Here is a 72,089-nt window from a genome sequence, read left to right as displayed (position 1 = left end):
TAGTTAGAGGTGAAAGAAGGTGCGGGAGGGTGAACAGGTCTCAGGCTACGAAATTAAAGTGAATGTAAAATTTAACAAGGTTATATTTTCTTTTCAAACTTAAGAAATAACAAGCATGGCAGGTACAGAATAGCAAAGCCACTATACGAGAATGTACAATTACAGAGTTACAGGATGGGCTCCGAGAGCCAAACCCACAATACATGAACAATTAGCTCAATCTCACGATATACAGAAATTCAACAAAGGGGCAGAAGACCCCAATCATGCCCCGGAGCACTTGCTCCGAATTACACAGTAAAGCCTCCTCGAGGCATACAACACTCAATTTTCGAGAAAGAGCCACTCGCTCTCAACATTAAGCCTATTAAAGGCCACACCAAACTCCACCTTCAAGTTGTCCTCTAAGGACATAGATACAGGGGTAAAATACCCAACCTACTGAGGCCTATTAAGTAAGAAAAAGGTTAATTACATGACCTCAAAAATAACCACTTGAGAGGAGGCGATCTGCGCTCCTAATACATTTTGTTTAAAACCTAATCTGGCTCTAGGCCGCTAATGCAAGGGCTAATCCCATACTACAGAGGTGACTTTAGAAAAGAACAATTTACCTTACATTAAGGAAGAATCGGTTGTGAGAAATAAGTTCACCTCAAGGCAATATGAGTGGGAGCTCGAGAGGGTTAAGCACTCTCTATCCCAATATGTAGCTTTAAAAGAGAATAGGTGCTAAGAGTAGTTACATTTTAGGAAAAGGTTACATGGTGGAAACGCTTCGGACCCGCCCCGAGAGTTAAACTGCTGAGCTAGCAAGAAAAGAAGTTATTAAAAGGCCATTACCTGGTTATTGAGCTGCTGCCCGAAGAAAGAGGCGCTTCCCGCCCCCTGCTACGTACTTTACACACTGAAAGATGGTACAGAAGTGGCGCAGAGACCCTAAAATCAGCAGTTTATATACTCTCGCAGAAAGTTCGAGGCGTTTCAGGAAGAAAAACACCCGCCCCCCAATCATTTATTGGCTAGGGTACAGCAACATATCCCCTTTGGAGAAGATACACCTGATTGGTTAGAAATTAATTTTAAAAATTCGGGATTGGCTAAATACAAAACAAGGGGAAAGAAAGGGGTATACAGCCAACTTAAACAATAACAGAAAGAAATTTAACAAGAAACAAACTTTTGAAATAAAAATTTCTCCAAAAAACAGTTCTTTCACTTCGCACTAGGGTGCACTATTGTTGATCTTCAGTAGTGTCCTCTAGAAGAGAATGTTCACACTTCTTACTACAAGCAAAACAAAAATACGTCGAAAACAACACAGTTCAGAAACTTCAAAATTTCCAAGTAGTGACATCTTCAGGGTAACTTGAAAATTAACACATAAGACAAAGTTCAGACTTATTCCAGTAGGGGAGTTTCAACTGGCGCAAGGTTTAAATAAGCGGCGTGGAGGTGTACCGCCCGGTACAATAATAATAATAATAATAATAATAATAATAATAATAATAATAATAATAATAGAATAACCAAAAAGATCTTCACGCATCTTTGGAAGCAAAAGTCATTAACCACCTGGATTCAAGAGATCAAAAAGCTTGCAAAGAAACCACAGAAGAAGAAGTAACGGAAAAATAAATTTTCAGGAAGAAAGTTCTAAAGATAGAAGGATTCCAAGAGGCACAAACTGGTCAGAAGAAAGAAAAAAGAAACAGTGAAACAATGAAAGATTATTGGAAGAAAAGGAAGGAAGAACAACAAAGGATGAAGAATTGAAATTGTAACGTGGTCCCTAGTAGGCCCTAAAGCAAGAAGAAGAATGATAATATCTGACCATCTTTTTCCCAATAAATTAACATGGTACTCATTTCTGTTGTAGGCTCAGTGAACGCCAAGTCAATGCGTCTCACCAGAATTGAAAGTCTCCTTTCTGAGCTCTTCAGCTTATTGACCAGGAATCGAGTCCAAGTCATTTCGGGGTACCAGACTCGACTAGGCAGCCCTTTCTCTTTTGTAATAATCAAGTGACAATTCAAACCTTCTAGCGAGTTTAATTTACCACGATGCACTGATAATTACTTACAGTACACCTTTAATGTACATTTTTTGAAATTTCAACAGAAACTCACTCACCGGTGGAATGTTGAATTAACGATATCAGAAATTTCCACCCGGATACCGATATTGTCCTTCCATGAATGCAGTAGTATATTGTGATAGTATCTCTATAAATTCTCATACTTTCTCATACAATAACAGAAAGTTCCTTACGAATTGCGATGTTATATCTGTGTGAATGTAAACTTAGTATTGTGCGATAGTATCTGTATAATTTATCATACTTTTAGACATCATCAGCAACGACACAGCGGTGTCTAGGCTATTTCGACAAAATGATTCGTCGGTAAGTACGCAAATATGCATGTCAATCAAGGCAGTTGCAGAATTCTAATATATTTTTAAATTAATCTTCCAGAGGTCTAGACTTTTGAACTTGTTATGTGGATTCTTAGAACTTTCAACCTGGCAACTTTTCTCCTGCCACGGTTCACGAACCAGAACGTGCCAATGATAACTTACACTAAAATCTAAAGTCGCAGACTCAACATCTTACTTTATCAAAATAACAACAACAACAACAGCAGCAGCAACAACAAAATAAACATCACGATAGTACTTTCAGTTCCACCATTTTCACCCAATCTGTACTAATATTATAAAAATAAAAAGTATGTTTGTAAACGTTGGGCAATCTGCGAATCAGTCAACCAATTTCAGTATTTTCTTCGCATGTAGGAAGCAAATTCCCAGTGGCGAAACTCTTAAGAGTCTTTTGAGGCTTAGCATATCCAAGAAATTAAGTTATTTTACCTACTGATAGTATCATATCGTAATAACTATACATCGTCACATTTGGGTTCACTCCTTTCGACTGTACTGTACATTAAATTCACAGTTGTAACATTCCATCCAGTATGAAGAATTCAGTGCTTGAGGCTTGTGGCGTTAGCCACAGATTTCTCTGCGTAAGACTGTGGATAGGGGATTAATCGATTCGCCTAGTACTCGGAAAAAGCTTACAGTCAGTCCGCCAAGGTTGTGGCTAGCCTCAGCAGTCACGCCTCACGCGTAATTTTGGTTTTCTCTGATTGTACTTCATGTTGAATCTTAGTTTCAACAGAAGTACTTAATCATCTGTATGTTAGGTCATACTCTTTTGTGTGAAATAGTTCATACTGAGAGATTACTGAAGTCATTATTTGTTGAATTACAAGAGAAACAGAACCGAAAAAATGTGTTCACGAAACGGTCACAGCACCTACACATTAAAATAACAGAAGAAAAACAACATATAATTTTTCAATTTATAGTACAGATCAGAGTTTTAAGGAAGAGTAGTTAATATTTCTGCAACGACGAAGAAACGACATATGGACACGCTCTGTCAAAAAATATGAGGTAAGCAGATTTTGCCAGCCCAACCAGTGTTTATATCTTTGCTTCGCCATTGTTTATTTCTTCCAGATCATTGTAGACTATAAAGAGTACAATTTTCTCCCCAAATATTTGTGAAATGGAAAGTGTTATTGATGTGCTGTTTTCACAGAAATGAAGTGTATCCAAGGGCTCGTAAATGTAGTCCATACCCAGTTATTAGAGTACGTATTATTTAAAAAAGTTACAATGCTTATCACCATTAACAAAATAAAAGCAGAGTAAATTGGAATACCAAAGGTTTTTTAAGCAAATGGTCTCAGATACTGTCTGCAAGCTTTTTAATTTGACGCCATTTACCTGCTTGCTCGTCAATTTCGACGTTTCGTTTTACTCTACGCTTTCAGATGGGGCAGTAAACAGAATCTCTGGGCGTCTATGTTTGAGTTTTAATGAATTTTGTCAGGTAAACCCCAGATGTTTTACCAGATATATTTCGCATGCCAGCATCGTACCACATAAAGTGTCGAAAACCTCTTTCCCCCCTTCAAAAATCCGACTACCTCTGCCGGGTTTGAACCCGCTGTCTCCAGATCTGGAAGCCGGCACTCTACCATTGATCCACGGAGGATTTAATCCTTTTTCAGGATTCTAGTACAAGTATTTTATGAGCTACGGTAGTTTCAGAATTGTAAATAGCGACAGTTGTCTGCTCCACTCAAATTCTTAGTCACGAGGCTGTGTTATTCGTTTGTTTTCTTTACAGTATTGCAACTTCCTTGTCAGTAACATTGTGATAGTTCCAGAAGTAGGACGTGGTGAAAGATGGCATTTATCAAACGCCGACGTAGTAATGGTGGATGAAGAACGCTGTTTGTTCTTGTGCTCTGAACATGGTTCGACATCCCAATAGACGTCACCCATCTCGAAAATTGTTTGTGAACCTCTCCAACCAATTACGTGAAACTGGAAATGTAATACCAAGAACACTTATCAGATACAGGAGAGTGACTGGAAAAGAGGGTGTAAGTCATGTTTGGCATGAATCAGGCAATCATCATGTCTCTCTCCATCAAGAGCTGCATGGAAACGATTTTGAGAATCATGTCAACTTTTGCTCATGACCATTAAGTCAGGATACACCAGCTTTATCATGTATGTTGTTTAGTGAATGAGCAGAATTTGCAAAACGTGGCAATATAAGCCTCCGAAACAAGCACTATTTTACGTAAACAATCCTCATTGGCTTTGTCAGTAGAAAGTCAGCGTCATTGGAGTTTAAATGTGAGGTGTGGAATAGTAAACAATCAGCTCATAGGCTATTATATTTTCATAGAAGAAACAATAGATTCCTGAAAGTATTCCAACCTCCTAACAGACCAAATTCCACAGGCGTTAGAAGATGTTGAACTACAAACTAGGAGGAACATGTGGCATCAGCATGATGGTTGTCAAGCGCATAGTGCACGGCGTAGTGCACTGTTTCCATATCGTTGGATTGGACGTATATATATTTTTTTCTCTGACACCAAATGACACGAAGTATTACTGCTGCCTGCGCTGACATTTCTGATGAATTGCTCGAACGTGTACATCGATCTTTACGTGGCAGATTGGAAAATTGCACTGAAGCTAGTGGTCTTCATTTTCAACACAACCTACAAAGGTCTATTTTCTTTCTTCTTCAGTATCTAAAGAATTTTTTAATTCATTTTTTTTCAAATTAGTGCTGACACATGGAGCAGACAACTGCTGGTATCTACTATTTTCGAATTACAATAGCTCGTAATCTACTTGCATTAGAATCATGGGAAAAATACCACCATTTACATTTTACTAAGTCCAAATAGTTATGCATTCGGGTCCCTTAAACGTCAATACGCAGCCTAAACTGTAATAGATACATCGTTATCATGTAGGTAGCACCTGTATCTCTTAACGAAATCTACAGGCAAGTCCATGACAGCATATCTCTATCTTCAGCAGATAACTCATAATAAGGGATTTTTATGGATACTGTTTTACGGTTCATTAAACACCAAAGGGTGTGGGCAAATATCGTAAAAACTTCAAGATATAATGAAAATAAACCACACAGTAAAGTAAGGAATTAAATAACGACCCATAATGCATGCTGCAATATGTATTTTCTCAAGGTAATATCTATTAAAGAAGTGGAAATAATTTTCAATATGAAAGCCATTTTATACACTCATGCAAGTAATGTTCACATGTTTCCGACATTTAGACATACGATGCTTACTACACTTGCTTTGTAAAAGGTTCCGGTTATTTCTATGATGACCATATGTTTATTTGCTAACTTGGTTTGGATTCTACTGCAGACTGAATCTATCACTATCAGGCTTTCATTTCATTTTTTTTCTCGCCCCGGCACAGTCATAAGTACATGGTTAGCAAAGACCATCAAAATTACCTACTCGAAGTTTTCACACGATTATAAATTGATATTCTGTTGCCGATATTTGTTTATTCTAAGCTGGTGTTCAAAATACCGTTTTATGATTGCTCTACGACAATTTCGATTTGAATGCTCTCTTTTTTTTCTAGAATACATTTTCTTAGTTGTCGTCTACAGTGTGTTGAAGCTCATCGCAATTATTTTATTGCATTATTACTAAGTTGACTGGGCTGTCATTAGTAAGCTCCTTTCAAAACGTTTCATACTGATTCAGATATCATACTGAAGAAAATCCGCTATGCTCATATATTTGTAGACCAAGGAAAGAAAAAAGCTCCTTCAGCAAACTGAAGAAGTTCAGATGCCTTAAAATATGATACATCGTTCATCAAAAATTGCTGGACACATTCTAATATAATTTCCCGTGACCATCGAGTTGATGGATACCAAAACAAATTCCATGCGTGATGAAAGCTATTAAATTATAAAAGTGCCTTTACCAAGTAATCGCAAGAGGATTCAGACTCAGGAAACCATTGTTAACGTTTTACATTCATTAGTTTGTACCATATTTAAACCCGTGCTTAGCGGATATGCAGTCATCACTGTCTGATGGGCAGAAATTTCAGTTCCTTGGAATATTCGCCATTGTCACAATATCCATGCACCATTTTTTTTAGAATTTGCTCTAAGTCGCATCTAGGAGTGGGAACGAAGCAGCCGTGGTCTTAATTATGGTACAGTCCCAGCATTTGTCTGGTGTGAAAATAGGAAACAACGGAAAACCATCTTCAGTGCTGCCGACAGCGGGGTTCGAACCCACTATCTCCCGGATGCAACCTCACAGCTGCGCGCTCCTAACCGCACGGCCAACTCGCCGGGTCCATGCTCCTCTACTTACGTTTAGATGTTTTCATATTCATTTTATAGGTTTGAGATTCTGTTGCCGTAGAGACAGTCTGAGTTTCGACTAATCGTCTTCTACTCATTTTTCTTCTGCTTCGTTTTACGTTGGGTTTCACCAGTTCTCCATTATCTCGGTCTCGAACACGGCAATGTAATTCCTTCATCAGGTGTCCAATATAATCTAGTCTGGGTCTTCCTGTAGATTGATTTTCCTCTACTAAGTCCTAGTGAGAATAAATCGCTCAGACGTCATGATATGATCAATAGAGAGATTTTTTCTATTTTAATTCTGAGAATTCGTGGATTCTCAGCAGTTCCACAAAGTAGATCTTAATTCGTTACTCGATCTACCCGGCATATCTTCAACGCACTTCTGTAAAACTGGATCTCAAATTCCTCCAACTTCAACCTTACAGTTGCACCCAGTATTCTGATCACTCTGCCGCATGACTGCAGGCTCCACACAAAGGTCTTAACCAGACGTTTTCTTAGAGCGACGTTCATATTGGTGGATCAGAAGAGGGAGTACACCAAGGAGTGGGAAGGAAGCGGCCGTGGCCTCAATTAAGTACAGCCCCAGCATTTGTCCGGTGTGAAAATAGGAAACAATGGAAAATCATATTCAGAGCTGCCGACAGCGGGGTTCGAACCCACTATCTCCCGGATGCAAGCTCACAGCTGCGTGCTCCTAACCGCACGGCCAACTCGCCGGTTCAGTGCTCCTTCACTTACATGTAGATGTTTTCATATTCATATTTTACTTGTTGGATGCGACTCGTCCGCCTCTGTGGTGTAGTGGTTAGCGTGATTAGCTGCCACCCCGGGAGACCCGGGTTCGATTCCCGGCTCTGCCACGAAAATTTGAAAAGTGGTACGAGGGCTGGAACGGGGTCCACTCAGCCTCGGGAGGTCAACTGAGTAGAGGTGGGTTCGATTCTCACCTCAGCCATCCTGGAAGTGGTTTTCCGTGGTTTCTCAGTTCTCCTCCAGGCGAATGCCGGGATGGTACCTAACTTAAGGCCACGGCCGCTTCCTTCCCTCTTCCTTGTCTATCCCTTCCAATCTTCCCATCCCTCCACAAGGCCCCTGTTTAGCATAGCAGGTGAGGCCGCCTGGGCGAGGTACTGGTCATACTCCCCAGTTGTATCCCCCGACCAAGAGTCTGAAGCTCCAGTACACTGCCCTTGAGGCGGTAGAGGTGGGATCCCTCGCTAAGTCCGAGGGAAAAACTGAACCTGGAGGGTAAACAGATGATGATGATGAAATGAAATGAAATGTCGTATGGCTTTTAGTGCCGGGATATCCCAGGACGGCTTCGGCTCGCCAGGTGCAGGTCTTTCTATTTGACACCCGTAGGTGACCTGCGCGTCGTGATGAGGATGAAATGATGATGAAGACAACACATACACCCAGCCCCCGTGCCATTGGAATTAACCAATTAAGGTTAAAATCCCCGACCCTGCCGGGAATCGAACCCGGGACCCTCTGAACCGAAGGCCAGTACGCTGACCGTTCAGCCAACGAGTCGGACAGATGATGATGATGATGATGGATGCGACTCACGTCTTCCTTTTTTACTTTGTCAATCAAATGTGTTACACACTTATTCACACTTTCTAGTAGATCACCTCTCAGAGATAGTGATTATTGTTTTAAGAGGATGTACAATTTGGGAACCATCCGCTATGTAACACTAATCAGAGAGAAAACCTGGATGGGATTCGACACTTAGAAAAATGAAGGTATCAGCTAAAGAAAGACAAGGGCCACGAAGAGCGTGAAAATGAAAGACTCCCTAAGCTTCGAACGCTGTAATGCCACCGTGGTCGTAAAAGAACAAGAGTTGACCAAGGGGGGTTGGATAGGAAAGATGAAGGTGAGGAGCCTGGCACAACTAAGTAGAAGCAATGCCAGGACTTAGATCAGGGCCCCGTGGTCTTCAACTCACACTCCCAAGTTGAGAGCCCCTGGGGCGCCTTTCAGACGCCTGTTACGACAGGCAGGGGATACCGTGGGTATTATTCTAACATTCCCACCCACCCTCTCAGATTTATAGAATGTCTGCGATTTCTGCTTATCATCAATATTTCAATTTAACTCCTATGTATTGTCATATTACACCGATTTCTGAGAGTGTGGTGCTCTCCCCTTTTAAAACTTCCATCAGCTCTCCTTACTTCCCGCCGTTACAGCATGTTATCGTACTATGATGATCTTTAGACCAAGCACTTTTATGTCTGATTTACGGTTAATTGCTCTTGCACTTTATCCAACCCTCTATGAATGTATGTGTTAGAAAAGGCAGATGAATGAGATCATCCCCCTCTCATAGTTGTTTGCCTCTTGCTGATGGTCTGCATATCTTATCATCGTTTCTCGTCCTTTCGTCTATTGGAACCGGGCGAGTTGGCCGTGCGCGTAGAGGCGCGCGGCTGTGAGCTTGCATCCGGGAGATAGTAGGTTCGAATCCCACTATCGGCAGCCCTGAAAATGGTTTTCCGTGGTTTCCCATTTTCACACCAGGCAAATGCTGGGGCTGTACCTTAATTAAGGCCACGGCTGCTTCCTTCCAACTCCTAGGCCTTTCCCATCCCATCGTCGCCATAAGACCTATCTGTGTCGGCGCGACGTAAAGCCCCTAGCGTCTATTGGAAATGTTTCCTGTAGTGGCATTGTAGAAACTTAACATAATCTCAAAGTTGAACAGTTATGAGATGACCAGTCGATACTCGAGGATACACATCTGATATAATTTCATCACCTTAAACTACTGACTTCGTGTGCGACTCGTTGGCTGAACGGTTCGATTCCCGGCCGGGTCGGGGATTTTAACCTTAATTGGTTAATTCCAATGGCACGGGGGCTGGGTGTATGTGTTGTGTTCATCATTATTTCATCCTCATCACGACGCGCAGGTCGCCTACGAGCGTCAAATAGAAAGACCTGCACCTGTCGAGCCGAACCCGTCCTGGGATATCCCGGCACTAAATGCCATGCGACATTTCATTACTGACTTCGTACATTTTATCCATCTGCACAACGAACACCTTTTTTATTGTTCCAATTGAAAGCTGTAATGTTCGCCACTCGTTTGATCCTTACGTCATTTTCCTCAAGGAGATTTATTTTTCTAGAATATCTCCATTTTAAACCTTAATCCTGGGCAAACATTTCAAATTAGTCACCATTAATAAAACCAATAAAGCTGTGCTACGTGAACTTAAGCTGGCAGCGTCTCCGAAAACCGTAAAAGTGGTTAGTAGGGTTAGAGGGTCCCGAGTTCGATTCCCGGCCTGGTCTGGGATTTTAACCTTAAATTGGTTAATTCCAATGGCACAGGAGCTGGGTGTATGTGTTATCTTCATCATCATTTCATCCTCATCACGAAGCGCAGGTCGCCTACGGGAGTCAAATAGAAAGACCTGCACCTGGCGAGCCGAACCCTTCCTGGGATATTCCGGCACTAAAAGCCATAATAATAATAATAATAATAATAATAATAATAATAATAATAATAATAATAATAATAATAATAATAATAACATTCCTGTACAATGGATCTGTAGTTGTCTCCCCATTTAAAAGTTGTGATATTTTAAGCCACCTCTTTTAAATTTTTACTCATTTAAATTATAATTGTCAGGTTCTTAAGTCTGCTGAAATTTATTTTGAAATAAAATATATAACATACCTAAAAAAATTACCGTAACAGGATATAACTAAAAATGAACAATTTACTTAAAATAGAATGACATGTTTTGTTCTTGAAGAAACATCACCAGTTTCTATCAAATCAAATTCAAAAATATTTAGAACTGTTTCTTTCTGCTTAAATCTTTAAACACTTGAAAATTGGAACTTACCTTAATAAGATCTTTACCTCTCTTAGGTCCCTTTAAACAACAAGCATCATAGTATACTTCTCTCCAATCCGGGTTGAGTGGCTCAGACGGTTGAGGCGCTGGCCTTCTGACCCCAACTTGATAGGTTCGATCCTTACTCAGTCCGGTGGCATTTGAAGGTGCTCAAATACGTCAGCCTCGTGTCGGTAGATTTACTGGCACATAAATGAACTCCTTGCGGGACTAAATTCCGGCACCTAGGCGTCTCCGAACACCGTAAAAGTAGTTAGAGGAACGTAAAGCAAATAACATTATTTTAATTTATGCATTTCTACATATTTTGGAGTGTAATTTGATAGAATATGATGATGTTCTTTCAAGAACTTCAGTTATGTGTTTCTCTTTCAAGTAAAATTCTGTTAACATATGTTTTCTTTTTTCAGGTATTTTATAGATGTATTTATTCAAAATTAGTTTCGACACACTGAAGAATCAAACAGTTAGTATAAAAAGCCTTAAAATATCATACATGATACAGAGCTTTATCTCCATTGTGTGTGTTTTATTTTTTGACCAGCTTCTGTGAATGCTCGGGAAAATTATAAATTGGTCATAAAATAGACTAAATAATATAACTCTACATTACTAGCCCAACGTGCCTATTACAATTGCGCATTAAAGCTATATGCGAGCGTGTAATATATGCACCGTGCTCCTTTTAGTAAATAAACTCCTTTTTTACATTTCCTTTCTTTCCAAATTATTACATAAAATATGATAATTTTAAGCATCTAGCCATCTAATCAATACGTTAAAATTAGTTTTTCTAGAGTGTAATGTTAGCTCACTGTTATGCGAAACATTAAATTGCCTGTACTGAAAAATTGCGCCAGGCTGAATGGTTCAAATTGTTAAGACGCTGGCTTTCTGTGCCCAAGTTAACGGATTCGATCCTGGATCAGCCAGATGGTATTTGATGGTGCTCAAATATGTCAGTCCCATGTTCGTAGATTTACCGACACATAAAGGAATTCATGGGGGACAAAATTCCGGCACATTGGTGTCTCCGAAAGCCTTAAAGTTAGTTAGTGGGACGTAAACCAACAGCATTATTGTTGGAAAGTTGCATTTCGAATAATAACTTCTTTTCCCGAGCACTAACGTAAGCGCATGGGGATTAGTATCTTGGTTTTCTCAAGATGTTCAAATTACGCACGTGCACACACACACATGCACGCACAGAGAGGGATGAGGTCGTATGGATAGAAAAGACAGATTGATATTGTTGACTGATCATTTCAAGCAGTTTCATTTGACAGCGGCTTAATTATTAGCTCTTTGGTTTGCACTGGCCGATCTTAAAGAGTACAAGTATTGAATTTAGGTCGCTTGAACTGCAAGATAATATTATCCGAGTAATCTGAGAGATTGCTGTTGATCATGATTATCTCTCAGTGATAAAAACCTACGCGGAAGGCGTGAGCTGGCTGCATGAGTGTCCCCGTCAAAGGTCAATGACCACACAGTCACTATTCTGAGTTAGAAGAGCTTTGGTATCATACTATCAAGCAAACTAGATTGTACGAAAATGAGCTAAAAGAGCTACAGCTAAAGCTAAAGAGCACGATACCAATAAAACACATGTATAAAGGACACATAACCATACCTAAAATTGTACAAGTACAACCACACTAGAATAGCTATCATGAAACACACATTTAGAACTGTTCTTCGTAACGACACCTGTCATAGTGATTGTAACGTCGCACCCGATGCCTTGCTTGATTTGTTACAATCTATATCATGTTTGCAATATCGTGATCGTAACATCGCTCTTGTCTTACGTGTTTTTATCTACATATCTTTTGATGAAAGCGGCAGAAAAAATGAAAATATCCCGATTATTAGAGTACTGGAAATTGAAGGAAGGTTTCAAATTGCTGAGTTAGAAGATTTGTAAACGGCTGGTTTAGACGACAGTGTCAAACATTTTGAACAATATGTGCGGGAAATACCCGATAATAATTCCTGATAATATGACTGATATTCAAATAGAAAGAAAAAGCGCATAATTTTAAATTGCTCCATGACAAAGTCGCATTACACGTAGAAAAGTTTCATTCTCTAAATGTTAAACATAATAAACATTGATTGTGGTCTCAGATTCGAATTCAGCAAACGCAAAACGTTTAGATGAATCCTTTTAATTTATCCAATTGTTTCTTACGTTTTTTAGAAAGTGAACAGTGTAATACGTATAATATATGGGATAGTCAGTATTGTGCATAAACAATGTACATTCGTCTTCTGAGACTTCATTCAACAAATGTAACATGATTTAATTTACTATTTTCAGAAATGACACTCAAAACCTTGCACTTACAGTCTTCTAGAAGTTGGGCAACTTTCATGGTGATCTGTGACATTTCTGATCCTGACACTGTCTTTACGGGATGCAAAGGCACCACATGTTCAATGAAGAAAATGCTGAGTATATTAGATAGGCCTAAGCAAGAAGAAGTTTTGCTTCTGCAAGCTGATCGTCAGTTTCTGCGAAATCTGTTATTTTCCCACATCTTTAATCTACCCATTCGTTCACATAGGCCTATATTTCACACAATTGCAAACATCTACCGTACTATGCCACAACTTTCACAGACAACTTCAAAAAAAGGACATTTTCATTTTCCTGGATTGGTGAAATATATAAAGATTATGGTTTTTGATTATATTTGGAGTGTGGTTGCATGAGAATTTTGTTGGCCCTAATCGACTGAACACATTATAGGCAGTAGGTAAATAAGGAATATTCTCGAAACAATCCTACCTAGTTTTAGAAGCGAAAAATACGGAAAATTGTTCTGATAAGAAGTTAACTTGGTCCGCTAGAATTTCACTGCCATTGTTTATAGGATCGTCGTTTATGTTCTGAAGAATAGCTTTCACAGTTTTCATTAATGTATTTGCGGATAGTCCGCCCCTGTGGTGTAATGGTTAGTGTGATTAGCCACCACCCCCGGAGGCCCGGGTTCGATTCCTCGCCGAGTCCGAGGGAAAATCCAATCCTGGAGGGTAAACACATAAAAAAGAAGAAGAAGAAGAAGTATTTGCGGATGAAGGATTGTGATTCTCACCACTTAATTAAATTATTAGTGAATGTCGCAGACAGCTCAGCTACAGTAAAATTTCACTTAGCTCTTGACGACTAACCTGATTTTCATTTAAATGTGCAGAAAACTTTGGATTCCTATCTATATTTAGATAAAATTGGGCATCGTAACACATGTTTAGAAGAAGTTTTCCTTATATTTTGTAGCTGCCTTCATAATTTCGACAAGAATGTGTTCAGACCACACCTACTAACCAAAACAGACGGAAATATATATCACTCCTTGTTATTGTAGCTGGTATTATGAATAGGACACGGCGCACTAGGACCCGTTACGTCAGCGAATTAGCGAGAAGTGGAAGAAGCATTTCCACCTCCAGTATAGTACGCCGTGGTTGAGGCCATTCGATATCAATGAATTTGAAATTGTCCGGCTCAATGGCTAATGGCCTTTGGTCCAGATGGTCCCGGGTTCGATTACTGGCTGGATCGGGGATTTTAACCTTCATTTGTTAATTCCAATGGCTCGGGGGATGGGTGTATGTGCCGTCTTCAGCATTAGAATTGATCACAGGTAGGGTGCCATCCTCATCGACGCGCAGGTCGCCCATACGGCGTCAACTCGAAAGACCTGCACCCGGCCTCTTCGGAGGCCACACGCCATTAAATTTGAAATTGTCATCTTCCGAATTGTTCTACGCCCAGGATTTTAAATGTTTGTACGTAGTTATTGAAGATGTCTAATAGTTTTGAACACCCCCTTCACAGTTGTGTTTTGCATTTTACTGTTTAGTCTGCAAGCCCGTGCGAATTAACTACGCGTCTCCCCAAACCAACATTTCCAACTTGCTCTGAGGCCACGTTTAGTAGAACTTCTCTTATCACTAAATCATTCTAAACAGAGCTCGATAGCTGCAGTCGCTTAAGTGCGGCCAGTATCCAGTATTCGGGAGATAGTAGGTTCGAACCCCGCTGTCGGCAGCCCTGAAAATGGTTTTCCGTGGTTTCCCAATTTCACACCAGGCAAATGCTGTACCTTAATTAAGGCCACGGCTGCTTCCTTCCCACTCCTAGCCCTTTCCTGTCCCATTGTCGCCATAAGACCTATCTGTGTCGGTGCGACGTAAAGCAACTAGCTGTGTGTGTGTGGAAATCATTCTAATCGAGTCTAGACATCGCCTCCTTGGTTTCCCTCTACTTATCTCACTCTCAGTGACGGAGTCCGTTATTCTCGTTGGTAACCTTGCCCTCCGTTCGCCTCACGTGAACCCACGACCATAGGCTGCCGTGTCTTTCGCCGGCTCGGCCTCAACAACACTTGGAGGAACTACGCACAAAGCAGAGGGGAATGACGGTTACTGATTTTACGTCCCACCAACTACTTTTTAAGTTTTTCGGAGACGTCGAGATGCCGGAATTTTGTCCCGCAGGAGATTTTACGTGCCACTAAATCTACCTACACGGATCGGATGTATTTGAACACCTTCAAATACCACCGGATTGAGCCAGGGTTGAACCTACCAACTTGGATTCAGAAAGCCAGAGCCGTAACCGCTTGAGTCACTCAGCCTGGCGAATATTGTATCGATTTTATTATGAAATAATTGAATTACATCGCCTGAAATGTAATGCATTACACATTAATTTACTTGCACTGTGAAAATCGTAACTGGAATTAACTTGTAAATGTTTTACTTGCTCCTGCCTTTTTCAGTGTTTCATTACAATAATCTTTATTTGCATTACATTTCAATTCATTCCTGCCCAACACTGCTGTCTGTCTCATTACTGGGCCGTCATCGGTTTCCGAGTTCCCTAAAACTGCTATTTGAGGATCCAACCAGCCTTTAGGCTGAAGCCTTATGTCCCACGTACTAATTCCTTGTGAGAGTCCTTCCACTTCTTTCATGAACCGTAGGAAACTAGCTTGTCCCGGAACACGTTGACATTTTGGTATCTTCTACCACGTACTAGAAGCTGTTATTGTTGACATAGTTATTTCGAAGACTGCCACTGCAGATGTTATTACTAGCATGCTAGCTAATACCAGCCCAACATATCTGTTTATCTACTGTGCAGGTACGTGATAAATAAAAACAGACCTCTTATCAGCTTTGATTGACAAGTCTACATCTTTTTGGACTTTAACATGGACCGTGGTTATCAACAACTTATGTCGAGCAGCCATAGTTATTATTATCCAGGATGTGGTGAAGATAGCTGGACGGGTAACGTATTACATCTAGTTGAATTAGCTTGTGACCGGTTAAGAGCATTTAACGTACGTGACGCATATGTAGTAAGGGAACTCCATTACGTCTGAAGAACTGTGGTTTGCTGTTAATCATATTCATAAACATGTCTTTAAGGGTGTATTGACGAGAAATATCCATGGATTTTTTTGTTTCTTTTTGCTTTTTTTTACAATTGGCTTTACGTCGCGCCAACACAGATAGGTCTTGTGGCGACCATGAGACATGAGAGGACTAGGAGTGTGAAGGAAGCGGCCGTGGCCTTAATTGAGGTTCAGTCCCAGCATTTGCCTGGCATGAAAATGGGGAAACCACGGAAAACCATCTTCAAGACTGCTGACAGTGAGGTTCGAACCCACTGGATAGTGGCCGCACTAAAGCGACTGCAGCTATCGAGCTCGGTATTCATGTTTTAATGCTCATTATTTGTGTTAAGGTTACCAAATTTTGCTCATCTATTGACATAATAATTTCGTGTGACTATTGCTAGCCGAGTGCAGCCTTTGTAAGGCAGACCCTCCCATGAGGGTGGGTGGAATCTGCCAAATGTAGGTAATTGCGTGTTATTGTGGTGGAGGATAGTGTTAGCCTATGTGTGATGTGTAAGTTGCAGGGATGTTTGGGACGGCACAAACACCCAGCCCCCGGGCCAGTGGAATGAACCGATGAAGCTTAAAATCCCCGACCCGGCCGGGAATCGAACCCGGGACCCTCTAAACCGAAGGTCAGTACGCTGACCATTAAGCCAACGAGTCGGACATCTTTTGACATAAATTAGGACAAAATCCCTGCATAAAATCAACGATCTCCCATAGTTCATTAATAGTAAAAAAAGAACAAAGAAATTCAAATTTCTGCCACTACATGTAGGTACAATTTTGACAGAAATTACTACTTTATGAGTCAAAATTATCTTTGTGAAACTTGCTAACAGCACAAGTGTATGCAAAAAAATACTTCGCCCTATCAAAGTCTATGGGTTCTCTAAAATAAATCCCCCCACCCCTCACAAAATTTGAAGTGTGTGTCATACTGCAATCATTTTAGGGACAAACTATTTTTAACATGTTAATGTAGACATACGTTACTCGACAACGGGTGCATGGAGAGAACATTTTTAGAAGTTTTAAGTACATCAGCCCATCTCGGAGTGCATGCACCAGTGCATTGCGCTGTGCACGGTGCAAAAGACGACTTCGCTTGGTTGACTAGAGTGCAGACCCCGACTTCTTGATTTGGATCTATAGAGCTGTTCTCTCTTTCCCCACGCCTGTCTCGTTCGCTCTGCCTGTCTCCCCCTTCCTCACTTGCTCCGTAGCGCTCGTAATCCGAGCCGAGTTGAGCCGAGCTTAGCCGAGTCACCCCGAAACGACGCGCTGGTCCGAGCCGAGCCGAGTGGGACCGATGCACTGTGCACAGGACCTTTGCGCCTCAGTTGGCACGCGTGAGATTTTTGGCGTTTGAGAGGCCCTGGCGTACATTACCGAGTGTGTTTAACTTACGATTATGTTTAATGTTTCAATTGACAGATAAACGAGCTGGCTACCTGTTTAAACAAAATGAAAATATGGAACGTAGTTTTCATGAAATACCGGTTCAAAACAAGGCAAAATATGTGCCAAATATATGACGTCAATACAAGGCAAAATATGTGCTAAATATATGACCTCAATACAAGGCAAAATATGTGCTAAATATATGACGTCACACGCATACTCTGTTATAAGATGGCCCGGTGTTGACTCGCGCGTACGGTTGGAGGTTAGCTGAAACAGTGAAAACATTTTAATAAGTCTACGAAAGCATCAAAACCTGCGGCCGTTAGAATAGTGACAGCCTACCGCCATTGTGTTTTCCTTGTATCTCTGGGGCAATTGAAGAAGTGTACTGATTTTGATTGCTTGTGAGGTTCTTGAGGAAAGTGTATCATATTATGTAATAATAATAATAATAATAATAATAATAATAATAATAATAATAATAATAATAATAATAATGTGGACACATTTATAGAATGAATAACAATAGACTAACTAAACACATCTTCAACTTATTGAACAGTTACAAATCCAAGCCAACGAGGTTCACTGGAATTGAAAAGGATATTTTAAAAAAGCTGGAATTAAAAGAGATACAATAGAAAATAGAACACGTTTCATAGAAGTAACACGAAATGCAGGATTTCAGGAGAGAAGGAAACGAACAACTGGAAGAAAATTGACTCAAGAGGTAAAGGAAGAACATTCTCAGAAAATGAAGGAAGTTTGGAGCGAAGAAAGTTAAATGCAAAGAAAAGCAACCAAAGTTGATTTATCGTACCCTAAAAAGTTACTCGAATAATAATAATAATAATAATAATAATAATAATAATTTTCAGAAATGTAACGTTCGCTGACTGCTGAGGGGGAGCCATATTTAAATAACCATTTAAAATACAAATTTTGGCACGAACATATTTTATGTAGGCTGTATGTTGATGCAGACTGATTCTACTCCTTGTTGAGCTAATGGCTGAAGGACGTATGTGTGACTGATAGAAGCAAATGCCTTTTCAAAATCAACAAGTGATACACATAAGGGCAACTAGTATTCATTCATTCGAGAAATTACAGCTTGAAGAGCAAATAATGGTGCTAAAACCGCTGCGGAATTAATAGGTTGAGCTGAGTCGAGCTTTTATTTGTTTGGACACTGGTAAAGGCTTTGCACAGGGCAGCCAATATGTGATATACAAATTTGCTTGACCTAAGGAAGGGCGTCATCCACACTATACCCAACAATTGGTGTTTTTGGTGGTTTTTTATTTAAAAATTTTCAACGTTATTCATAGTTCTTTCATGCCGCAAAGGGATTTGATCCAATTTGTATTAGAAATGGGTCAAATGACACTTTATAATTATGTCTGCATGGGCTGTGGCTAACAATCAGCTGTCAGGATGGTTTGTCTTACTTTATATTCAGACAGGAGTAGGAAATCATTCTCCACATCTTGGTAAATTTATGTTTCGCAGTTGACCTCTCTTTTGTTGTTCTTCTATTTACAGGCAGAGACACCTAGCGAGAGATTCAGTAATTGAAACCATAAACAAAATAAGTGATTCGTGATTCTTACTGTTTTGTGAAGTATTTCTGTGCGAAATATTCTTACAAATTTGTGACGTGTTTCTTTTTTCTTTGTGAATACATGACTGTAGTGTGCGTAGATTTTTTGTAGTGTGTGCAACATATAGATGTGTAAATTTCTTACGGTAGAACTTGAATCAAAACATTAGAGAATGTACGTGCTTGCAGTTCGAGAGGTGTTGGTTTTGTTTGTGTATGCAGTAACTTTTTTGTAACTGACAACTGGAAGTACTTTTGATACTCTGGCTTTGATATGAATTTATCAATATTTTCCAAAATTCTATTTCAATGCTCGTACGTCCGGTTTTAGGTTGTCTCTCCCTGCTTCCGCAATATGTGTATTCCGTTTTTGCGCTGTTTGAACTGGATCGCAACTAGAGATGGGCACTATCGACTGATAACTATCGAACTAGTCGATAGTTGAAACTATCGTAACAGTCGACTACTTTAAAAAACAAGTCGACTGAATTCAGTCGCAGTCCCCGTCACGGATCTCTCCACGCTTTGCTCTCCAGTCAGCACAAAACAAGTCGACTGAATTCAGTCGCAGTCCCCGTCACGGATCTCTCCACGCTTTGCTCTCCAGTCAGCACAAAACAAGTCGACTGAATTCAGTCGTACTCCCGTCACAACGACGCGGAAGCGAATGGAACTATCGGTTTATGGTCATTTCGGATATGTAATATATAATATGTTAACTTTATAGGTACATGCTTAATGTGGCGATTTTCTCTTGTCGTTTATGTGCTCTTTATATCATTGCATATTTGTTTATATTAATTACGTTATTCATAAATAAGGCATAACTATAAAAATCTGCATAACTATAATAATAATCTAGAAAATACAGTATTAGTGCGTTTGGCTAGACTCATATATATCTTGATTGTGTACTACAGCAACAAATTTTACATATTATTATTGTTAGCACTGTTCGAGAATAGAGCCTCATTGTGGTCTTTCTACGTTTCACTGTCCATTTAGCACCAAGAAAGACCATTCCTATGATGCTTATTCGTATTAAGGGCATCTCCCTATTTATTAGCGCCGTGTACGGACGAGTGCGTAAATCGGATTTTAATCTGCACAACTGTGAATTCCTCGATAGTGTGATTATAAAAGTCTGGAATTGGGGTATGCTCCCAAGGTACAGTACTATTGTGGCATTTGCCAGGAATGAATGTAGAAAACCCCATGGAAAACTGCATTAAGGATATGGTATCCGCTGTCCGTGAATGGAATACGGAACTGGGATATCCAGGTGGTGCAGCTTGTTATTCCTAATGTGGAGTGGTGTGGACTCCTCGGCTGCGAACGTGGGTCCCTTTAAATAAATTTGTAAGTCACTCAATTTAACATTAATTTTGTTCTAATGAGTGTCTATACAAGTGATTTCTAATTATTGGTAAATTGCGTTAAAATCAGTCGAATTCGTAAAAGTACGACTCTCCACTTTTGATACGGAGAGTTTCGACTGGAAACATTCGAATGTTTTTCATGGACTGACTACTTGCGTTATACGAATACTTTCTTTCGACTGAAATCATTCGACTGTTCAGTCTTCTCAACAGGAAGTAATGAATACTTTTGTTCGACTGAAAACATTCGACTATTCAGTCGATAGTTTGAAGGGACTATCGCCCGACTAGTCGATAGTGGTTTTCAGTCGATAGTGCCCATCTCTAATCGCAACTAAAAGAAGAACACGAAAAGTTCTGGTGGGGGGAGGGGGAGGGGCGTTTCTGAGGTCTTCAGCATTATCAAACCGTCTTCCTTCAACAGAATACGCATGGATAGGTACGAAGTGTAATGAGAAAACGCGGCGTGTTAACTGAACGTTGGAGAAGGTATCATCTCCATTTCCGCTGACACCAGTGGTGTAGTCAGCAAGTCTTCGTCTTATATTTAGACTCCACAAATCTATAAAAGAACAAATTTTTATCCAATGAAATGGAATGAAATGTCGTATGGCTTTTAGTGTCGGGATATCCCAGGACGGGTTCGGCTCGCCAGGTGCAGGTCTTTCTATTTGACGCTCGTAGGCGACCTGCGCGTCGTGATGAGGATGAAATAATGATCCAAACAACATATACACCCAGCCCCCGTGCCATTGGAATTAACCAATTAATGTTAAAATCCCCGGCCCGGCCGGGAATCGAACCCGGGACCCTCTGAACCGAAGGCCAGTACGCTGACCGTTCAGCCGACGAGTCGGACATCCAATGAAAGTCTAGGAGGGATGAAAGCCAAACACAAACGAAAGGGACAAATGTAATCATGTACATTAAACAGAGGAATTGAAATTTTGCGTGAAAAGTGGGTGTGACTGTTCATTTCATGCATTGACTAAATTTTGAACTGCGTACAATGAAAGTTGTGAACTCCTGGGGAAGAAAGTAGTCCACAGCATCATAATCACATATTACACGAGCAAAATTACATACATTGTCCGCCTCTGTGGTGTAGTGGTTAGTGTGATTAGTTGCCACCCCCGGAGGCCCGGGTTCGATTCCCGGCTCTGCCACGAAATTTGAAACGTGGTACGAGGGCTGGAACGTGGTCCACTCAGCCTCGGGAGGTCAACTGAGTAGAGGTGGGTTCGATTCCCACCTCAGCCATCCTGGAAGTGTTTTTCCGTGGTTTCCCACTTCTCCTCCAGGCAAATGCCGGGATGGTACCTAACTTAAGGCCACGGCCGCTTCCTTCCCTCTTCCTTGTCTATCCCTTCCAATCTTCCCATCCCCCACCAAGGCCCCTGTTCAGTATAGCAGGTGAGGCCGGCTGGGCGAGTTACTGATCATTCTCCCCAGTTGTATCCCCCGATCCGATGTCTGAAGTTCCAGGACACTGCCCTTGAGGCGGTAGAGGTGGGATCCCTCGCTAAGTCCGAGGGAAAAGCCAACCCTGGACATTAAACAGATTAAGAAAGAAAATTACATACAAATACACTTTAGAATTTTTAAGAATCCTGGGAATTATGGGTAGGTCTAATATTTTCAATTCCGGAAGAGGGTGGGTTCGAGCCCCAATGTCGGCAGCCCTGCACACGGTTTCCGGTGGTTTCCTATTTTCACACCAGGCAAATGCTGGGTCTGTACGTGAATTAAGGCCACGGCCGATTCCTTCCATTTCCTGGGCCTTTCCTATCCCATCGTCACCATAAGACCTAACTGTGTCGGTGCGACGTAAAGCAAATAGGAAAAAAAAGATTCCTTCCCACTCCAGCCAGCGTAATTAACCAATGATGTTTAAAATTCCCGACACTGTCGGGAATCGCACCCGGGACGCCTGTGACCAAACTCCAGCAAGCTAACCATTTGGCCATGGAGCAACTGAGGAGTATCCCTCAGTCATAGAATACAGTTCTTCTGAGCTTTTACGCTTCCAGATACCGTCTTGAATCTTGGATCCAAATACCTTCTTGAGTATCTGCCTTTCTATTTTCTCTATGTACTTGTTGTGGTAGGTTAAGGATGACGTCTCAATTGCGTAGAGTGCTTCTGGGAGTACAACTGTGTGGTAGTGTTGGAGTTTGTCTTTAGTACATACATACATACGTAATTTTTCTGCACGTGTTATATTAGCTATGTTTTTAATTTCATCTTTCCAGATAATTTCATCTAAGTACTTGAAGTACTTGTGTGATGTTGCCATATTTGGTTGAAAGTGATGTCAGGCTTTGGTTCCTGGAATCCATGTAGTGTTTGTTCTCGTAAGAGATTTAGAGGCTGGTTTTGGTGGCGATTCCTCAGATGTCCGGGTAATTATTGTTAGGTCGTCAGCAAATACCTCAAGGGCAGTGTACTGGACCGTGAGACATTGGGTTGGGGTTAAAACTGGGGAGGATGACCAGTACCTCGCCCAGGCGGCCTCATCTGCTATGCTGAACAGGGCCCTTGGTGGGGGATGGGAAGATAGGAAGGGATAGACAAGGATGAGGGAAGGAAGCGGCCGTGGCCTTAAGTTGGGTACAATCCCGGCATTTGCCTGGAGAAGTGGAAAACCACGGAAAACCACTTCCATTATGGCTGAGGTGGGAATCGAACCCACCTCTAGCCAGTTGACCTCCCGAGGCTTAGTGGACCCCGTTCCAGCCCTCGTACCACTTTTCAAATTTCTTTGCAGAGCCGGGAATCGAACCCGGGCCTCCGGGGGTGGCAGCTCATCACACTAACCACTAAACCACAGAGGCGGACGATGGGATATTTGATACTTTTTGTGGGAGTCCTTCCAATTCTAGTTTTCATCTGTTAGTGGAGGCACCGACTTTGTCGGTACAAGGCGTTTTCTGCACCCCAAAACTGATCTCAGTGGGCAGAGTATCATCTTATCCCCCCTCCAAAAATAAAATTCTTCCTAGATGTTAAGTTCTCTGAAAACGTGGAGTTTGGTATCAGCGCGCTTGTAACTGTTAGCTTCAGCCTAATGCGCACATGAGTTTAAGCTACGTACTTTTGAGTTCAGGTGGTGGTAGTGCTGCGTAATCAGTGCTGACGATAGGAAATACAAGCCGATATTGTTCTGAGCAGTTTATAACAGTTCCAGCGAGCACATGCTGAGTATTACTATCAGGTAGTGCGGCGTGTTGTGGTAAGTATTCAGGAATGAATATTCATAATTATTTGAAATAAAGTGAGATATGCAACACTCTCTTTAGATTACTGGTGCTTTCTAAATGCTTGATCTCGAACTGCGACTGCCATTATTTTAACTTTGTGGTGACGGATTCTTCTGTTCCAATTTTCCTGTCCAACCTCACTCGATAGAATACTGTTCTCTTTCGACTACACGCTTAGATATATTTAATTCGTTGCTTTTTATGACTCTTCTTTTACGAATGAAATACTTACTACGTTCAATGGCCAAATCTGGACGTACCTAAGAATAAAACATGGAAAACTTCTCGCTATCAATGTACGATGTAGAACCTCGTCAGGGAATCTTCTCTTATGTAAACCGCCACTACAATGAATTTAGGAGTTTGACCCTACACTTGTTGCTTCTTCTTTTTGGAATTTTTGATGTAATACTCCCACGTTACTCTTTGATTGTCGCAAGTCATGACTAAAGGAGCAATGTGTCCGTCTTTAAGCCTCATCTGAGGAACCAGAAAACAAATTGACCCTCAACTAATGAGTTCGGAAAATGACACTTTCGGATTCCTGACAATTATACTTATCTTTTTGCATAGAATCAAGCGACCTGGCTCCGTAGTGTGAGCTGTGAAGCTTAAGCTTGCATTAAGGAGAAGATGGGCTCAAACCCCATCATAGTTTTCTAGGCTTTAACATTTTCACTGAGGCTGTTAAGGTCATGGCTGCTTCTTTTCTAGTCCTAGTCTATTTCCATCATCGCCTGTGTGTGTCAGTGCGACTTTGAACCGGAATCGGCTCTTAGGGCTCTTTCGAGGTCCACGTCAGAATAAATGAGGAGCTATCTGAGGGTGAGATAGCGACTTTCGACTAGAAAGCCAAGAATAAGGACCGAAAGAATTCGTCAAGCTCACCGTCTCTTCATAAACTGCAGGGCGTCGGGGTATACAACGGTCCTTTGTTAGGTCGAAGCTCATCAGCTCTGTTTTTGTTTGTTTGTTTGTTTGTTTGTTTCTCTTTTTGTTTAATTAGTTGATAGTTTTTGTAAAATCTTATACGTAAATGTATCTGACAGATTGTTAGTGTGACTAAATTTCAATTGTAGCCGCGTAGCACCGAGGCCTGATAGAGCTGATGCCAAACCGTTCATAGACTAAACTAAGCAGATTTTTTTAAGAAAAATGGTATATTTATGTTATATCAAACTAGATGATTAACTACACTCGTGAAGATAGTGCAACCAAATATGGGGTAGTATTCGTTATTACCTAATTGTTTATTACTACTTTTACCAATACATGCAACTGTCTTTCTTTCTTAATCTGTTTACCATCGAGGGTCAATTTTTCCCTCGGACTCAGCTAGGGATCCCACCTCTACCACCTCAAAGGCAGTGTCCTGTAGCGCAAGACTTTGGGACGGGGGATACAACTTGAGGACCAGTACCAGGCGGCCTCACCATCTATACTGAATACAGACCTTGTGGAGGGATGGGAAGATTGGAAGGAACAGGCACTGAAGAGGGAAGGAAGTGGCTGCGGCCTTAAGTTAGGTACCATCCCGACATTTGCCTGGAGGAGAAGTAAGAAATCACGTAAAACCACTTCGAGGATGACTGAGTTGGGAATCGAACCCATCTCTACTCAGTTGACCTCCCGAGGCTGAGTTGACCCCGTTCCAGCCCTCGCACCACTTTTCAAGTTTCGTGGCATAGCCGGGAGTCGAACCCGGCCTAAGGGGGGTGTCAGCTAATCACGCTAATCACTACACCGCAGAGGCGGACACAAATACGTGCAACGTTGTGTAAAATAACATTATTGTAGAAAGAGCTGGACGTTTCGATGCTTCGTTGTACTGATGTTCTTGTTCGAGAAAGCATGCTAATCTGCCATGTGAAGTGAAGCGTTTTCGATGTCAGTTTTGAATCTAATCTAATAGTATCGAACAAGTCCCATAAAAAAAAGCGCAATTCCAGAAACTTGTTATTTGCGCAAACTTCTCATTAAAACGATTTCATCTAATTAAGCTAAGTGAACTATCTCAAGTATGTGGTTCGTTTCCTCCACCATTAAATTTATTACTTCCTTACTAATTAAAAACCGTAGAAATCATATGATGGAGCCTCTGCTATGTCCTTGAACTCAGTATTTCTTCAGCTTCTGTGACAAGAATATCGGCCTGACCACAGATACAAGGTGCCCAGTCATCAGTTACACTTTTTTCGTGTCCTGGTATTGGAATAACACACTTACTTTCACCTTTATCATCACATCTCATATTTTCAGAACTCTCTCTAGTATTTTGCAATCTGTTTCTCTCCCGTTCTCCTCAACCTGATGGTTGGTGTGTAGCATGACTGTCCTCGTCCAACGACCTTCTATCCTGAGCTAGCTGCTTGATTAGTTGTTAGAGACGTCACCCTTTAATGCCATCGAGGAACCCTGCTCTTGGTCGTCCTCTTCTAGTATTTCCTTCCAGTTTCCTTCAAGCAGTGTGGTGCACCATGATGAATGCCGGAGTAAATGACCTATCCAACTACATCTTCTTTTCATCATCATTTTCTCTAGACTTTTTGTTTCTTCAGCTCTCTTGAGAACTTCTTCATTTGTTAGCCTGTGAGTCAGGGTATTCGTAACATTCGACGCCAGCATCACATTTCGAATGCATCTATTCTTTTCTTATCAGCCTTTAATAGGGTCCAGGTTTGAGAGCCATAGGTCACAATGCTCAAAATGAAGCTCTTAATGAAATGCTTTCTTACTGGACTTTAGATGTCAACAGGCTTCTTTTTTGTTATTGAAAGCTTCTTTAGCCTGGACTATTCGAGGACGGACGTCCTTTTCACACCTCCCATCTGGTACAATGATGCTTCCCAAATAACTGAACTGATTTACTTGAGCCAACTTCCTTCCAACCAAACATTAACACCCTGTTTACCATCCGGAGTACATTTCATTATCTTGATTATTGTTTGGTAATATTCATGTTACATTTTAGTATTAGTAGACCATTCAATTTCTTTAGCGAGGTCTCTATCACTTTCTCAGTTTCAGCTCTGAGGCCAATATCATCTGCGAAACGTATTGTTTGGTATAGTTGGCCATTTATTTTTATTTCATGGGTGGAGGTGGCTGAAAACTCTTTCAATGCTTCTTCTAAATACACATTGAATAATAGAGGTGACAGACCACACCTTGCCTTACTCCTTTTCATATTTTCATATTTTCCTCCTTTCCTGTAAGCGCTGTCTGGTTCTTGTACAACTGACGGATGATTTTCCGATCTCTGTAGTCCACTTTCAGACTTCTACGGGCTTTAAACATAATATTCCAGTTAATATTAACAAACGCTTTCTCTATATCAATGGACACAATTAGGTTGTTCTTTTGCTTCTTAGGGCTTGTTCAATAATTGTTATGTAATCTGTGTTTGGCTCAAAGTGAACACACCAAAAGTCAGCACCGGTATTGCCTAAATTATTCATGAAATAACGCAGTGTTTCTTCACCATTGCCGATTACCGTAAGATTTATTAACTTCTCTCGGCTCATCCAGTAATATCCCGTAACAAAACTATTAATTTTTTGCTATGGGCCTGTATCAGCAACGATGGGATAGGAAAGGGAAGGACGGGGAAGGAAGAGACCGTGATCTTGATTGAGGCAAAGGCCTTGATGTGAAACCATACTCAGGACTGTTGATAATGGGGCTCAAACCCACCACTTCCCCAGAGCAAGCTAACAGCTACGCAGACCGAATCGTGCAGCCAACTCACTCGCTCAACAAAATTAACTCTTCTCAATGGCACGAGCGAACTGCATGGGAAATAGGTTTCTTTGCGGGATAATACCATGAGGGGATCGCCCCTCACAGGACGCAGAGAATGGAACATTTACAACGTCCATTTTTACCAAGATGATCAAACAGTGGTGAAAAAAATTGTGAACAACGATCACATAGAAGCTTGATGCCAATCCAAATGAGATCGCTGAGCTATGAAGCACGTATTTACCATTCATCTGGGTATGGGAATTTCTAGAAATCGAGCATTCTTACGTACTCCTGTTGGATCGCATGGCTCTCAGCATGTTTATCTCTAAGTACAGTACATTCCTATTGTTAATAACTAGCAGAAAATACCCATCGATGGAGGGCCGATAGTTGGCGGTATCGCTAACTTTGGTTGTACCCTTTTTTGATGTGTAAATTTTAAGCAGCAAATTTCATACACTCCAGTCTGTTAGCATGACCTACCAAGAAACGGAACAGCCGTCAGGCGGTGGTTGCTCCGGAATGTTTGCTTTAAGAGATAAAAGTAAAATTCTCTGAAGAACCCTTAGACTTTCGAAGAAAATGCACATAGCCTCTTTTTCAGAAAGCTGAATTTTAAGTACATACTTCTGGGCTTAAGTTACTGGTGATATTATTATTTTTGGTCTTTCGCTGATACAACTTGTCCAAGTTCAGTAGTTGCCTAGATATTAATGGTCGCCGTTTAGCAAAGGTTAATTGTAAAAAGACAGATTAGGCTTCTATTTGATATAAATATCTAAGGCAGGGCCCCTCAAACGCCCAAAATCTCACGCGTGCAGATAGAGGCGCAAGAGCTCCGTGCACTGTGCATCGCTGCCGCTCGGCATGGCTCGGATCAACGCTTCGTCTCTGGGCTACTCGGTTAAGCCCGGCTCAACTCGCCTATACTCGGCTCAAGTCAGCCCGGTTTTGGAGCGCTACGGCGCAAGTGGGGCAGAGGGGGACAGGCGGAGCGAGCGAGACAGGCGTGAGGAAAGAGAGAGTAAGCGCTATTGCTCCAAATCGAGGAGTGGGGGGTCTGCACTCTGGTCAACCAAGCCAAGTCGTCTTTTGCACCGTGCACAGTGCATGCACCACGCGCATGCACCCTGAGAGGCCCTGATCTAAGGTATAACCACAACAAATTTCAGTTCAATTGGTCCACTAGTTTAGGCGTGACTGAGCGAGACATGAAGATACACCAATTCATTTAAAGTATTACGCGGTTTTCAAAACTAAAATTTTGCTAATTTTATATTTGAAATAAACATAAAAGAACGTTCCACATCACTTATAATTAAATAATTACCCTCCAAGTCACAATCTATTATTCTCCTAGGTAATCTAATTCTCCTCCATTCTCTTCACACGACCCTAACACCGAAGCCTCCTGGTACGTAAAGCTTCATACATCAAGCTGATCCTAACTGAGCGTTTATCTCCTCATATGGAGTACCCTGCTGCTATTGTTCCCACGTATTTGTACCAGAAATCATTCTCGCTACTTTCATATCTGTTCCTTCTGACTTAATAAGATATCCTGAGCCCACCCATTCCCGTAGAGAAAAATTGTTCTGAAGGCAAACCGATGAAAAGTTAGTTTTGTGCGATATTCCGAAAGCCGCTTTTTTTTTTTTTTTGCTATAGGTTATGTTTTTATAAACAAAGCCAAAATCTGTAACGTTTGTTTATGAAACGTTTCTTGCTACGCTTTAACTCGAGGTTATTTTAAATCCATAATGTGATTTTGACGGTTTGTTAATTAGTAATGAAGTCTTCGATTTAATAGTGGAAGAAACAAACCATGTAGCTGAGAAATTTAATTTATCTGAAGTCATTATTTTCCAAATTTTCCCACCTTTAATATACTAGAGTCGAATACCAAATTCCTATTGCGTTTTAAAGTGATAACGGAAACCATATATTTTATCCCAGACATTTTAGTAGCTTTGGAGATTTAAGCGCCCTTGAAGATGTTTTATTATAAATCTGAGGTTAATAAAAAAATATAAATTACTAAGGAATATTTCCGACGTATTTTCATTACGCACGACAAACCACAGTCTAGCAATATGTCGCCTACCACCTTTATATCAATATAGCCTACTTTTATCATTGAAATGTTCTCGTAACCATCGTCCCTGGCCTGGGAGTAAGTTATTACGCAATTTTACACAAAAAATCGCCAGAATATATTTTCAATTCAATATTTTGAAATCAAACATAATCAGTCGTGTGACATATCCCTCTATGAATATTTGTGCAAAATGTCCTGAAATCCTGTTTTGGGATTTAGACGTGATTTCGTTTCGGATGGTAGGCAGACAGGCGTCTTTCAATTGTATAGTGATTTGTTGGATTTTGATGCCGGCAATAGGATATGCATAAGTAGTAGATGTGTTCCTACTGTTTTTACCAGTTCTTCTTACAATGGTGTCCGGCTCCTTGTCCGTATGGTTAGTGCAATCGCCTTCGGTTCACAGGGTCCCGGATTCAGTTACCGGTTTGGTCATTTCCCCGGGCTCGAGGACTGTCTCTTCTTATTGTCCCCAACATTCCTGCAACTCATTCACCATACATAACACTATTCTTCATTACAAAAGCACGCAGTTTCCATACACGGCCGATGCTATCCACCCTCTCCGGAGGATCTGCCTTACAAGGACTGCACCAGGTGAGCCGATCATGTCCTTGGACACTTTTGGCACTTACAAACCATACGACAAATAAATCAATAAATAAATAAATAAATAAATAAATAAATAAATAAATAAATAAATAAATAAATAAATAAATAAATAAATTAAATAAATAAATAAATAAATAAATAAATAAATAAATAAATAAATAAATAAATAAATAAATCTTACAACGGTATGGAATATTGCTGACTAGACGACCCAGACAACGTCCTTGTTTGTTCCTCAATTTATAACGGGTACTGTACTCCCAAAATAGCCGCCTCTTTGGGTCAGTGGTAGAATGTTGGAGTACGGATCAAAGATAGCGGGTTCAAACCCGGCAGAGGCAGTCGTAATTCTGAAGGGCAGAAGAAAGTCCACTCAACATTTCATGCCGTACGATGTTGGCATGTAAAAGATCTCTGGTGACACACTTGGTATATACCCAACAAAATTCATTAAAAACTTAGCGCACGGCGAGTTGGCCGTGCGGTTAGGGGCGCGCAGCTGTGAGCTTGCATCCGAGAAATAGTGGGTTCGAACCACACTGTCGGTAGCTCTGAAGATGGTTTCCGTGGTTTCCCATTTTCACACCAGGCAAATGCTGGGACTGTACCTCAGTGAAGACCACGGCCGATTCCTTCCCATTCCTAGGCCGTTCCTATCCCATCGTCGCCATAAGACCTATCTGTGTCGGTGCGACATAAAGCAAATAAAATAATGGCCATAGACGCCCAAGAGAGGTTCGGTTTACGCTGCCATCTAGTAGGCATAGAGAAAAAGGAACGTCGAAATTGACGAGCAGACAGCCAGACGACGTCAGATTAAAATATCAGCACACGGTAGCTGAGGACATATTATTATTATTATTATTATTATTATTATTATTATTATTATTATTATTATTATTATTATTATTATTATTATTATTATTATTATTATTATTATTATTCCCCAAATGTAAGTTCGAAGTAGTGAACCACATTCTTGGATCAGGAGGCGTAGCTGTCTCTTTGCGAAGATCATCAATTTTCTCAATCAGACTCGTTGTAAGAGACAAGTATCTCGACGAGATGAAAGCTTCCTTATGTCCTTCTAAGAATCAAACAATTGGAGTAATTGTTCTCCATCCAGACGGAACTGATCATGAAGTACATTTCCTTGAAGTCTTGTTCTGTGGGTCTGATTAGGGGCGTCATGGCTTTTAACTTCTAACAGATCAGAACGGATGCCATTCTAGCAACACTTAAGTTTTCTACGGTTCATTTATTACACTAAAATAAAAGTGCAGGTTCTGCACTTTAAAAAATAAGATACTCCCTTGACAACTACACAGCTTTCATTTCACATGCAAAGTGAAATAATTTCCGCACGGGCTCATAATATTAGAATGTGTACCGACCATGTGGCCGCTACTGTGTTTAGTAAAGCTTCCATTTATTTGCAATAGGTTCCCTTCATCCAGTTATCGAGAATTTTCTTTGTCAATTCCAGTTTCCTCCTGACAGCCTAGGTAATAGATGAGCGTAACATAAAGATCCTTTCGGGTTCCCAACGCTCCGATTTCAAACACTAATATCCTCATTCATCGTAACGCAAGAACATTTTCTTCCCGCTGATGGTGTCAAGAAGAAAAAAATCATTACATTTTGTTAGTTTTTATAACAATAATCAACCCCATATAATATATTTAAACAATTGGAGAAAAATGTTGGATTACTCCCCTTTGGGAGGCTGCCTAGCCGAGGGGGTAAAGATTTGTTTGGTTCGTCCGGAAAGACATGGGTTCTATTTCCCGTCGTAAAATTTAAGAAACGAGGTATCCACTTTCGGAGGTGCATATGTTCCTGAGGTTCACTGGACCTATACAAAAAATGAGTGCCAGGTTCATTCCTGGGGGCAAAGGCGGCCGGACGTACAGCAACCACTCTACCCCACCAAGCGCCGAGGTTACGGATGGTGGAAACCTACATCTTCCACCCTTCCAAGGACCTTGATGGCCTGTACATAGATGAATTTGCTTTGCTTTAGTTATACTCCTCTTACTTGAGCGCCGCGGGAAGAAGTTTTACAAGTTGCTTTACGTCGCACCGACACAGACAGGTCTTACGGCGACGATGGGACAGGAAATGGTTAAGAGTGGGATGGAAGCGACCGTGGCCTTAATTAATGTACAACCCCAGCATGTTCCTGGTGTGAAAATGGGAAACCACGGAAAACCATCTTCAGGGCTGCCGACAGCGGGGTTCGAACTCACTATCTCCCGAACTCTGTATACTGGCGGGAAGAAGTAACGCGCTATCACAAGGCCCAGACTTCATCGCATATTTCTGGGCAGCCTGCGCAGGGAATAGGCATGTTTATTACTTGTTTCAGCTATTCTCTTTTTTTTTTTTTGTATTTGCTTTACGTCGCACTGACACAGTTAGGTCTTATGACGACGATGGGATAGGAAAGGCCTAGGAGTTGGAAGGAAGCTGCCGTGGCCTTCAGCTATTCTCATACTGATATACTGTTCGAATGGAGCTTTGAAGTAGCGCCGCTGCGTCATGTCTAGTGGTACTATTCGTTGAAATTAATATCAAACTGGAGAATTGTTTATATGTCTGTATATTTAGGCTGTCTCCCAGGTGGTAGATACTTTATCAGTTGTTTACCTAGACATTTCTTAAATAATTTCAAAGAAGTTGGAAATTTATCGAACGTCATCCTTGGTAAATCATTTCAATCCCGAACTGATCTTATAAACGAATACTTGGCCAAATTAATCCACTTGAATTTCAACTTTATCTTCATATTTTGATATCTCCTTTTTAAAAACTCCACTCGAGCATCTTCGTCTACTAACATCATTCCACGGCATCTCTCCACTGACAGTCGGGAACATACCGCACAGTCGAGCATCTCGTCTCCTTACTTTTAGATCTTCCCAAGTCCAAACATTTTCGTGACACTACTCGTTTGTCTGAAATCCCCCAGAACAAATGGTGCTGCTTGCTTATGGATAATTTCCAGTCGTCGAATCAAGTAGGGTGGTGAGGGTCCCATGAACTTGAATCATCCTCTAATAATAATAATAATAATAATAATAATAATAATAATAATAATAATAATAATCGAAACGTTCACTGTAGAACTACCTCCAACTGGCAGCAATAACAGCGATTAAAACATTAAAATAAGAACAAATGCGAATAATACCACATTCGTACATGGTTCCGTTGAAAATGAAAGAAGTATTGAGTATTTACACTTGCTTACACTTATCTTATTTTGCTAAGGACTGCTAATGATAACACGAATGTATGTTGTCCATACGGATGTTACCGAAAAGTAGCCTACTAACATTTTAACAAATATTTAGGAAATAGTGGATATCTCTCCATTGAATGTATATTGTTTGCTGGGTATGTGCCTTAATTATGGTCACGATAATTTCCTGCCCAGTCCCCTAACCCTGGCCTATCCCATCGTCTCCACAAGACCTGTCTGAGCCGGTGTGACATCAAACCAATAACAATAACCTGTAACAATAAGGAGATGGGTAGTGGCAGGTGAGCCAGAGCTCATTTCATTTAAAAGTATTTAGAAACTCTACTGATAATGTTGAATAGTTTCAGAGGCTTGCGGCATGATGCCGCAAAGGTACGAAATATATTAGTATCCTTCCTCTTTATCTAGTACGAATCGTTTATACCACACTACAGTATAGAACAAAGGATTTCTGGTAGAAGCAGTAAAGATATGCTCAGTTCAGTTTGGTACAATCTCTAGATCTGGAGAGGCCCATGAATCTGAGGTTCACTCAACTTACACCAAAGAACGGTACACGCATGTACAAAAATGATGTCCCGATACAAAGAAAGCAAGTCGTATCCCCACCTCCCCGCTTAACGCATTACTGCAAGTAGACAGCCCGCTACAGGACTTTATTATGATTGAAATGGGCACAGTGGTGGATGTATAACAATACACAAACTGTGCCTTCAGCACTACTCGTTCACTCCCTTTCCCTCTTCATCTCCTTATCGGTACTGAAGTGGTCTTCAGCACTACCCCTTCACTCTCTCCCCTCCTTTTCAGTGCTGGAGTGGGGCAGTGTTAATTGTTTATGTCGGAACACCAGTTCTGTGCACGCGTGTACCAGGACAATTCTTGTGACCAAAAGTGACCGGAGATAACCACCCTATACTCCTTATTGTTGAGGTTACGAACAATTTAAGCTTTCGTTTCCACTTGTCCAAGAGCCTTCACTGCCCATGCAGAGATATTTTTTTTTTCTTGTAAATATTGTTTCAGGTTTAGAACAAAATATTCCTTTATTATACATGCTTGAAGGAAACATTGTTCATGGTACGCAATTATAGCTAAGTATCACTAGTATGATCACTACAGAATAGTCTTTAAACTTCCTTTAGACTGTCAGTATTAGGATGTCTCTACTTGCAGACAATTCCCTGAAAGTTTCATCTCTGAATTTCGTCAATTTCAGAAGAGGAACCCAATTCATATTCTTCAAGATTAGACAGATGTTTTTCTCACACAGCCCACATAGATTATCTTCACGAAATGGAAAGGAAACACACTATAGTTAGTTCTATTTTAAGCAAATGACCTATAGGAAGCACTGCAGAGGTATGAAAACCTTGTCCCGTACAGGTGAAGCTACTGGTTCATTGCCAAGCTCTCGATGAGATGTAGGCCTACTGTATGCCAATTGTTAGAATGTAATGATTATAATTTTATTTCAAATGAAATTTTTTAACAAGTAACGATTACGAGTGAAAATATCCGAAGTATATTCCTTACAAGAAATTCGACTGCGTTTATTGAGTTCATTCTCAACTTGGATAACAGCATTATATTAAATATAATGGTGATCAAATTCAAGTCATAAAAACGTACAAGTTAAATACAGAGTAAGCAATAAGACCAACATTAATACCTAAGAATGCGTATCTTGCAGTACTTACATATTTCATTATGAAAGTTTACGTTTGTTAAATAGTCTGTTGACAGTGCAAGTGAAATTTGCTCAGTGTGGCTGTATCTTGTGCTTCGTGAATGAATGAATAAATAAATAAATAAATAAGTAAATAAATAAATAAATAAATAAATAAATAAATAAATAAATAAATAAATAAATAAATAAATAAATAAATAAATAAATAAATACTTTAGAAAATAGCATAAATTCAAACTTCTTAACTATGAATATGAAACATATGAAGCTGCAGTGAATGTTACTATGGGAATATCACAAAGAAATTACAGGGTATGTAGGAGGCAGTGGTTGTGTAGAAATGAAAAGCTTAGTAAAGGGTACGGTGGCACAGAGAGCTGCATCAAGCCAATTGATATTCCAAACAACAAAACCAATATTTCAAATTAGATCGATTTTCACGTTAACTAGGATTGTATTATAACTCACAAGAAGCACCAGATGGAAGATTCAACTTAATTTTTATGAAGTTATTTCCCGAGAATACTTCTCCCAACATAGTTCATAACGTAAGTGTGATGTAGCAAACATGGGATTACTTCCACTTGCTCATGACGCAATCTTTGTTTCCGATTTACTACCAGATCCTCCTGAGACAAGTTTTTTCTTTTTCGAAAATGGTGATATTTCGTTTGGAAGAACTGGGGAGTCTTTCATTTCCTCGTTTTACATGGCGCATCATTACCCGATACCTCTATTCTTCTCTCCCTGCTGTGATAAATCTCTAGCAAATTATTTGGAAGAAATCTTCACGCAGGCTTGAACGACTTTGGAGGAACGGAAGGTTAAGGCTTCTACTGTACGTAACCTAAGCCCAGAGCTATTTCTAGTGGAACAGTGTTTACAGTTCACTTTATTTTCTAGTGAAGGGTAGAACAAATTTTTTACTTTCATTGACCTCTTCCAGTTTCATAACTGGCTTTGGCAACCGAAGTATGAGCGATGCCAATAACGCAGTTCCCTTTTATTAGTGTCTTTCTCTCGGGATCGATTGGTCTCTCCATTTCTTAGTAGGCTAATAAGTAATGGCATATTATACGTAGATCGGCGGAGACAGAAACAGAAATGTAGCTGAATCTCTCTTTTCCCTGGTAAGCTACTTCAATGACACCTAGGCAATTTAAGGCCACTGACGGTGAAGCTGTCGAGAATCTAACTGTTCTTCGGGCTGAACACTCAACATACGTATGTAACCTCGATACTAAGTGGCATGTAGTTAGTTCTATGGCCAACCGCCCTTTCACCTAGGAATTAACTTGGTATTCAAGGCGGAGTGAAGTTCGGGGCCATATGTCTCTCTCTTCTTTCTAAGAAATTCGACTTCTTAACAGGGAATTGAACCCGCATCCTCTGGGATAACCGAGCAACCCAGCATCACCTTAGCTAAGTGGGCCAATAATCCAGATGTGAAGAAGGTCTTTGCGCTGTAGGCCTACTCAATGGGCAATTTTCTGTGGTATTTGTTCTACTTTCCACAACGTATGAATGGGTCAGACCATGTACATTCTGTAGATCGGCGATTAGGTAATTCGTGAGGGCAGTGAAATATATTCAAAAGCGTACAGCTTTCATTTGCGATAAATAAATGACGCAAAACAAGATCTAGGTTTGGTCAGTGTAGTGCCCGTCGATTCACATGGTACCAGTTCGATTCCTGGTTGAGCCGGAGATATTAGCCGCATCTGATTGATATATCTGGCTCGATACTGTGTTTTTGTGTTCGACCATGTCTTCATCTATATATATATATATAATAACTTGACCTGACTGACTGACTGACTGACTGACTGACTGACTGACTGACTGACTGACTGACTGACTGACTGACTGACTGACTGACTGACTGACTGACTGACTGACTGACTGACTGATTCATCATCGCCGAGCCAAACCTACTCGACGTAAAGAAATGAAATTTTGGGAATACATTCATATTAACATGTAAGTGCTCACTAAGGAAGGATTTTTGAATATTCCATCGCTAAGGGGTTGAAAAAGGGAGTTATATTTTAAAATGAGAATATGTATATCTCAAAAAGTTAAATGTTTATAGACGTAAAAATTGGTATTTGGAATCCCCTTTAAAAATAAAGAAACACGTATTTTTTGGATTCGGAAAATCCCATTAAGAGGGGGGTTAAAAAGGGGGAAAGGGGTTGAACACCTTTCTTGGGTAGACTTATATCTCAAAAACTGAAGGACATTCAAATTGAAAATGGGAATTTCTTTTGAAAATGAAGGAACACGTAATTTTGTGTTTTTGGATGATCCGAAGAATGGGGGGGGGGTGAACAGGAGTGACAAACGGGGTGAATTTTTGAAAAGACTATATCTGGTAATTATCTCAGACACGTAACATATTACAGATTTGAAAACATGTATTTGGAATTTTCTGTAAATGTAAAGAAACAAAAATATTTTTTCGGAAAGTCCACTTAAGGGTAACTGAAAAACGGGGTGAATTTTTAAAATTAGCGTATCTACAGATTATATCAAAACCTTAACATGTTGCAGACGTGAAAACTTATATTTGGAATCCCCTTTAAAAATAAGGAAACACATATTATTTGGTTTCCGTCAAAAACCCTTCACGGGTGGGGGGGGGGGGGGTGAAAGAATTGAAAAACTAGTCCAATTATTTGTATGAGAATGTACATATACACCAAAAATCTAAACATGTTACAAACGTGAAAACTGGTATTTGGAATACATTTTGAAAATAAAGAATCACGCTTTTGGTGGAGGAATCAACTTGGTAGATTGGGGGGGGGGGGAGATGAAAACGGAGATGAATTCTTTTTACGAAGATACATATATCTCAAATACCGAGGATGTTGCAGTCGTGATAGTTGGTTTTTGAAAGCTCTTTTAAAGAAACGCGTGCTGTTTGTTTTTTGGAAAATTCACTTGAGTGGGGAGTGTGAAAGGAATTTTAAAAAAATTAATTCTTTTTCTGGAAAAACTTATATCTCAAAATTGAAGGTTAAAGAAGTGGAAATTGGTACTTGGAATCTCCTTTAAAAATAAAGAAATACGCATTTTTGGGTGGGGGGAAACGAACTTAACGGGCGGGGGTGAAATGTAAAAGGAGTTGAATTATTTTCATGAGGATACTTATCTCTCAAAAACTGAAGATGTTAGAGACATAAAAATTTGCATTTGTAATGATCTTTCAAGGTAAAGAAACACGTAATCTTTTGTCTTTAGAAAATCCTCTTAAGGGGGTGAATTAATTGAAAAATATGTTGAATACTTTGTATGAGGATACTTATATCTCAAAAACTAAAGATGTTACAGGTTACAGGTGTGAAAATTAGTAATTTGAATCTTCTTTAAAAATAAAGAAACACGCATTGGGGGTGGGGGGGGAATCAACTTTGGGGACAGGGGTGATGAAAAAGGAGTTTAATTCCTTTTTATGAGGATATATATCTCAAAACTGAAGATGTTACAGTCGTGATAATTGGCATTTGGAAGCTCCTTTCTAAATAAAGAAACAGTTTTTTTGGTTTTCGGAAAATTCACTTAAGGGAGAGGGTGAATGGAAATGAAAAAATTATTTTTTATGGAGAAACTTATATCTCGAAACTTAGGGTTACATACGTGAAAATTTGTATTTGGAATCACCTTAAAAAATAAAGAAACACGAATTTTTTCGAGGGGGAGGGGGGAGATCAACTTAACGGGCTGGGGTGAAAAAGGAGTTGAATTCTTTTTATGAGGATACTTATATCTCAAAAACTTAAGATGTTAGAGGCATGAACATTTTTATATTTTGGAATCTTCTTTCAAAGTAAAGAAACACGTGTTCTTTTTCTTCGGAAAATCCCCTTAAGGGGGATGAATGAATTAAAAATTTAGTTGAATTCTTCGTGTGAATATACTTATATCTCAAAAACTAAAGATGTTAAAGAAGTGAAAATTGGTATTTGGAGTCACCTTTGAAAATAAGGAAACACGCACTTTTGGGGAGGGGGAATCAACTTATCAGGGAGTAAGTGGGGGAAAGTGAAAAAGGAGTTGAATTACGTTTATGAGTATACTTATATCTCAAGAACTGAAGATGTTACAGACGTGAAAATTAGTATTTGGAATCTCCATTAAAAATTTGTTTTTTTCGGAAATTCGACGTAAGGGGTGAGGGGTTGCAAATAAGTAAATAAGGAGTTGGAATATATTTATGCGGTTACCTTACCTTAAAAACTGAAGGTATTACAGACGTGAAAGTTGGTATTTTGAATTTACTTTCAAAATAAAGAAACAAGCTTTTTTTGTTTTCGCAAAGTCCACTTAAGGCGGGAGAGGGGTGGAAAGAAGTGAAGAAGAGAAGTTGAATTAATCTTATGAGTATACTTTTATGTCAAAAACTGAAGGTGTTATAGACGTACAGGCATGAAAACTGGTATTTGGAATCTCCTTTAAAATAATGAAACACGTATTTTTTTGTTTTCGGAAAATCCAGTTAAGGGGCTGAAAAGAAATGGAACAGTGGGTAAATTTTTAAAATGAGTACCGGCATTTCTACATTATATGTCATAAACTTAACATGTTAGAGACAAGAAACTTGGTATTTGGAAAGTCCTTTAAAAATACAGAAACCAGTACTTTTTTGTTTTCGCAGAAGGCACTAAACAGGGGATGAATAAAAGTGAAAAGTAGTTGAATTTTTTTTAATGAGGATACTTATATCTTAAAAACTGAATATGTTACGGACGTGAAAATTGGTATTTGGAATCTCCTTTAAATATAAAGAAACGTTTATTTTTGTTTTCGGAAATTACTCTTAGATGGGGGTGAGTGTGGGGGAAGGACTGATCAAGGGGTTGAATTCTTTTTAAGGGGATACTTATATCTCAAAAACGGCGGATGTTACAGATGTCGGAATAGGTATCTCGAATCTCCTTTAAAAATAAAGAAACATGTATTTACTTTTTGGACTTGAGAGAAGACTGTTTCTCACATTTACAGTTCTATGTCGCATGGTCGTCTTAGCCCCAAAAGGTAACACCACAAACATGGTTTACAAAGAAATTTCTGGGGTAAATGAAATGAAAGGAATTTTCATATAATGTCTTAGAACAATGCCGAGGATCGATTACTTTGATCAAATTACGAAATCCACGCGAGCGAAGCCGCTGGTAATTGCTACTTTACACACATAACTCACTACGGAAACAAGTAATTGTCTACTACACTCAAAAAACTTTAGTTTTTATTTTCATTCGAAACTTGAATTAGTTAGTAGGCGATCCTTCGAGGAAAGTTTGCAGTGTTCGCCTGAATTTACCTGCCAAGAGAATTACATCACCTTTAAGTAGTGAACTATATTTAGAAACGGGACGTTCAAATAGCAGTCAGCACGGTGCATGCTTGTGTAACATTGTGAGTTTATGTTTCACTCTTAAAACGCAGAGAACTGATTAGTGTATTTCTAAAACATTAAACAACTGATAAGGTAGTTTAAAAGCTGAAGCGAATAACAGTGTTTGTTTTTGTATGTTTCTTGGATCGTCAGCTTAAAAGCTTATTTTTCTTAAAATTTGCTTTACGTCGCACCGACACAGATAGGTCTTATGACGACGACAGGACAGGAAAGGGCTAGGAATTGGAAGGAAGCGGTTGTGGTCTTAATTAAAGTACAGTCCTAGCCAGCATTTGTCTGCTGTGAAAATGGGAAGCCACGGGAAACCATCTTCAGGGCTGCCGATAGTGGGGTTCGAACCCACTATCTCACGAATACTGGATACTGGCAGCAATTAAGCGACTGCAGCTATCAAGCTCGGTAAAAAAAGCTTATTTTAAACCCGATAGATTCTCACCGGAAGTGAAAATCTCGTTTCTTAAATATTACGACTTCCTGACGGGGATTCGAATTCACGTCCTTTCGGGCGAACCGAGCACGCCTTTACCCTCTCGGCCAGGCAGCCCCTCTGGGATTATTTCACGATACTTATTTCATTCGGTTCACTGCCAATATCCATGTTATTATTATTATTATTATTATTATTATTATTATTATTATTATTATTATTATTATTATTATTATTATTATTATTATTATTATTATTTACAATTTGCTCTACATCACACCGACAAAGGTAAACTTAGGTACGAGTAGAAAGGGAGTGACCGCGGCTTTAATTAAGATGCATACCCAGCATTTGTGTGGTGTGAGAATGGGAAACCACGGAAAACTATATTCAGGGCTGCCGACAGTGGGATTCGAACGAACCATCTCACGAATGCAAGCTCACAGCTACATGATACTAACCACACTGCCAACTCGCTCAGTTAAAATTGTTATATTCTATAAGGAATTGGCCTGCTAAGACGTCTACCACCCAGTCACATGGTATGCAATTATGGAAGGGTTACATTAATCAGCGTGGTGATATCTTCAATGGTATTGTTTGGTATTCACGAACGGATTTGATGTCTCTCTTGTCATATTTCAGAAGAAAACACGTAAACGAGCAATTTTTTATGTTTTTCTAGTCAGACCGGATGACGTAATTCAGGGGATTAGGGACCACAGTGCAGTAGTACTCGATCTCTCTTGGGAAACTTGTACTACGAGGCATGTGGGAATTTCCAAGACTATTTGGTGCTATGCGAGGGGAGACTCCGTAGGTTTTCAAAAATATTTAAGGTTGTGCTATAATAACTTGTCAAAGAAGGGTAAGGGGATGTAGGTTGTTTGGCAGAATTTCAAAACCATTTTAAATACTGGACTGAATAAATTCGTTCCCAAAAAGATAATTACGGAAAATTTATATCCTCCGTACTACACCGCGACTATTAGGAAGCTTAAAGTTAGGACTAGGAGAGCGTTCAACAGAAGAAATAATAACGAAGCGTGCAAAGCGGAGTATAGAAGTTTGCTGAAGGTTTTAATAGCATAAAAGAAAGTGGCTGAAGGGAAATATCTTGACAATATCCTAAATGAAAATTGAAATTCCTGGAACCCTTTTTTTCAAATATATACGAAGATTAAAGGGAGAGAAAATACAATATTAAATAGAGGAAGGATCCACCTTCTCAACACTCTGTTATTAAGTTGAACCAAATAGGAGTTACAACCTGTTCATTTAAGACCTGAGTAGTTATAGGCTTTGGATTTTGCTTGGGAAGACCGAGCTCGATAGCTGCAGTCGCTTAAGTGCGGCCAGTATCCAGTATTCGGGAGATAGTAGGTTCGAACCCCACTGTCGGCAGCCCCGAAAATGGTTTTCCGTGGTTTCCCATTTTCACACCAGGCAAATGCTGGGGCTGCACCTTAATTAAGGCCACGGCCGGTTCCATCCCACTCCTAGCCCTTCCCTGACACATCGTCGCCATAAAACCTACCGTATCTGTGTCGGTGCGACGTAAAGCAATTAGCAAAAAAATTGCTTGGGAAGCGTCATCTCTATTAAATTAAATTTGAAATGTGGTAGGCCTACGAGGGCTGGAACGGGGTCCACTCAGCCTCGGGAGGTCAGCTGAGTAGACGTGGGTTCAATTCCCACCTCAGCCATCCTGGAAGTGGTTTTCCATGGTTTCCCACTTCTCCTCTAGGCAAATACCGGGATGGTATCTAACTTAAGACCACGGCCGCTTCCTTCCCTCTTTCTTGTCTATCCCTTCCTATCTTGCCATCCCCCACCAAGGTAGGTGAGGCCGCCTGGGCGATGTAATGGTCATCCTCCCCAGTTGTATACCCCGACCCAGAGTCTGAAGCTCCAGGACAGTGCCCTTGAGGCGGTAGAAGTGGGATCCCTCGCTGAGTCCGAGGGAAAAACTGACCCTTGGACGGTGAGCAGATTAAGATAGAAAGAATTCCTATGGCTCGGGGGGCTGTGTATTTGTGCCTTCTTCAGCATTAGACTTCATGGGCTGGAAGAAAAAAAGTGTTTCTATTTTTCGTAAGAGCTCGCCTATTAGCTTATTTTAATGGATTATCCACCCGACGCACTTACACCGAAAACATTATTCAGGACGCATCCGATTATTCTACACGATTTAATGAAGGATATTTAAAAGTCATTCGATTATCTTATTTAAATTATTTATTCGATTATTTAAATAATCGGATGGAAGTTATTCGATTATTAAAATTATTCGATTATCCCATCACTAGTAGGATGGGCATTTATCAATTCAAAGAAGAACTGGTCCTGCTCGTGAGTTTCGAGACTGGCCCAGGTATAGAAACATGTTCTCTATAATCCTCTGTTTGGAATATACGTGAATTTTGATACTCGTGAGTATTGAGACTACACGGATTATTTGAGGTTAAAATGGGACTCTTCTGGAACGATATTTAAGGGGTAGCATGGTTTTAGGTAAGGCTTCTCCTTTGAAAGCCAGCTCTGTTCCGTATGTCAAAATATATCGGATTAATTGGACAATGGGTCAAAGGATTGATGCAGAATTAATAGCTTTTGCTAAGACATTTGATGTCGTACTACGGACATTAACATCAGAGCTGTGAAATGGATACGAGAACTCGACAATGGAAGATCTCAGAGGGTGCGAGTGAGAGAAACGCTATCTTCTCCAATAAACATTACGTCTGGTGTGACTCAGGGTAGCGATATTGGGCCAGTTCGTTTCATACTTTTCATGAATGATATGCCTGATCCGATAAAATCGGAAGTGTGCCTCTTTGCTGATGATTGCTGTATATATCGGGAGATAGAAACAGAGGAGGACGAACTATTGCTTCAGCAGGATTTAGATACGATTGAAAAATGGGCGCGTTTTCCTAGCCTTTTCCTAAATGATTTCAATGAAATTGGAAATTTATTGAACGTCTCCCTTGGTAAGTTATTCCAATCCCTAACTCCCCTTCCTATAAATGAATATTTGCCCTAATTTGTCCTCTTGAATTCCAACTTTATCTTCATATTGTGATCGTTCCTACTTTTATAAACGCCACTCAAACTTATTCGTCTACTAATGTCATTCCACGCCATCTCTCCGCTGACAGCTCGGAACATACCACTTAGTCGAGCAGCTCTTCTTCTTTCTCTCAATTCCTCCCAACCCAAACTTTGCAACATTTTTGTAACGCTACTCTTTTGTCGGAAATCAACCAGAACCAATCGAGCTGCTTTTCTTTGGATTTTTTCCATTTCTTGAATCAGGTAATCCTGGTGAGGGTCCCATACACTGGAACCATACTCTAGTTGTGGTCTTACCAGAGACTTATATGCCCTCTCCTTTACATCCTTACTACAACCCCTAAACACCCTCATAACCATGTGCAGAGATCGGTACCCTTTATTTACAATCCCATTTATGCGATTACCCCAATGAAGGTCTTTCCTTATATTAACACCTAGATACTTACAATGATCCACAAAAGGAACTTTCACCCCCATCAACTCAGTAATTAAAACTGAGGGGACTTTTCCTATTTGTGAAACTCACAACCTGACTTTTAACCCCGTTTATCAACATACCATTGCCTGCTGTCCATCTCACAACATTTTCGAGGTCACGCTGCAGTTGCTCACAATCTTGTAACTTGTTTATTTCTCTATAGAGACTAACATCATCCGCAAAAAGCCTTACCTCCGATTCCACTCCTTTACTCATATCATTTATATATATATAAGAAAACATAAAGGTCCAATAATACTGCCTTCAGGAATTCCCCTCTTAATTATTACAGGGTCAGATAAAGCTTCACCTACTCTAATTCTCTGAGATCTATTTTCTAGAAGTATAGCAACCCATTCAGTCACTCTTTTGTCTAGTCTAATTGCACTCATTTTTGCCAGTAGTCTCCCATGATCCACCCTATCAAATGCTTTAGACTGGTCAATCGCGATACAGTCCATTTGACCTCCAGAATCCAAGATATCTGCTATATCTTGCTGGAATCCTACAAGTTGAGCTTAAGTGGAATAACCTTTCCTAAAACCGAACTGCCTTCTATCGAACCAGTTATTAATTTCACAAACTTGTCTAATATAATCAGAAAGAATGTCTTCCCTAAGCTTACATATAATGCACGTCAAACTTACTGGCCTGTAATTTTCAGCTTTATGTCTATAACTCTTTCCTTTATGCACAGGGCTTACTATAGCAACTCTCCATTCATCTGGTATAGCTCCTCTGAACAAACAAAAATCAAATAAGTACTTCAGATATTGTACTATATCCGAACCCATTGTCTTTAGTATGTCCCCAGAAATCTGATCAATTCCAGCCGCTTTTCTAGTTTTCAACTTTTGTATCTTATTATAAATGTCATTGTTATCGTATGTAAATTTCCATACTTCTTTGGCCTTAGTCTCCTCCTCTATCTGGACATTATCCTTGTAACCAACAATACATACTGCTGACTGAATACTTCTGCCTTTTGAAGATCCTCACATACACACTCTCCTTGTTCATTAATTATTCCTGGAATGTCCTTCTTGGAACCTGTTTCTGCCTTAAAATACCTATACATGCCCTTCCATTTTTCACTAAAATTTGTATGACTGCCAATAATGCTTGCCATCATGTTATCCTTAGCTGCCTTCTTTGCTATATTCAATTTTCTAGTAAGTTCCTTCAATTTCTCCTTACTTCCACAGCCATTTCTAACTCTATTTCTTTCCAATCTGTACCTCCTTCTTAGTCCTTTTATTTCTCTATTATAATAAGTTGGGTCCTTACCATTCCCTACCACCCTTAAAGGTACAAACCTGTTTTCGTATTCCTCAACTATTTCTTTAAACCCATCCCAGAGCCTGTTTACATTTTTATTTACCGTTTTCCACCGATCATAGTTACTTTTTAGAAACTGCCTCATGCCTGCTTTATCAGCCATATGGTACTGCCTAATAGTCCTACTTTTAAGACCTTCCTTTCTGTCACATTTATTTTTAACTACCACAAAAACAGCTTCATGATCACTAATACCATCTATTACTTCAGTTTCCCTATAGAGCTCATCTGGTTTTATCAGCACCACATCCAGGATATTTTTCCCTCTGGTTGGTTCCATCACTTTCTGAATCAGCTGTCCTTCCCATATTTCCATGGAATTGCTGGTTGTACTCCTGTTGTTGTGGTAGTTGTTGTTTGGTTGTTATGTTTTAAGTTTACTTTATTATCACTTGTAATGTTAAGCCACTAGTAAGCTCAACCAATAGTATTGTAAGTCGTAGTGTTAAGCACTGGAAATATTTAAGTTGTGTGTAAATTCGTATATATATTATGATGCTGGATTTAGAATGTTAAACTAGTAGTATTTCTTGTAATATTTTCTTTCCATTGAATTGCTTATTGCTCTCTTGTTGTTGTGGTGGTGTTGTTGGGTAGTTAGTTTTTAACTTTATTATCACTTGTAGTGTTAAGCTAACAGTAAGCTCAACCTATAGTATTGTAATGTTAAGCACTGAATGTACTTAAGAATGTTAAACTATTAATATTTTATGTAATATTTTATTTTCATGGAATTGCTTGTTATATTTTTGTTGTTGTAATTTTGTTTGTTGTTGTTGTTAGCTTTACCTTTATATCATACTACTGTAAGTGACCATTGCCTCCGGGATTTTTCCCAACTGCGATGTACTTGTTAATAATTAAGAAAATGTATCTCAATTGGTCTCATGAGGATGAGCGAACGCCGTTGCAGCCGCAAGTCCAGAATTAACGTCCTTGGACTGATCAGGATAAGAGACATGCACGCTAACTCATGCACCATGAGGCTGTCGGACAATACATACAGCCATTAAGAGTTTTCCAGATATTTTTGACTTGGTTCGACTTTATCACGGTACTGGTATTCATGGCACCTTAGTGACCTAAACAGTCGGATAAATCTCGGGTCACCAAGTCAATGACGGTACGTGGCGCAACAAGATGGATGAGGAGAAAACGAGAGAATATTGTTTCGGTTTACTTTCTCCCTCTGTGTAAAAAGTCATCAATTTATCATTGATCCTGAATCATGTGATGCTGAACGTTTCCATACTCTCGCCACAAGCTGGAACTTATTTACCTAACCCACACTTGCCTAGAATGAACTTAAGGAGGTATAACTATCGGGTTTCAGAGGTCTTTCCTCTTTAACCGAGGCAAACTAAGTTAAGTGAAATAATTTTGCTATAATCACGATACTTAATGTACAAACTCCACTTAATATATTTTTAAATTGATGTTCTGACTATTTATCACTTCTACCTCCTGTACTTCACAAGATGTGAAGAACATCATTATATGACCTCTCCCGTAACTTACGTCTTTTAAGGCTTTGCTGTCCATATGGAGAAGTCCGTGAAATATGGTGTGGCTTTTAATTTGGACCGACACTATTTTAGGTATTGGCTAGTTTGTTCACCCCTGTCTGAGGCAGAGTCAGCAAGACAGCCGGGAATAGCTTTCTACCAGGAAGTTGTTTTGCTAATTGACTTAAGGTTGAAATAGGAAGAGGAAACCTGTGTTAATACTCACATTCCTCGTAAGTTCATGAAGTAGTTACTTCAGCCAAGAGAGTGTTTAGCTTTTACAAGCACTGATGAAATATGTAGGTAGGTTTAAACGTAGTTTCATTCATAAATGTTAAGTACTTTGCATATTATTTAGTTTTTGATTAGATCTTTGCATGTCGTATAATTTGGACTACAAGAGGGTGTGTAATTTGGACTGTTGAAAAATATTAATAATTACGTTTCTTCGTAGTTTTACTGGTTATTCTAAAAGAACTTGTTTCATAATTCGAGGCAGGCCCTGCGATGTAGGGCTAGCGAGCCTGCCTCTTACCCGGAGGCCCCCGGTTCGATTCTAGGCCAGTTTAGCGATTTTACCTGGATCTAAGGGCTGATTCGAGATTACAATTGAAAAGCTATCCGACAGTGAAATGGCGGCCCCAGACTAGAAAGCCAAGAATAAAGGCCAAGAGGATACGTCGTACTGACCCCATGTCACCTCGTAATCTGCAGGCCTTCGGGATGAGGTGGTGGTGGGGATTGTTTTAAGAGGAAGTACAACTAGGCAACCATCCTCTATATAACACTAATCAGAGGGAGAATTGTAAGGGATCCGACACTTTTCGAAAAATCAAGTTATCGGTCAAAGAAAGACAAGGGCCACGAAGGGCGTGAAAATGAAAGACTCCCTAGCCCTCGCAAACCTAATAGCGTCGGGGTCGGAAAAGAACAAGAGTTGACCAAGGGAGGTCGGATAGGATAGATGAAAGTGAGGAGCCTGGCACAAGTAAGTGGAAGCAATGCCAGGACTCAGCTAAGGGGCCCGTGGTCGCCAACCCACGCTCCAAAGTTCAGAGCGCCTGTGGCACTTTTAGTCGCCTCTTACGACAGGCAGGGGATACCGTGGGTGTTATTCTACCGCCCCCACCCACAGGGGGGGAAGTGCATAGCAGCAAACGATCTTGCCTTAACGACAGCGGTTGGGAATGTGTTCACTGCAAACGCAAGAAAAAAATAAAAAAACAGTTTGTATTGTATGTGACAATAATTATGTCGACGATTGGATTTAGTGTAATAGTTACAAAAATTGGGGTCATGAAAAAAGCCCCAAAATTCACGATGAATTGTTTTATTATTATCCTACATGCCAAAAGTGACGAACACAATTCATAGTGCTCTAACTTCACCACTGATTTGCCGAAAGTGAAATAAATAAATAAATAAATAAATAAATAAATAAATAAATAAATAAATAAATAAATAAATAAATAAATAAATAAATAAATAAATAAATAAATAAATAAATAAAAATTAAGTAACTTGTAAGTGTTTATATTTACCAATTCAAATTACACGATCAACTGGTCCAAGTTACACGCTATCGGTCTAAATTTCACGATAACTCATTTTAAAATAAGTGTTACTTTTAAACAAATCCTAAAAATAATATTAACATTTATTTTCAACAAATCATTTAATACATTGTATTCATTATCGTGTATGAAATTTGAGAAATTTTCATTACGATCTATAGAGTTAAGTTATGGTCGTTTAAAATTAAGTGGTCCAAATCACACGGACTTCCCCTAAACCTTGCCCTCTTCTACTGTTTTTCCGAGAGTTATCCCCATGTTGAGTCTTTACGTATCCCGTTTTATCCTGTTCCGTTTCACTATCCGCAATTCAGCCTCATGAATCTTCAAAATTTCGGTGCGAATTGCATTTCCACTTATTCTATGATGCGGGTATTACTTCTGTACACTCGACCTTTCAAACCACCCTAAAATAAAAGTCGCAGGGTTTTCAATAGGGAGAGCGAGCTGTCGCTTACACTGCATGAATTTTTTCACCCCCGAAAACATCACGCACTGCATTAATTGAATTACGGCGTTATGTGCATTAGACCCACATTGCTACAAATATCTGAGTGACTTTTGCTGTTCAGTCAGTAAAGGAAAGAACTTGTTCAGTATTAATTCTGTATACCGATTAGAATTAATTGTGCCGTTCAAAAACATTGACCCTTACAATTATTTCTGTGCTAATAACCTAACCCCATGACACTAGAGCCCTGAAGGGCCTTGGCCTACAAAGCGACTGCTGCTCAGCCCGAAGTTTCTGTACTAAAATTGCAACAATTTTAAGGCAATGAAGTGGATTTTCATTAATTATTCTTGGACTATGACGTGACAGATATAATGTAGTATATTTTGGAATTTACACGTCCATGTAATTAATCCTCCCTCGTCAGAAAACAGAACTAATTCAAGATTTAATTCGCCACTGTTGAAAGACTGAAGAAATCAAGTGCAACAATGTTTCCTTGTGGCTAGATATCTTAGGCTTAAACTTTGCACTTTTGTTTCTTTGTAAGTTTAAATTTTACTTTTTTTGCCACCCACTGTGCAGATGAGTATGGAACCTGACTTTGCTGAGCCAATTTCCTGAAATATTTTCAAGGGAATCACCCTGGCCTTTCACAAATATCCTGAAAAATTTCGTAAGACGGCCGATTGTTAATTGTTGTTTGTTTAGAAATTGGCTGACAGTTTTGAATTTGATTACTATTTTCTTAATTCTGAAACGCGTTGGCACTCACGCTCAAGGAAACTGTTCACATAATTCTTTTCACATTCTCCCAGTAGATTAGTGCTTTAAAAATCTATAGCACATGAATATACGCTGCTCTGTTAATTCACAAGTTATGAAACGCACCATATCGATCTATTACTGCTGTGTGAGGAACTATCACTATGTACGCTGTACGGAAGTTTATCGCAGATTGATACCATGACATCTCTGGGTGACTATTGTATCATCCAGTCGCCCAGACAAGGCGACTGGCCCTCCACTGAGGCTCGCACTGGATCACCTCAAACTACAATCGGTAACACTTCCGAAACGAGGCGAACATACTCGATACGACCTTATAAGCTGAAAATGTATATGAAATTTTAAATCATACTCTGGAAACTTTTTCACTGTAAGTAATAAACAATGTTGAATGTTGTTTCAGGACCTCGCCATGGTGCTGCTGATCGTCTCCTTTACACTGCTCTATTCACTGACACCACCAGCAACAAGAGCAGCTGCAGCGAGTGATGGTTGCTCGCCCCATTGCACGTGTGAAGGCGATACGTTTGCTTTATGTACTGGGAAGGATCTACATGATTTACGCCACTTTCGAATCAACAGTTTCGGTCGCAGTCTGGAACTACTATACTTGCACAATATTTCAGCTACAGAAGTACCACCAGCAGCATTTCGTTCCTCAGAACTCTCGACTTTACAAGAAATGAAGCTAACAGGCAGTCCTATTAAGAAGTTGCATCGTGGAGCTTTCTATAATCTGAACCTTCTCCGGATTCTTGATCTTCAAAATAACAATATATCCTCCATTCATAAAGAAACTTTTAATAATTCCGAGTTAAACGTACTTCGTCTGAATAATAACAAAATATCTAGAGTAAGATTTATTGACAAGCTTCCTAATTTAAGAATATTACACCTGCAACATAATTTAATTGACAAACTAGAGAAAACGTCATTTTGTAGCAGTCCAGATTTCGATTCTAAAATTGAAAAAATTGTATTACACCATAATAAAATAGAGAAAATGTGGCATTCTACATTCTCATGTCTGAAGGAATTAGTCGAACTGGATTTGTCACACAACAAACTTCTTACTTTGAAAGCTAACACACTGAGTCATTCAAAGAAGCTAACAACTTTGAAGGCCAATGACAATCATCTTCAGCAAATACATGGGATATGGAAAGTTCCAAGTTTAGTGCAATTGCATTTACAGAACAATCAGATTGAAAAATTACTTACACCTGTGTTCGGCCGAAAAGATATTGTAAGTAATATTCGGAATATAGACTTAAGCAACAATAACCTCCAGTCCATATCAGATAAACGCGTATTTAGTTATTTAAGGAATTTGAACTTTCTGAGACTGTCAGACAATAACATCAGTTCTATTGCGAAGGAAGTCTTCTTGGGAAATTCGCAATTAATTTATGTGAATGTTCGGGGCAATCCCTTGAAAGACTATACTTTTATCAACAAAAGACGAACTGTTTTAGAAAAGTGATGTGCAGATGATAACGATAATAATTATACAAAAGCCAAAAATCTGAATCAGACCTGATAGTTCTATTGAGCAACATTTCTCTGGTAATCTGTTAGCAAGGATATTCATCACGTGACAGCGTTCTCTACGAGTATCGCGTGACTGTATTTACATATGTTACAAAGTTTGCTAAAATGACTACTGCAAAATTCGTATGAATATCTCTGACCAAGTGTCTATGCTTTCAAGGAACAGTTTACTAGTGCCAAAGCTCGAAGTAAAATTCTATTTATGTTAGAAAATATTCATTGAGTATCAATGTATTTTGGAGACTTTCGTTTCTTTAGGAAAATAAGGAAAATTTTCCATCTCACTGCCAGACAGCAGCTATAATCATTGCGTTATTTTTAAATCTTCCTGAGCCAAATTCAGATTCCCATGGAGGAAAGGAGTACTGTGACAAGAGATGATTATTGTACGCTCAGTTCCGTAGTCACAGGTTAAAACTGACGCTTGAGATAATTTTTGTAATCCAGAGTGTGAAGGATAATAACAGACATGAGTGGTGTCTCAATATTCCGGTAGATTCATTCAGTACAGCTGTTGAAGTGTCTGTCATGAAGGCCTTCGACAAATCAAACTGTTCGCAAATGTTCTCGAAGAATTGTAAAATGTTCCCTCTAGGGCTTATCATCACATCGAATTGCCTATTTTATTTTTTAGGTTATATTTCTCTCTATCGTATGCAATCATCAGCTCATTTCAATCATATCAATTGCATTTAACTGTGTTATTTCCGAATAGGAAGCAGAACACATTTTTCATTACAAAACACGAAATTCAGGGATTGTTTATAAAAGTCTATAGATAACTATTATGAAATTTCGGGAACTCCGTAAGACAGATTGTAAAGATGGTACTTAATGTGTTTTAATTGAGGTTCAAGTACCTCACTTACGAAACAATATGCGACTGAAAACTAGATTACAAAGAAAGGAAGCGTAGGAATCTATTTACATTGTAATTTGATTGAGTACTCCCATGTATTAGTTATAAGATAAGTGATTTGCCTTTAATGGGAGGGAATATAAGTGTGTTGACATACTGGTGCCTTGTTAAGAGTACAAATAATATTAGAAACCTAAATGACATTCTATACAATTAATATGTAATGCAAATATATAAAGACTTGTGAAGTGAAACTAAGAACCGTGAGTTAATCTAGCGCTAGTAAATAATTTTCTCAATTGATAAACATAAGAAATCTCCAGTAATGTATCATCTAAAAGTAAGGAATTCAATTAACCCTCCCCATTCTTAATTTTCTCTACTGTTCCTCTATTACCTAATAACTAAGTTCAATATTTTGTGCACGAAGAATACCAAACTATCTCTACCTCTTTTAGAATACGACGTTATTAGACAGACTTCAAATCCTCGGAGGCGCTCCTCAGTTCTAGATTTTAGAACTGTTATTACTTCATAATGTGTATAAATATATCTCTTTCATAAATATTGTATTTCATTGTACCCATACCCATACACAAAGGAAAAAAAAACAACTTTTTTTTAACTTCCAAATGTTATTCACCCATATAGAGTATTTCCTGTCCCAGGCTTTTGTTCGTGTCTTAGCAAATGCTGAAATAAACCAATAAATTGTTTATATTTACAAACATTTGCAATGTTACTGGACAATCATAGAAATACAACGTTAACAGCAGTTTCCTTTTGGTTCTTTTATTAGGTAGGTATTTAAAATAAGATTGCACTCGGCCATACCAAGCCTTTTCACATATGGTGCTCTGCATCCACCTCTGTCACCAGGTACAAAGTCTATGACTGCTCTGTTTGTCAGTCGATCAGACATTGGTAATACAGTGGTTCGTTTTGCGCTATCATCGCTAGCGCCTGAATGATCAACACACGTTCCATTCGGAATTCGTCCTGTTGGTTTTACATTTGTAGCACTCACAAATTCCTCTCTAAAATCCTGTCGGTAATACAGTATGCCATAGTAGGAGATGGTAAGGAGTGATGGGCAAGGGAGAACAGGACATAACCGTAAGAGAACGGGGTGGGACGGGCCCATCCCAAATATGTAAAAGAAGGGAGAAATGTGAGGGGAGGGATATGGGAGGAAATCGGCTTTAGTTTCACGTGGCCGGCCCCAATGGAATGGTGAGAGAAACGCACTGTCATCTGGTAAAATTGTTGGGGTCTTCCTTAGAGCCTCACGGATATGGCCGGTCGTGTCATCATCGGGAGGGCGGCTTCTTCTCACCAGGGGTGATGACACGGCCGGACAGTAGCAGTAGATTGCCATTAATATTATTCCTTGCTTTTATTTTATTAAAGTTACTGTTCATTTATTTTGTTTCTTAATATTAAGTGTAGACGATGGACGTGACATGTACTGTGTAGAGATGAGAAGAATGCAAGAATGAGGATTGTGGGCTGCAAGCACGAACGTCCTGTTCTGCCCAGACAGATCGGCTCTTATCTACTCTTATCTGCTACACGAAAATATTGACTCACACTTTGCAGTTTGCTGGATTACAACTGACAAGAGCGAAGAACTGCCAGTAGAAGATAATATAAAGTCGCCTGGGCAGTAGCGGAGTTGCTATGGTAACCATTGCGTCACTGGCTCTACTGGTGAAAACCCTTCGCCCCGTGCCTCACCGGGCATGTGCATTCTTCTGATCTCCCAACAATAGGGATTGAGGATGACTGCTGTGGTGACCCTCCATTGGGAGTGTCATGTTTCTGGGGTGTCCAATGAACCTCATGCCCAGGAATTTTGTATTTCTCTTCTCTTATTTTGTTGTCAGTTGTCTTTGTGAACATGTATCGGGGCTAATTTGCCTGTTATGTTCAATAAATACTAATAAACAAATACTAATATAGTACGAAACTCATGTGGTGACAGTACTCGAACCACTGACATGTCTGCTGTTCGCCCAACTGTCCTCCTCTCTGTCCCACCTTACCCAAGTGGAATTGTCTTTCGAATGAATAATAATGGAATAAAACAATTGTGTGAAAAGTTTCCACATATATATTCACTGTAAAATCATCTTCAGCTTGGCTCCATGGCTAAATGTTTACCGTGCTGGCTTTTGGTCCAGTGGGTAGCCGATTTTATTCCTGACGAGATGGATTTTTTAGTCTTCATTGGTTAATTCCGATGGCTCGGGCGCTGGGTAAGTATGCAGTCTTTAGAATTTATCATAGGTAAGGCCCCATCTTCTCATACGCGCAGGTCGCCTGTATGCCGTCAAGTGCAAAGAACCACACCTGGCCTCTTCGGAGGCCACACGCCATTATTATTATTATTATTAGAACTATAAAGTTGAAAATGTCATATCCAATCAGCGGATTAGAATAAAGTCAGACGTTATCATACAGACTGAGCTTCGCACTGAACACAATAAACCGGATCTGATGATACATGACCTTGTAAAGAATGAAATCCTATTAATTGAAGTTGGAATCACAAACAAAAATATCCCGGGAAACCACTAAAGGAAGAAAGTACAAGATGCTAGCCAGTGAACTCTCACTTATATACAATGGAGCCAAGGTGACGATGGTCCCTGTGGTAATAACGTGGGACGGGCTAGTCACCAACTTGTTCAAGAGGCACATGGACAAATTGGAAGTGAGCAAACAGCTACAGGCCTACCTACAGACCATTGTACTAAAACGAACATGTGAGAGTGTGCTAATCGACTTCAGACGAGGCAACTTGAATAACGAGTTGTGGACGGAGGACTTGCAAACAATGATGGACCAGATGGAGGCGGTCCTGGTACCGTAAATGTTGTGCAAGAAGTGTGTATACAAATGCGTAGAATCATTGGATGTAACACGGACTTGAAAACTAATTGAATAAATTTACTATTATTATTATTATTATTATTATAGAAATTTTCTATTATTGTTATTATCAGCTTCTTCCCAAATGTTCGTGGAAAGCTTGATGACTTCAATCCTTCTTTACTCAGTGGACCCACCGATTCATACACTGCTTTAAAAAGTTTGAGGTTGCACAAACTCAGCTGCTTTTACCTGCTCCGGTAAACTAAAACGTACGAATTCGGTGACTGTCCCAAAACCGTCCCATGAGCAAACGCAAGAGCTCGCAATTTAGAAATCCACATGGCCTTTCTCACACGACAACATAGCGTCCTACACAAGGCTGCTAATTATTTAGGAACACAGATCCGGTTAGTGATAAGACCGCTGCCATATTGGTTAGGTTTGTCTAGTGACAATATCATTGGTCTGGATTGGTTAGATCCAGCTTGTGACAAGACCATTGGTCTGTTTGGTTAGGTCCAGATTGTGATAAAACCATTGGTCTGGATTGGTTAGATCCAGCTTACGACAAGACCATTTGTCTGGATTGGTTAGATCCAGCTTGTGACAAGACCATTCGTCTGGATTGGTTAGATCCAGCTTATGACAAGACCATTGGTCTGGATTGGTTAGATCCAGCTTGTGACAAGGCCATTGGTCTGGATTGGTTACATCCAGGTTGTGACAAGACCATTGGTCTGTTTCGTTAGGTCCAGATTGTGATAAAACCAGTGGTCTGGATTAGTTAGATCCAGCTTATGACAAGACCATTGGTCTGGATTGGTTAGATCCAGCTTACGACAAGACCATTTGTCTGGATTGGTTAGATCCAGCTTGTGACAAACCATTGGTCTGGATTGGTTAGATCCAGCTTATGACAAGACCATTGGTCTGGATTGGTTAGATCCAGCTTGTGACAAGACCATTGCCTGGATTGGTTACATCGAGGTTGTGACAAGACCATTGGTCTGTTTCGTTAGGTCCAGATTGTGACAAAACCATTGGTCTGGATTGGTTAGATCCAGCTTACGACAAGACCATTTGTCTGGATTGGTTAGGTCCAGATTGTGACAAGACCATTGGTCTGGATTGATTCGATCCAGCTTATGACAAGGCCATTGGTCTGGATTGGATAGATCCAGCTTGTGACCAGACCATTGGTCTGGATTGGTTAGATCCAGCTTATGACAAGGACATTGGTCTGGATTGGTTAGATCCAGCTTGTGACAAGACCATTGGTCTGGATTGGATAGATCCAGATTGTGACAAAACCATTGGTCTGGATTGGTTAGATCCAGCTTGCGACAAGACCATTTGTCTGGATTGGTTAGGTCCAGATTGTGACAAGACCATTGGTCTGGATTGATTCGATCCAGCTTATGACAAGGCCATTGGTCTGGATTGGATAGATCCAGCTTGTGACAAGACCATTGGTCTGGATTGGTTAGATCCAGCTTATGACAAGGACATTGGTCTGGATTGGTTAGATCCAGCTTGTGACAAGACCATTGGTCTGGATTGGTTACATCCAGGTTGTGACAAGACCATTGGTCTGTTTCGTTAGGTCCAGATTGTGACAAAACCATTGGTATGCTCAGCCACTTGCTTTTTAAGTGTAAATAATGTTCTTCTCTTGGCTCAATTCTTGTAACAGCAAATAATTTTAGGAACGGATAGAGTCAAATCATTCTTTTGGTTTTATTTCAGTGACGAAGATTATTATAATAAGTAAACAAATTTTAGTTTCAATGACTTTTGTATCATGATTGTAGCTACAGCATCTGCGTTTTTGCGTAGAATGAGAACCACACGGACGTAATATTTCATTTCAAAAATTTCTCAGGCATTGGCCAATACTGGAAGGACGGTCGTCTTTTAAGGAACGCAATGACTACACCTCTGGTGAATGAACAAAGGACCACTAACCGATTTCCCACTGTATATCCATTACGTATTGTCTAAGTAGAACAACTAAAAGCATGTTCTAAGCATGCCAAATGAACTAGGTGAGGTAAAACACCACTTAATGTTTGTCTCGAGTTGAGGCTGTACAGTAGCTACCCTCGTCCACTACAAATAAACGTAGCCAATCATAATTAACACCAATAAACCAAAACCAAAGCCTACCAGCGACCGCTGCTCAGCCCGAAGGGCTGCTGATTACGAGGTGTCGTGTGGTCAGCACGACGAATCCTCTCGGTCATTATTCTTGGATTTCTTAATCGAGGCCCCATCTCACCGTCAGATAGCTCCTTAACTGTAATCACGTAGGCTGAGTGGACCTCCAACCAGCCCTCAGATCCAGGTAAAATTCCCTGACCTGGCCGGGAATCAAACCCGAGACCTCTGGGTAAGAGGCACGCACAATACCCCTACCTTGCGGGGCCGGCAATTAACCACCAATAGGGTGTAATAATTTCAGGGAATCACTGGTAGATGAGACTGTTGTACCCTGCGGCATATTTGTTCTGATTTGTGCTGCTATCCAGCGAGTTCAGAGATTACCAAATTGTAAAAATTGACAGTTGGTAGCACTGACGGTAGTTCGGATTAGTTATGTTTACAAGCGTGGTTGCTGGCGACGTAACAAAATAGCTAGCATCGAAAGCAGATATTTCGCCCACTTTAATGCTTATAATAGAGAAACTAAATTGTGTTAGTTACTGTAACCATCTACAGTACCGGTATATTTTTTTAATAGTCTGACTAGTACGTAAGCCTGTTCTCGACAGTCGTAATTGGAATGTAAAATTAATTGGAAAATTGAAATGAACATGTTAATGTTTCTATCTTACGAAAAAGTTACGCTTCCCATGTTAAAAAACATGTCAGTTGTACAGAATCATACAGGTATTATGAAATTTTCTTATGGACCATATTGAGTGTAGCACTTGACACCTGTGGACCTGCGAACTTCTGCGAAAGCTACATCTCGTACGAAGTTGTCCATGGCTACACAGCGGAATGGAGAGATTTGTCCCAATTGTATGTAAAGCTTAACCCTGTGACTTGTTGATTATGACCGAGAAGGCTGAATTTAGAGGAAATTACCTCCGTTTAAGAACGGAAGATTCATTAGAATTTCCAGAACTATTCTTGAAATAAAACACTTTCTTACTGAACTGAATAGAATTTTAGCATAAACAACACTTTTTTCTAGCTTTACCGTGGTCAATCTCATTCCGTAATACTATCCAGCATCAGAATTTATGTTGTGATGAAGATTATTACGACGCAATTCAACTTTAATGTCTAACTTAAGACGTTTCATACCTCAAAGTTAAAAACATCAGTAGGGTAATGCACTACTTAATAAACATTGTCGCATTCTATAGAATAAATTATAATGTATATAGCAACTGCCACCCCAAAAAAGAATGATCACATAATATTGCATGTTCATAACATGTAATGCTTTGTCTTTTTCATTTTATTATTTTTAATATTATCAAAATATAATATTGAACTCCCATGTAGATACAAACCCTGCGGATACCGTCGATAAACAATATACCTAGCTCTTCAACTGCTTCTGAGAAAAGTGTAAGTGCATCGTGGTTTTGGTTCATTGACGTTTGGTCGTATCTGCATCAGGTACACAGTACATTGGTTTAGAATCTTACATTAGGCTTAACTTTCAGTATAGTGCCCACGTATTCCTTTCGTTTTTCCATTCTTACACGACAGGTAAAATCATTTTTAGCCAACAAATGATCCAATGAGCCTGCCTAATTTTATGCTTCTATCATTCTTATAAGTGTGCAAAACAGTAAAATTAGTTACGGAAAACATATAAAACTGACGTTAAATCAGAAAGTGCAGCTCTATCTAAGGCATAAGGGATCACGATGGGACTGAAAGTCACGGGACCAAGTTGAAGATCTCTTCATGATGGGTTCCGAATGTATTGTCGATTTGGCGATAGAACTTGCCGTTTAGCCACAAAATAACCAGGCACGATGGTCTGCATCGTCACGAAGATTTCCTCCACATTTCGATAATTTTAGGAGGTAAAAAGGTGAACCCTGGAATTTTTTGGAATTTCTCCGTCGGTTGCAGCTGTGCCAAACTTTAATTTTTAGAGCACTACAACATAGCGTCCGCAATTTTGTTTTAGGAAAGAGAGTAAATTTTAAGAAATGTACTTTTTGGAACTTTTCCATAGGTTACAGGCTAATAGCTATCACTTTGCCAAATTTCAAGTTTCTACCTCATCTGAAAGTGGTCACTCTTTAATTTAAGTCAGTCAGTCAGTCAGTCAGTCAGTCATACGGTTTTAAATGTACGGCAGCTAGAATTATTCAATTTGGTTTACGTATGACCATTAGTCTTGGCAAGGAGCTTGCTGAATTTCGTGCTTCTGTCTGTCCTATAAATGTGTGAATCGGTAATATATGGAAAATGAAAAATAATTGTCGAAAACTGGGGGAATGAAGTTCAATCTAAGGTATAAAAGGTCGAGATACAACGAAAAGTCATAGGACCAAAGTTGTAGATCACTTAATTTTAGTGCTTTCCATTTTTATAGGAATTACCGTCTAACCACAAAATACCTCAAAAGAAAGTTCTGCTCCGGCATAAAAATTGCCTGAACATTTAGATATTTTTCGGAGGTAAAATTTTAAACATTGGGACTTTTTGAAATGTCTCCTTCGGTTACAGGGTAAAAGGTATAATTTTGACAAATTTCAATTTTCTAACCCTCCCTGAATTTGCGTCCGACATTTTGCTGCGGGGGGGGTTAAATATTAAAAATTTCAACTTTTTTTGAAATTTTCCTAAGGTTACAGCCTAATAGTTATCAAATGGCAAAATTTAAAGTTTCTAACTCATCTGGTAGTGGGTAAACATTAATGTCAGTGAGTGAGTGAGTCAGTCGGTCAGTTAGCTTTCTGGCTTGTATAATAGGGATAAATGAGTAAATGCATGTACGTATGTTAAGTCCTCAGCTCGAAGGCTGATTGGATCATCAACAGCTCCACCATTAGCTCTCATATATGGTCTAGGCTTCACTGAAGGGGTGTACCAGAGAAATGAGGAGTGATGTAGTTTCCGATTGCTTTCCTTGCTGAGCCAGAATGTGCTATTAGATATCAGTCTGCCAAGACCACTGAAATGCAAATACATGAACCAACCGACTCTATGAGCAACATTTTCACACCATTCATTGCAGGGACTAGCTGGCATTACTAGCATTGCTCATACATCAGCCACTTTCATATTGTCAAAGTCAAAGATTAGACAGCGACAGATCAATTAAATAACAAATACCAGAAGACATACTGTAAACACTACGTCTCTTAGCAAAAGCATATGCTGAATTAAGTGATACATTACAACCTCTAACATAGAGAGCCGTATTTGTTTAAACATGCACTCTATTGTACCTTGGAACACACTATATCGAGTAACCTTGAAATGGTACATGACGCTATCGTTTCTTCCTTAGTTTCGTTTAGATCATGCGGAGAAATAGGTCGGGCGTTTGTAGGTTTCTGGTTGATCTGGAGGTTTTGAAGAAACCACTGATGCAGTTATTGCTCGACCAGAAACCAAAATTTCTATCAGAGAAGCTTGCAAATTGTGCAATGTAAATTTAGCTGCTCTGTTGAGACTTATGAACATTTCTAAACCCTCAGGCTGAAACTTTCTGTTATAACCCACGACTAGACAGCAGAAATGACAGAAGAAAATAAGTTTCTTCACCAGCCAATCTTAGCATCTTCTCGTGTGAAAACACAGCTCTCTCTTCAGTTATTGTTGGTAATGACTTGGTGTTTGTGACAGCAACCAGTGCGTCAATGTGGGTATTCTTTACCGCACCAGTTCTTAGCCTTAAGGCCTGGTACCTTACTCGTTCCAGGGTCATGCGGTTATGCAGGGATGTTGTGACAAGTGTTTCGCAGCAGTACGTCATTCCTGACAAGATGTACCTCTGGTATGTTAGTATCACACTTGAACGAGCACAATTCCATTTACAACCTGTAAAACGTTTCAAAACACATTTAGAAGTACGAGAGCCAGTTTTTTCCACTTGTTTCTTCAAGGTTAATTTCTGATCAAGCATTGATTCTAGGTAAGTATATTCATCTGTTTGAGACAGCACAGAATCCTTGCATTTCTTTTTTGTCTGTGAGAAGGACTGAAATGCTATTTTTGACCAGTCCACTGTTGAGAATATTTTCAGGTCTTTTCTTAGCACTTCTCTTTTCTATCACAGTCCGCAAGACCAGATCTTTAGCATAATGTTTTGAATTACCTAATAAATAGCGCTCATGCTACAGCCGTTTCAGCGTTAAGAGAATATTACTTTTATAATCATTCTAAACATGTATCATATTTCCAATTCAGTCTCAATATTACATTGTTAGACGAGTTTCCTCTACACAATTTTTAGTGAAAACCTGTCATTACACAAATACGAAATTATAAGTAATTTTTAAAATAATCTAATTTGGATGATGTGAGTCGTCCTCAATAGGGCACTAGATCTTAACTATTTTTAGCCCAGAGTCCTATATCAATAAGGCATCTTAATCCTGTCTTAAAAACAATTTCATGGTGTATATTTGTAACTTTATTTCTAAATCATATAATGAAATATGTTTTGGTGCTCCTTTGGACAGAAATGTGTTAATCGGTAACGGGCACGGTATTCCCAATTTATTCGCCAGTTCATCAACAGGACAGCGCTACGCCATCCAGAACAAATTCAGTTGATTTCTCGAGTATACTTTACAGTATTTACTTTCTAATTCCCACGTAAATAATTTCATAAACGAACATTTATGTTTCCTTCAACGAATAGTAATGTCTCCCTTCCTATTGGCAGAAAGTAACACAGATTTTGTGATACGGAATTGCAGTTTGGTATAATCATCCTATTACAGAAATTCTACGACTTGCATAAAGACGCTCTTGAATGCTTTATCAATTATCAGAAAGTGTTTGACCGCATAATGATAGATATACCCGAGGCAACTGGTGTTGACAGGATGTACGTGCTAAAAATCAGGAATATGTACTGAAGACAAAGCGCAGAATTTCGATATGGGGACTGACATCATCTGATATTGAATCCAGGAGGGCGAGGGAGTGTCCGAGAATTCTTCATTATTGCTTAACCTTTATTCTGACGCGATGTTCAAGGTAGCTTTAGGTGTAACCACGGGTCCCTCATACTGATATACTCAGAAGGTATTCCTGAGGTGGTGGTGGTGGTGATTATTGTTTTAAGAGGAAACTCGGATGAAGAATGAGCGGCGTGATTTTCATATCTGATTTTGAGATATGCACTTTACTGACCTTTATCCGAGTTTGTGTTGAGTCTAATGGTGGTGAAGATTATTGTTTTAAGAGGAAGTACAACTAGGCAGCCATCCTCTATATAACACTAATCAGAGAGAAAAATGGCAGGGATCCGACATTTCGAAAAATGAAGATATCGGCCAAAGGAAGACAAGGGGCACGAAAGGCCTCGAAAACCTAATAGCGTCGGGGGCGGAAAAGAACAAGAGTTGACCAAGAGAGGTCGGATAGGATAGATAAAAGCGAGGAGCCAGGCACAAGTACGTGGAAGCAATGTCAGAACTCAGGTAAGGGCTCCGTGATTGCCAATCCACCATCCAAAGTTCAGATCCCCCGGGGCTCCGTTTATTCGCCTCGTACGACAGGCAGGGGATACCGTGGGTGTTATTCTACCGCCCCCACCCACAGGTGGGAGCTATACCTGACCAATGTGCGAATGTTTGTCGGTGGAGTTCGAGTTCACTCTGTATATAAGACTAAACAAAAATGGTTAATGTCGAAGTGAAAGTATTTTACAATATTGAAACTCTTGCTCTACACCTCTGTCATCATTGTATAGAATTAACTTACACCAAATGGTATTTATATTATAAGTAATTGTTGACGATAATGTCTTTTTGAGTTTAATTTAGTTTTGGGTGCGCAGCTGTGAGCTTATATCCGGGAGATAGTGGGTTCGAACCCCACTGTCGGCAGCCCTGAAGATGGTTTTCCGTGGTTTCCCATTTTCACACCAGGAAAATGCTGGAACTGTACCTTAACTAAGGCCACGGCCACTTCCTTCTCAATCTTAGGCCTTTCCTCTCCCATCGTCGCCCTAATACCTATCTGTGTCGGTGCGACGTAAAGCGATTTGTAAAAAGTACATAGGTTTTCTTGATATGATACATAACGTTCCGGTTCCCTCCCTATAGATGTAACATATCAATTTCTTTGTCCCCTTCATCACTTTGTATAAGTTCGAGGAATTTCCAAATGGATGCGTTGTGTATAGTAAATATTTTCTGAAAGTTTGAATGCCAGCCTTCGACAGCATTGTTTGTTCTTTGCATCCCACTAAGTACCTGGTCGTATGAATTCTAGATAGGAAGAGTGTACCTTAAAGGGTCTGCCCGTTTCCTTCCTCTATCATGCGTCCTCTGATATACTTCGTTTCCATATATATATGTTATGAAGTCTTGGACATCTTCATGGTTGTCATTGTCAGATAGATCTTTACTACTTGTGGGACAAAGGTAAAGCTAACAGTATCCGTATGTATGTACTTACATCATCACCTTACAGATACTATGAGGAATGTGGCCTGAAAGCACGAACTTCCTGTTCTGCCCAGACAGATCGGCTCTTATCTGCTATACGAAAACATTGACTCACACTTTGTAGTTTGCTGGCTTACAACTGACAAGAGCGAAGAGCTGCCAGTAGAATATAATATAAAGTCGCATGGATAGTACTCGCGGAGTTGCTATGGTAACAACCGTGTCACTGGCTCCGCTGGTGAAAACCCCTTCGCCCCGTGCCTCACCGGGCATGTGCATACTTCTGATCTCCCAACAATACCTCTGCTTGAGACCAAGATTTACCATGTGCCTCGAAATGTAAACAATGAAATGGCCAAAGTGAAACAGGCATCTTTTACACTGTAGTTTGGGAGTTGCAGAAATATCATTATCTAGTAAAGCATATTCCAGATTATACTCTTGCTCTAATTAATTTACACCGAGCGAGCTGGTCACCTGAGTAGAATCACGTAGCTGTGAGCATGCATTTGGGAGATTATGAGTTCGAAACCCACCGCCGGCAGCCCTGAACATGCTGTTGTATAGCTTTTCCATTTGTATGCCAGACAATTACGCTAATTAATGCCATGGCTTCTACCTTCCCAATTCTAGTCCTTTCCCATGCTTGCATCGTCGAAAGACGTTGATGTGTTAGTGCGACGTTAAACCACTAGAAATAAATTATAGCATTATTGCATACCAAATTGAATTTACCAGGAAAGAAACTATGACGCATTCAATTTAGAGTTAACTAATTTTCATTAAATATTTGGAATAGAATAAACTTGTAATAATATACTCTATATCTTTCCTAGAACAAATTGCAATGTAATAGTGGCAAAATTGAACCTAAGACATCTGCGTGGATCGTATAGTACGCAGCTGGAAAATCAACCTAGAGACTGTTCAAAATGTTCTGCTAATAGACGCCTGAGTCATTTTCTGTGTAAGAAAGTCATTTTTTCATTTGGGTCGTTTATATCTAAAGCATACTGCAGAAACTGCCCGCCATGAAATGTTAGAGTGTATGTTAAATGAATTTTACATTCATACATTTTCCTAGGCTTTGAACATGATTAACACTTCTTAGCAATGTGTTTCTTTTCGGGAGAGAGAGAGCAAATCTCGTTTGTTTGTAATGTTCTATAATCCTTCTCATAGCACAGCACCTGGCGGCTCGTTCGGGTGTTCCTCCGCGATTCTTTTTATTCCCTGAACAGCACTTATGTTTCTACTTCCCGTTTTTCAACAACGTGTGTGTCTGTGTGAGAACTCCTTTCTTCATGATATTTATTCGTATCTCAACGTCGCTATTCGAAACGCCCCTGGCATTGTATAAATCCGTTTTGTAACATCCCCAGTAAATTTTCCTACGATCACGGCGTTTGGAATGCTTTTTACAGTATTGTTGCATGTGAAGAGATCACGGCCTTTTAAACGAATCAAGAATGAAGCAAGGACACATTTAATTTATAGTTAACTTCTAATTCTGATTAATTATTTAGAATATAATAAACTTGTAATAATAATAATTTCTTTCAGTACCCTATAACATCACCACAGTAGACATGATACTGTATAGGCTTTTGGACTTATGCCGTGTCAAGAAAATACGGTGAAATTCTTAACGTTTCGCAGAGAACTGTGCTCTGCGTTCTCAGAAGAAATCTCGACTGTCCACGAAAGAGGCTTCCCCATTTGTATGCCAGACAATTACGCTAATTAATGCCATGGCTTCTACCTTCCCAATCCTAGCCCTTTCCCATTCTTGCATCGTCGAAAAGCGTTGATGTGTTAGTGCGACGTTATTGTTTTAAATACTTCCACAATTACAGAAGACCTTGATTCAAGAAGAGAAATAAGGGCTCGTGTTGAGAGAGCACGGTCTACACAGCATAGAACGAGGCCACTTCGACGCAGTGACAACCTTAACTTCAAGCTACGCTCTACAATGTAGAAATGCTATGTGCAGTCAGTCCCTTCATAGGGAGCAGACATCTGGACTCTTAAATTTGACTCCACTAGTCGACTCCACACATATGAAATGTTCCAAATACAGGTAATAATGTCCTGCTATAATCTAATGACAGGCGCAAACTTTTAACAAGAGTGAAATTGGAAAATCTCATATCTAGGTCACTTAATGATGGGACAAAGTATCATTTCCTAAACGTCATACTTCAAGGTCGCATGGATAGTCGTCCTGGACCCGGAAGGAGGAGAATATTGTGGTTGGATGACATTAAGGGATGCGCGTGAATTCTATCCGGGGAACATATTTTTCAAACAGATGTAGTGGGATATGAACTTGCCAAATTAGTAGCTCACATAAGGAAGACATGATATGGTACAAACAAGAAAAAAAAGATTTTAAAGGAAATGCACACTGTTCACATGAGGTAGAAGTGCACAAAAATGTACCCAAGCTCTGAGTAGCAATGCAGAGACTGACTAGCCCCGGAGGCCTGCGCGGAGTCCTTTTTAGTTTAGTCTTGAGTTTATGTTTTTGAGTTGTACGGTTACCCGTAACACTCTTTCGTTCATTATCCAAGATTGGGGAATTTTCTGGATGCCTTAAACAAAGTTCCTGATGATCCGAAATACGACAAACAACGCTTGCGAAACAATTTTTTTTGTTATATAAACATAGCTGATTCACTGTCTTCTCGTGTTCTTCCTTGTCACCTAGCTTGAGAAAGGAACGTATCCTTGAGCTGCGTTCTCCCATTCTTAGAAAAATAAATTTTACAATTGGCTTTACGTGGCACCGACACAGATAGGTCGTGGACAGGTCTTATGGCGACGATAGGATATGAAAGGCCCTGGAGTGGAAAGGAAGCGGCTGCGGCCTTAATTAAGGTACATTTGTTGGTGTGAAAATAGCAAACCACGGAAAACCATCTTGAGTAATTCCGACAGTGGGGATCGAACCTACTATCTTCCGGATTCAAGCTCACAGCTGCGCGGCCCTAACCGCACGGCCAACTCACCCGGTTTAGAAAAATAAATCCTCCATTACACAAGAATGTTGTTTCTAATGAACCATGCAATTTACTAGTATAATTGCATTTCCAATATAAAACGTTCCACTTGCGCCATTCGGTATTTAATTATACTGAGGTCAACAAGACAACTTGCACACAAACGAACAATACCAAAGGTGCCATCCCATTGGGAGGGGAGGAGCTCAAACGTCCCCCTGCTATAGTATAAGTCATGGTCAATTTCCAGAATGTTTCGTATATTTGAGGCAATCATATTCAATGCGGGTTAAATCCAGAAAGTTGTACGATCTTTAAATTAGGTAACGCCGTAAAAGAATAGTTTCTTCTGTATATTAGGGGTAAATTGTCGGCTTTTAAATCTTGAGATCACGGGCTCAAACTCGACAAAGTAATTAGATTTTTGAAGGGAGAAATTAGTCCATATCTCTCCGTGTCGTATGACATCGACATGTTTAGAGTGGTACGTTCAGTGCTAATCCAGACATGTAAATAAAGATTGCACAATTGATCACCCAAACTTGTTCCAGTATCTGGTAGAATAAAAGGAATACAGACATGCTGAGTGCCGTTCAATCAAAATGCCTACACAAGGTAGCCGAGACAATTCTTATTTGTATACTAAATACTACTAATTTGTACTACTTTGTATACTAAATATGTAATATATATATATAAAATGCATATTCTTCGTAAATTGTACGGGAGGAATTGATAGTTGTATTTCAAAAGGTTTTCTTTGTTTTACAACTAGCAAATGTACCCGTGCCTCGCTACGGTACTCTACACTCTATACGGATATGATGTAAATTACTGTATATGCAGTGAATAAGATTTTTTTAAAATTCCATGTCTCTTAGCGTTATTCGAGAAGCAGCATAGGGAGGTCCACATACGTTGTTTTCAATATAAAGTCCGAGTTGTGATGATATCGGCAGATCTACTTACCTACTGCCATTCACAATCGAGATGGGAATTTTTACTCTAATGGTAGGCTCCATTTCCTACTTCCAGACAGATATCAGATCTCAGTCTCCAACTACGAATTCGTATGATCCGCTGATACATATTTTCTGTTCTCCTATATGGATGTGAAAGCTGGACTCTGGATCCAATCATAGAAAAACGTACTGATGCCTTCGGAATGTTCCTGTACCGCCGTCTCTTGCGGATATCCTGGGTAATGAAAATCTCAAATGCCGAGGTCCTTCGTCGGATGAAAAAGCAAAAACAACTACTGCTCACCATAAAACAGAGGAAAACACAATACCTAGGACATATCATGAGAGGTGAGAGATATCAGTTATTTCAGCTTATTATCGAAGGAAAGATACAGGGGAGGAGATCTGTTGGGAGAAGAAGAAATTCATGGCTGGAAGACCTTCGAAGATGGCACTGCTGTATTTCAGAAGTGGAATTCCATTCTGCGCTGTCAAGATCAGAGCTAATTACGTGGATCGCCTTCCTCCGCTCGGAGACGGCGTTTTAAGAAGAAGAAGACAGATATCAGTTGAGGAATTTTACCATAATGGGAGGCACCTTCTCTACTGCCAGTCAAAATTGAGTTGTACTGTCATCGTTATAATCACAGGCTCCTTTTCCTAATGCCAGTTAGCTTACTGCCAGTCACACCGAGATGGTGAGTTTCCATTATAATAGCAGGCCACTATGCCTAACGCCAGTAATATTTTAGTTGGGTGAATTTGTTTATAATGGCGTGCACCCTTGCATACTGCCATACACAATCAGGTAAAAATGTTTTGAAAATAATTCCGTGCTCCCTAACCTTGTGCCAGTCAAATCGAGAAGGATATAAACCATTACAGTGGCAACAGGAGTTGGAAAAGGACCCCATTCCTACTGCCAGTCAAAGTCGATGTGGAGAGTACTGATTACAATAGCAGACGCCCTCCTGCTGGTTGTCATTAACGATTTGATTTGTAAAGTATTAATTACAATGGCAGACACGCCCTTTGTAGATAGATATAAATCGACTTCAATTAATAACTATAGATCGACATAAGAACGTATATGCAAGTTTACCTCCATTTAAAATAAAACTGCTGGTAAAGGGTACATCATATCGACAACCGGTTTGTACGATAAGACGCCACATTTAGCCATCTAAATGGCATTTCCTGTGATATTTTCTCGTATCTCATTTATTCATGGGTAAGCTTGATTTAGAAACATATGGGTGAGGTTTTTTCACATGCATTAATTTTCGGTTACCTTTGTGACAGCTACAAACATAGAATTTGGGTCACATATAGCTACTGTGTGGGCCAATAGTTGAATTTGATGATCGTATCTTGTGGATAATTCAATCAAACTACCAATTATATTTGGAAAAACTGCAAAATTTACGTACAATCCAGAAATATAGCCAAATTTAACGTATAAGGGATAGAGATACGACAAAAATTCATAAGACGAAAATTGTAGATCACTCCAATTTAAACGAGATTGTGCCATCCGTATTGTGATATAGCTTACTGTTTAGCTTCCAAATACCTCGAAAGAAAGATCTGAACCGTCATTAAAATTGCCTCCATCTTTCAAAATTGTTTCGGGGGTAAAAATGAAAAAAACCGTGGTCGATAGCTGCAGTGGCTTAAGTGCGGCCAGTATCCAGTAATCGGGAGATAGTGGGTTCGAGCCCCACTGTCGGCAGCCCTGAAGATGGTTTTCCGTGGTTTCCCACTTTCACACCATACAAATGCCGGGGCTGTACCTTAATTAAGGCCACGTCCGCTTCCTTCCACTTCCTAGGCCTTTCCTATGCCATCGTCGTCATAAGACACATCTGTGTCGGTGGGACGTAAAGCAAATAGGAAAAACAATTGAAAACTTAAACACCTCGTATTTTTCCGTCGGTTACAGGCTAAAAGCTATAATGCCGAATTTCAATTTTAGAGCTCGGCTGGTAGATTGTGTAGCCATCTTGATTTAGGGGAAGGGGGTTAAAAATGAGGACGTTCAGGAAAATTTTAAGCCCATGATACCTATAGGTTATCGTTTTTGATAAATATATCTGACTGCGTTCGTATCATCTTTGTATTAAACAAGTGATGGGATCTCTTCGACGTGGGTCAACTAGTGCTTGGTGGCCCGGTAGATCAAAGATATGGCAAGAAGAAATCTGCCTGAACTAACTTTCGCAGAAATTAATGTGTTGTAGATTTCTCAGAACTCATCTTTCGGTGTATGTTCAGCAAGAAAGTAGGGCGATCATCAGTAAGCAAACACGGGAAGAGTGAAAGAGAATATGTTGATGAAGCCGGAGACGGGAACACAAACAGGCACCGAGGAAAGCTTAACACAACACTGTGCTGTGTACACACGTTTCTTAATAACTTGAGTGAACGACGAAGATTGAAGTGGAATGCCACAAGTCTCATTTCCGCTGACAACAGATATTTCGTAATACACTAAAAGTAATACCTTTTTTCTATGTGTTAATTTAGTCTTCAGTTTATTTTCATGCGTTGTACGGTTACCCGTAACACTTCCATTCATTAGCAAAGATTGGGAAGTTTTTGGATACCTTAAACAAAGTTTTTGCTGATCGGCAGTAGCCGTAGATGATTCTAAGTGGCAGACATTTGAACCCTTGAATGAAATTTCTTTTTATGAACTCATAAAAGATAGGCCTACAGTGCTTTTGTAAGCACATTTTAATTTTCATAAAAAGAGGAACAACAAGGTGCATTTTAAGGCACCACAAATTGCTAAGTATTTTTTTCAAAGTTAACGTTCTATGTAAGAAAGGTAAAGGGAAACCTGTAAATAAGGTAGGAGAACGTGCGATTCAGACTATACAATGCCAGAATTATTCGTAAATTAAAAGAAGAGCGCAAATAAACATGACTAGACAGTACAGTAACTGTAGCTGAAATAGATTAGTTATCCTAAGTGCCAACGTTGAAAATTTGAGATCTGAACCTGAATCCTGTTGAAAACGATTAACGCCCCCAAGCAGAAATATTTTTTCAGTATTGTTTTCTAAAGACAACGAGGTTTTCAACTTCTTCTTCAGGTAAGAACCGCGGTTAAGTTCAATATTGATGTCTATAACGTAGTGATGATAACAGGAATAATGAATTAATACAATAAAGATATTTATGAACCCAAATTCTGCATTAAGAGAATCGAGACTAAAAATTTCTCAACGAGGTACGCTGAGCACTAAAATAAAACACAGACTGTGCATTTGCGAACCACTTGCTAGACACGCAATTACGCAAATATCAATACAATGACGTACATTTTCGCATCGAGGTTAAAGGACGTAGACACCCTTAACAAACTGGAATAATTTAAGGCACCTTACACAGTAAAATAATCTGTTTACTCTTTTAATTCCATATAATAGAACACCTCCCCTTTCTCTCTGTACCAATTTTCATGCGAAAAGTTCCCAATAGTTTTCTTAAATATTTGAATTTATATGAAGAGTTGTATGGTCCTCTCCAATTAGTTGGCGTGGCACATAGGCTAAATAATGCTTTGTACCTCACATGACTTTTGATTGACTTGGATTATTTACTCCCTTGTTCAAGGAATAAACAGGAATCAAGCAAGCTATTCCTTGAAAATATAGTTCATATTTTCCATTGCATTATTCGTTTAGAATTTTCCAGAATTCTTCAAATGTATCTATTTTCTAGGATAAATCCAAACATTCACATGAGTTGTATGAGTCATCAGTGAATGCACTGGTTTGATGCAGCTCTGCATGCCACCCTATCCTGTGCTAACCTTGCAATTTCCATGTAACTACTGCAGCCTACATCTTCTCTAATCCGCCAGTCATATTCATACCTTGAAATAGCCGTGCCATTCTTACCACTTACACTTCCCTCGAAAGCCAACTGAACAAATACTGAATGTCTTAAGATGTGAATTACGACTATCATTCTATCACTTATTTTCGTAACATTTAGCCAAATCGAACTCCTCTTGCCAGTTCGATTCACTATCTGTTCATTAGCG

The 72,089-nt window shown here is 39.7% G+C and overlaps 1 protein-coding gene across 1 annotated transcript; it reads left to right on the top strand.

Annotated features, from left to right (window-relative positions):
- The first annotated feature begins 23,633 nt into the window (after positions 1-23,633).
- Positions 23,634-53,176, top strand: LOC136862531 (leucine-rich repeat-containing protein 15). The gene is made up of 2 exons (XM_067138889.2): positions 23,634-23,679; positions 50,582-53,176. The coding sequence occupies exon 2, from the start codon at positions 50,591-50,593 to the stop codon at positions 51,659-51,661; it is 1,071 nt and encodes a 356-aa protein (XP_066994990.2). The 5' UTR covers positions 23,634-23,679; positions 50,582-50,590; the 3' UTR covers positions 51,662-53,176.
- The last annotated feature ends 18,913 nt before the right edge of the window (positions 53,177-72,089 follow it).

Source organism: Anabrus simplex, chromosome 1, assembly GCF_040414725.1.
Source record: "Anabrus simplex isolate iqAnaSimp1 chromosome 1, ASM4041472v1, whole genome shotgun sequence".
Lineage (NCBI taxonomy): Eukaryota > Metazoa > Arthropoda > Insecta > Orthoptera > Tettigoniidae > Anabrus > Anabrus simplex.
This window is presented reverse-complemented; position numbering and strand designations above follow the sequence as displayed.

Coding starts and splice junctions, on each gene's coding strand:
- LOC136862531 (XM_067138889.2), top strand. CDS start 50,591: ATGGTGCTGCTGATCGTCTCCTTTACACTGCTCTATTCACTGACACCA.